The sequence below is a fragment of the Lissotriton helveticus genome, chromosome 10 (assembly GCF_964261635.1).
Source record: "Lissotriton helveticus chromosome 10, aLisHel1.1, whole genome shotgun sequence".
Classification (NCBI taxonomy): Eukaryota; Metazoa; Chordata; class Amphibia; order Caudata; family Salamandridae; genus Lissotriton; species Lissotriton helveticus.
The window spans coordinates 1,055,395,201-1,055,467,289 of record NC_136071.1 but is presented as its reverse complement, the minus strand read 5'-3'; positions in this window follow the sequence as shown (position 1 = coordinate 1,055,467,289).

Genomic DNA, 72,089 nt, shown 5'->3' with positions numbered 1-72,089 from the left:
GCAGAAACAGATTTATTTACATGTCTCCTTGCTTTCTCAATTTGTGCACAATGTTGATTGGACCAATTCCATTTCTGTCTTTGGCATATATTGGAATATACCAAGGCAGTTCGAGGAAAAAGTGTCATCAATTGTCGAAAGGTGTCTTTTAGAAGCATTTCCAGACCTACCCCAGTCAATGTGCCTAGATCGTTCCCACCACAGTGCACAATTATAAGGTCTGGTTCTGGGAGATGCATAAAAGTTTTCACCAATGGTATTAATTGGTGACATCTTAATCCTCTTTGCCCAATCCACGTTATCTGCACATTTGCTAAATCAAGGTTGGAAATTTGTCTGCTTGCTGCATATTTTCCACTCCAGTGAATATAGCTGTGTCCTAAAAGCCAAACCTTCATTTTCAAGGCAGATGCACTCGTACTCCGATGGGTTCTGGAAGTGGAATGGCAGTTAGAAGCTGAAAGTCAGGATAAAAAAATGGATGAGGCTTGGTGTGGTTGAAAAACAAAAGATGATTGGTTGATTCTAATACGTGAAGATTGAAGACTACGTTGCATGTTAATGTTATGTAAAAGAAAAAGTAGTATTGGGTGTGAAAAAAATGACATGTAACAGAGCTGTGGATAGGCAGGTGTTTCTGGAGGGAAAACAGTGTTGTTAGTTTGCTGTAGAACGTTGAGATATGAACTTTTGACCTGTGCCTTCAGCCAGGTGCAGAATGAGGTGTTACCATGGAAACAGCCAGAGATGGCAGTGGGTGATGGGTGACTTTTATGTGACATTGAAAATATTGTGAGGGACAATGAACTGAAATGTATATTTGAATACAAAATTTTGCGGGAGGAAATATGATTGGCTGAAGAGACATATATGAGTCTGTATTGACTGGATATCTGTGCCATTGAATTTTGGTTGCAGTGATAGCAGCATAATTGAGACTTCCGTCAAACGAATATCTATTTTGTGACTGTCACTGTTGTACATCGTACAAAGCATTGGTAAAGGTAAGTCTGTAATTGTTTGTTTTGTCATGTACAGTAAAAGAAAGGGTTCACGGGCTGTTATAGGCCTGTGGGTTCTAGTATGAGTAAATCAGGTCGACAAAAGAAAATATTAAGTTAGTACAGCTGAAGTTACGTGGAACACATAAATACTGTTTCAATATACAATCATTTTAGTTGAGATTATGGATTAAAGAGAGAACGTGTATATTTGAAATGTTTATTCAGAAATGCACTGTTTTCAAGGCAAGTTTCTTATCTAATACGAGTGCAGACATTGCAAAAAAAAAAAAACTATTCGCGTAATGGTTCTCCATAGTTGTTTTAATATATTTTTGTTCAAGAATAAAAACGTTTTAACCTGTTATTTTATTTTTTATTATATTATATAATATTATGTATAAAATTATATATTATATAATATATTTATTTTGCTGTCGTGTGGTATATTTGTAATATTTGTCGCTCTGATGTCGTTTCCCCTCCCAAATGTAACATGTGATTGTAATCTACAGCCGGACATTCCGACAGGACATGAGAGCAAAAAAGGGGGGGGTTCAGATCTGAAGTTGGGCAAACGATAAGATCACGTTTTGCTATGTGGGGTATCTATGTTCGTGATGGGGCCTAAAAGGGGGCAAGATGGCGGGGCCACTGTGCCGTGACTTTCGCTTTAACTCCAACAGTGGTGAGGGTGAACACAAATGAACGCCACTTACGTACATATACATTTTCATTTTCACACCACATGAAACCTGCGTCAGGTTTCATATAGGCGTTTTGTTGCAGGGTGGGCATTCATTTGCATGAAAGCCCTGTAAAACTAACACAGTGAAATTTAGAAGATTTCACTGAGTCAGCTTTATAGCATTGCGGAATCAAATCGTTACGCCTGTTTGAAACAGGCATAAGGAGTGATGCACCATGCAATGTGTGGCTTGCTCCTGTGCATTACAGTAGACATGTCGCGCTTATGATGTGATTCCTGCAATGTGCTGCTTTTGCGGCACAGATGCGTGACGCATCTGTGTTGTTTTTGGTCAATGGTGTTCCACATTGTAAATGCGGCACACCATGGGTGGCAGAGCAGCGGTGCACATTAACTGGTGCATCTCTGGGGATGCGCCAGTTAACATAAATCTGCCCCTTTACATTTAAGTATGAGCAGGGGACACAGAGTTGGTGAAGCTTATCCAAGGTTAAAAAGAGATGAGTCCTGTTCACTGAAAACTTGGACATAGGACTCACCTCCTCAGCATCGCTGGACATGGCTAAATAATAGCTGCAAAATGTTACTCTTGTTAAACAATTTTACTATTATAGTCTCTGAGATTTGTCTCTTACTCTGCAACATCTCATTGTTGTTCTCTTTCTTTAAAGATAACGACAACATTAACCATGAGTGATAATGAGCAATCCTTTGATCTCGATCTTATCGTTGAACTTGTCATTGAAACATCAGTGGAAGTGGATCCCTTAGATGATTTAAATCCTGAGGATGATGAAGAACATGATGAGGATGCCGATTTGTCAGAATTGTATGACATAGGGTGGGAAGCTAACGTGCTTCAGCATATGGAACTATAAACATTTATTTTTAAAATTTACTGGAAATAAAAAGTGAAAATGTAAACCGTTTCATTTAAAATTAAACATAACTTGAAAAACAGGTTATGTGTAGTGTCTTTAATGAAATAGTCAAATATGCTCATAAAAATATTTCTAAACCAATGAAAAGCTTTATTAACAAGTCACATGACCTGTTATGCTTACGTTACGCGCTCCGCGCCCCGGATTGCTTCCGGGAAGCTGCGCTTCGCGCCTCGAGCACCGGAGGACTTACGGGTGCTCTAACGCGGCGTGTCATATGACGCATTATGCAACAACGCGATACGTCGTTGGGGCTCCACCGGAACTGATTGAATTGGTAGTCTACAGTGTTTCTGGAAGTTTCAGACTGAAGCTGGCGTTAGCATGAGAGCACCCCCTGGCTACGTCGTGGCCATTCTGCGAGCAATCATGGCAGAAGCTCCCCACCGGAACTCTGCGGGAGTCGGGCGCCCCGGTGACTCTTGTAGAATCTTCAAGGCTGATGGGACGCTTTTGGGAATGGGGCCCATGCCGTAGCAGTGAAGCGTCCGAGTTCCAGGGTTGTCCAGAGCCATCCTTGCAGGCCAGGCCCAAGTCTGTGGAGCCGACCGCCATTTCCTGAGCTCTGTGGCAGCCGCCTGTCGCTGTACCGCAAGAGTGGGTGCAATTCAGCCGGATGGCGGGTGAGACGCTGTAATAGCAAGAGCAGGCGTAATTGAGCTGGCCGAGCGAGGCAATGTGCTGCAGGAGCGGGCGCAACTCAGCTTGCCAAGTGAAGCGCTGGGGTGCAGCTGAGAAACCTCCACCTGGGGAGGTGGGGGAGGCTCGTTCGCGCCGCCTCTCCCTTCCAGTGCACCCCACGCCGTCTCCTGGCAGAGGTATATGTGATGGTTGGACCAGGGCACTGCAGGACGTGTCTTCAGGTTAAACGGATTGTGGGACAAGGTCCAGAATGGAAGAGTCACCAAAAGGTTAAAAGTTCCGCCGGACCCTGGGAGCCGGCCGTCTATGTCGAGTGAAGTGCTGGGGTGTAGCTGAGAAACCTCCACCTGGGGAGGTGGGGGAGGCTCGTTCGCGCCGCCTCTCCCTTCCAGTGCACCCCACGCCGTCTCCTGGCGGAGGTATATGTGATGGTTGGACTAGGGCACCGCAGGACGTGTCTTTAGGTCAAACCTTCAAGTATGGCACCGAACATCCAGGACTTATGCCATTTGTGGAAGGCAGTTACATCGAAGAATCTCTGGGATCAAGCATATCCAGAGTCCTCCCCGGGGTATTTGCACAACGGTCCTTCACCCCTAGGCCGCCAGCTATGCTACCTTGACAGGAACAGTGTTATGCATTTGGATCGATGTTGCAGCAGGCTGACATGTAAATAGTTATTTAATGAAACGTTTTACCCTGTTACTTTGTTGGTGTGTTGTATATATTTTTAATATTTGCATAGGGTTTGTGGTTATTTTGGGCGGGGTGGCTGGCGGAGCAAATTCACTGAAAAAACCATAAGTTATAGACCATATATAGTTAAATATCTCAAGTCCTTCTGTGCACTCGATGGAGATACAGGTCGTCGATCAGAAAATGTGCTGGCCACCTCTAATGGTAATAGCGTGGCCAGGGCTTTTGTCGATGCCTCTGCAAATTGCACAGGGTGCATTTGTTTGACATGGCACACCATGGTATGTATGGAAAAGGAATATTTTTTTGTTGGATTTCTTCTTGAGAGAAACGAGTCACATATCGTGCAGGTTACTTTTGGTGCATTTACTTTCTTTTGATCTTCAGGATAAGTGAAAAATTGCCAGATGAAAGATTCTTTTTTTCTTCTTAAAGGTAGTCGATCATTTTGGAAGTGTTGTTTTCATATTGCAGCAGGCTGGCATGTAAATAGTTATTTAATAAAACGTTTTACTCTGTTACTTTGCTGGTGTGTTCTATTTATTTATAATATTTGCATATGGTTTGTCGTTATTTTGGGCGGGGTGGGCGGCGGCGCCGAGCTATGTTGCAGCCATCATGGCGTCGAGCTCGGTTTCTCTCACTAGTTTCATATTTCTCATGAGGGGTTGTTCCTAATGTTTCTATTTTAGCGAGGTCAAAAAGAGATCCTATCAGGGGCCTACTGATTTTGTTCGATTCTTTTTGTTTTCTCTAACGATTTTAAGTTAAAGTTTGCTAGTACGATACAGCGGCTAGTCCGCATTTTATATATATGTCTTTTTTATTAGGGGTGCCCCCCGGTGGAGTCGGACGATCTACCTCTAATAAACGGTAAGTGTTCCTCTGAACATACAACCTGGGCCTGAAAGTCACTGAGTGAAATATCATACATTACAGTCAGCCACTTTCAAGACGCATTCCTTCAGTATCTGGTCACGTACGCCATTTGGAAGTAGCGGTCTAATTCAGCGAAGTTTCAAAACGTGAAAAGGAGTAAAATATTAACATATGTGCTTTAGGCTGTACAAAAAATGAAAAACACATACAACAAAAACCTGGACCGTTCATATTTGCAATATTTCTGCGTACTATACATTTTAACCCTTAACTAATCGAGCTGAGCCATTTCACCTGTATTTTAGTTATATCGGAAATAGTGGTCTTTTATTCGAAACTTACCAATCTACACGTGACAACTACGTTTGCTTTCAAAAATCTTTAATAAGAATGTCGGTGCACAAATACGGGCCTACAACCCCGTGGGCCGGCCACGGAGCAGGCTGGAACTGTACATGTGGGGATACTTATTAGTGGAAAACCTAATGGAGTCGGTGGTCGTTGATTTCATAATAAAAAATGCGACAAGTGCAATAAAATCATATCGAAACTTCAGTGTGAGCGAGTATCATAAGTGTTGAAATTCGAACTTTCAATAATCATGATGCGCCAAAACTTAAAAACAATTCATTGTCCGAATGTTCAATCAGTACCCATCTCATGTCAATTCATTGTCCGAACACATAATCAGTACCCATCCCATATCAATTCATTGTGTTTAAAAAAAAAACTGCATACATATCTCATGCCACCAAGGCTGAGCAATCGGGGTACAACAAGGAGTTGAAAGTTTCATTTGTACCAGCGCCATTTTGGGTGTAGCCAGGCAGATCCAGGCATAGTCAAAATCTCCACCAACTCGTGGTTGGCCCAGAGCCTCTTTCGGCAGTCCAAAAGTTCTGTTAAAGGGCAACAGAAGGGATCGGCGGTATGAACCATCAGTCAAAGGGGGAGGGAGGCAACAATTTTTTTCTACCGGGTCATACTGGGTTTTCACCGGAACTGATCCGAACTGTAGTCTGCAGGATTTTAGTCATTCAAACTGAGGCTGGCGCCAGCATGGGAGCGCCAACGTCTCGCGGCTACATTTTCATCGTTCCGCGGGCAATCATGGCAGTCATTCCCCATCGGGGGTACCTGCGGGGGTCGGGGGCCCCCGTGGCTCTTATAGAATCTTCAAAGTCGAGGAGAACACTTCTGATTGTGGGACTCATTTCTTAACTAACAAGCAACCGGGCCATCCCTTCACGCCGGGCCCGCTCCTGCAGGGTCGACCGCCATTTTACGAGTTTCAGCAGTCACTGCATCACAAGAGTGGACGAACCCTTGTCGGGTGAGTGGAGCGTCGGGGGTGCCACTGGGGGCCTCCACCTGGGGAGGTGGGAGAGGCTCGTTCGCGCCGCCTCTCCCTCCCAGCGCACCCCATGCCGTTCTTCTCGGCGTTAATATTCATGATGGCCGGTCCAGGCGATGAGAGAGGGGGGGGGGGTCGGAGGCATAGGCAAGACATCCCCCCCCGGCGCCGCTTCAGGGCCGAACGGGGAGCTCATACCAAGCCGGGGCTGGACCAGGAGATACGGGGGGGGGTCGATGGCATGAGCAAGACATCCCTCCCGTGTTGTCGCAGCCATTATTGAAGAAAGAAGAGGAGGGGACGCCCGGATCCCGTCGGCCTCGGCTCCTCTTCTGGCCCACCTTATGCGACGACCTCCCCGGCCGACGGCTGGCAGCAGGACCCGCCCTACACGTGCCGAAGATCTCGTCTTCCGGATGGGCGTAGCCGCGGACCTGTTGCACTTCGGGAGTTTCCAGAATGGGGGTAGGTATCTGCTGTGTGTATCTTTCTCATGTTACCGTTATTGGGGCGTGGCAGGCGGTGGGACAGACATGTTTGGAGCAGTGAGGGGTGGCGAAGCCTAGTTGCCTCGTGGCCGTCGCGATGTCAAGCTTGGCTTCTCTCACCCTTTTAAAGTTTCTTATTACGGGCTTATTTCTAACGTTTCTTATTTCTAGCGAAATCATGTGTTTTATCGTGAGCTATTTCTAGCGTTTTCCTATTTGTAGCGAAATGAAAAACTCATCAGTGGCCTACTGATTTTGCTTTCTTATTTCTTTCTCTCTTTTTTTTTTTCCTTTCTAGCGTATTTCATGCTAAAGACACCAAGGCTGAGCAATCGGGGTACAACAAGGAGTTGAAAGTTTCATTTGTACCAGCGCCATTTTGGGTGTAGCCAGGCAGATCCAGGCATAGTCAAAATCTCCACCAACTTGTGGTTGGCCCAGAGCCTCTTTCGGCAGTCCAAAAGTTCTGTTAAAGGGCAACAGAAGGGATCGGCGGTATGAACCATCAGTCAAAGGGGGAGGGAGGCAACAATTTTTTTCTACCGGGTCATACTGGGTTTTCACCGGAACTGATCCGAACTGTAGTCTGCAGGATTTTAATCATTCAAACTGAGGCTGGCGCCAGCATGGGAGCGCCAACGTCTCGCGGCTACATTTTCATCGTTCCGCGGGCAATCATGGCAGTCATTCCCCATCGGGGGTGCCTGCGGGGGTCGGGTGCCCCCGTGGCTCTTATAGAATCTTCAAAGTCGAGGAGAACACTTCTGATTGTGGGACTCATTTCTTAACTAACAAGCAACCGGGCCATCCCTTCACGCCGGGCCCGCTCCTGCAGGGTCGACCGCCATTTTACAAGTTTCAGCAGTCACTGCATCACAAGAGTGGACGAACCCTTGTCGGGTGAGTGGAGCGTCGGGGGTGCCACTGGGGGCCTCCACCTGGGGAGGTGGGAGAGGCTCGTTCGCGCCGCCTCTCCCTCCCACCGCACCCCATGCCGTTTTTCTCGGCGTTAATATTCATGATGGCCGGTCCAGGCGATGAGAGAGGGGGGGGGGTCGGAGGCATAGGCAAGACATCCCCCCCCCCGGCGCCGCTTCAGGGCCGAACGGGGAGCTCATACCAAGCCGGGGCTGGACCAGGAGATACGGGGGGGGGTCGATGGCATGAGCAAGACATCCCTCCCGTGTTGTCGCAGCCATTATTGAAGAAAGAAGAGGAGGGGACGCCCGGATCCCGTCGGCCTCGGCTCCTCTTCTGGCTCACCTTATGCGACGACCTCCCCGGCCGACGCCTGGCAGCAGGACCCGCCCTACACGTGCCGAAGATCTCGTCTTCCGGATGGGCGTAGCCGCGGACCTGTTGCACTTCGGGAGTTTCCAGAATGGGGGTAGGTATCTGCTGTGTGTATCTTTCTCATGTTACCGTTATTGGGGCGTGGCAGGCGGTGGGACAGACATGTTTGGAGCAGTGAGGGGTGGCGAAGCCTAGTTGCCTGGTGGCCGTCGCGATGTCAAGCTTGGCTTCTCTCACCCTTTTAAAGTTTCTTATTACGGGCTTATTTCTAACGTTTCTTATTTCTAGCGAAATCATGTGTTTTATCGTGAGCTATTTCTAGCGTTTTCCTATTTGTAGCGAAATGAAAAACTCATCAGTGGCCTACTGATTTTGCTTTCTTATTTCTTTCTCTTTTTTTTTTCCTTTCTAGCGTATTTCATGCTAAAGTTTCTGTTAACAGGATACGGTGATTACTTCGTTATTGTTGCATATGTCCTTTTTATTAGGGGTGCCCTCAGGTCGAGCCAGATGACTTACCTCTAATAAATGGTCCGGGTGGAACTAGTTTACCAATCAGTGGGGAGTAGATAGGCACGAGAGATTACAACGGGGGACAAAGGTCCACATTACCTACCCTTCACTACTTGCAAAGATTAGACAGAATATTTCTTTTCTGCGTTATTTGCAAACAGGGAATGCCTCGAACGAACTATTCCTTGAACAATAAAATTCCAAGTAATTAATCAATCAGTGGGGAGAAAAAATGGGCATGACGGATTACAATAGGGGACAAAAATCTGCATTACCTATCCTTCACTATCTGCAAAGGGGGGCAGAATATTTCTATTCTTCCCTGTTTGTAGACAGGGAATATCTCAAAGAGCAATAATCGATAAAAATCGATAACAAACAATCAGTGGGGAGAAAGATAGGCATGACGGATTACAATGGGGGACAAACGTCTGCATTACCTATCCTTCACTATTTGCAAAGAGAGAGGAACGTTCCTATTCATCGCTGTTTGCAAATAGAAAATGTCTCAAAGAGAAACAATACTTTAAGTAAAATCAATCAATCAATCAGATGGATAAAACCATCCTACCAATCGGACGTAAAGACGTCCTACTTAACCTTACCCGGACTGTGTGAGCAATTCGTCGCCTTCCCTTTTCCAGTGCCCAATCGTTCTCTTTCTCCATGTTTTTACCGCAGCATTTTTGTGGGATTCCAGTCAGGACAGTAGGTCACTTGAGAGAGATCCGTTCGGAATCGGTGAAGCTCATTCAATCGGCAACCGGACGAGGGCCCTCTCAAGGCAGGTATACTCCAATCATTTAGATGTTCACCCCATCGTCTGGACCTCTCTTACCGGACCTTATGTCGCTGATGGACCCCGCGTTGGGACGCCAATTGTGGAAAAGTCAGCCCATAACGCACCTGATGCCCAGGCTGCTGGCGCAGGACGCCTCTTAGTTCCCATCTTGAACAATTACCAAATAAAGAGACGGGCGCTGGAAGCAGGAAAACAAGAACAGAGTTTTATTTCTCATGAGGAGAGCCTGTCATTTTGGACACTCGCATAGTGTCTTCAGGAGGTGCTCTAACAAGTTTCTCTGAGGCTTCGTCTTTTATACACATGTTTATGATGCACAAACATTCCTTATTGCAATAAAGACGCTTTGAAGTAGGAAAAAGCATGCTTGGAATCCCAGCTTCAGGCCTATTCCCATACCAGTCGCTCAGATGTCATCCTCCCCTCCTGAATGTAACAAGAGATTGTGATCTCTCAGCCGGACATTCCTACAGGACACGAGGGCAGGAGGGGATGATCAGATCAAAGGTTGGGCAGGCGATAAGATCGGGCACTTCGGTTGGTGTATCACGGTTTCGTTATGCTGGGCAGAAAAAAAGGGGGGGGTGTACATCCACGAGGCTTGGTCTTAGGACTTGGGACCGGGTCGAAAGGCCAAGTGCAGCTGGGGGGGGCTCGTCAGCTGAGGGGAAGGGTGTTCTTGGGAGGAAATGGGGGGGTGTGGGTCGAGCAGGAGGGTTACTTCTAGAGCAGGGTCACGCAGAGGGAGAGGGTTTTATGGCCGATGCATGAGCAGTGCGCGCGGGAGGGGTGCCGGGGGTTTAACAAACAGGCAGAGAGGCCATGGTGCCTAAAATGGCTGTCGTGTACGTGTGTGCATGGGTCTATGCTGGCGGGATAACACAGTCAGTGTTTCGCGATATCCGGTCTGCTTACATCAAGGGGTACAGTGAACACAAATGAACGCCGCTTATGTGCATATACATTGCCATTTTCAACAAGCGAAGTTTCAAAACGTGAAAAGAAGTAAATTCAAACATATTCGGATTTAATATATCTTTTGAGCTCGATTCAAGCATACAATTGTTAAAGTATAAAACCTTTTATATTTTTTTTTAAATACCAAGGTGTGTACATTCGGTCACGCACAAAAGTTTAAAAAGACATTCGGCTCCATTTAATGAAAATTTTCATAATATTAAAAAAGAAGCCTAGGTTTAGTCTCTTTGACGTATTATAAGTTCTTTGATGGGTCTATGAAGAAATTCAATAAGTTCAGATTGCAAAGTTTTCACGAAATATATAGGCGGGTGCGCGCAGTCGGTCGCGCACGAAAGCTTGGAAATGTGTTATCCATTTTATTGAGAACTGTTGCCGAGAGTGCGCACACCGGGTCGCGCACGAAAGTTTAGAAAGGCTATTTTTATTTACAGACAAATTTTAATGCGTTGAAAAAAAGGCAAGGTACAGACTTTCTAATTCTGTATCGCTTTACAAGGAGTCTCTATGCAACTTGAACAGTGAAGAAAACGGCTTGTTTTCGAAAAAAATATTGCCAGAACTTTATTGACAAAAGTATAGGTTGTATACACGAGATAGTTAGGAATTAGCATTTTAAAAACCAATGAAATTCACTGAAAAAACCATAGGTTTTACACACGTTATAGTTAGGAACTAGCATTTACAAAACCTATGAAATTCACTGAAAAAACCATAGGTTTGACACCAGTTATAGTTAGCTGGAAATTTTATTGATATAAAACCAATGAAATTCCGTGTTATAGTTAGTTGGACTCACTATAACTTGCGCGTGTAATGCACTGCTGATGACGTCACATATTACATCACTCATGACATCACTGATGACACCATCCTTGTGACACAGTGACAGACCTCCTTTCACTGTAATCTAACCCTTGAAACGCATATTCAAAAATAAAAAATAAAATGTTAAAAAAAATGGAGATACCCATACCAGTTACAACAACCAATTCAATAATTCCACCATCTATATACACATGCACTAATTCACCAACAGTTCTATATATTCACTTATACATATATTCAGTAATCATATGTAGTGATACACCTACACATCCTGTTACACACCGAAAGTCATCAAAAAATTATTCACACACATACTCACACATGCAAATAAACTATTGAAAATAAACAGCTATACACACACACTATTACTTTACTTCTAAGGAAACTTACACATACTTACTCTCTTAAAAAATCACTTATAGAAACATATACTAATTTAAAGAGGAACTCTTATAATCCTTTACTCTCACATATAGTCACTTATATACATCAATATTCACATATACTACATTAAATCAAATGTAGTTACTGATAAAAACACTAAAAAGACAGTCATTCACTCACTAACACAGACATATGCACACTAATCCACCCATACAGTCCTGCACATATGCTGTCTTCAAAACACATACAAACAGAGACTCAGTCATTCTTGCATCTATGTAGTAAGTAATACCCCCACCAAAATGCAAACACTTATACTGATATTAAGAAAAACATCTAATAACCTATATACATACACATGTACATACTCATCAACCCATGCAGCCACTTATACACAAAGTGAAACACTAATACATATATTTAAATATTTAAGCTTTACTCACTAATATATGTATTCACTAAGATATTCAATAATATATACATATATAATACATATTTATTTTTCAGAAAGACACACATTCACTGGATGGTGTCATCAGTGATGTCATGAGTGATGTAATATGTGACGTCATCAGCAGTGCATTACACGCGCAAGTTATAGTGAGTCCAACTAACTATAACGTGGAATTTCATTGGTTTTATATCAATAAAATTTCCAGCTAACTATAACTGGTGTCAAACCTATGGTTTTTTCAGTGAATTTCATAGGTTTTGTAAATGCTAGTTCCTAACTATAAGGTGTGTAAAACCTATGGTTTTTTCAGTGAATATATATATAGTTAGGATAGTTAGGATTGGCTACCATAGGATATCCGCAACATTCTATTGGGAATAACTTTGGCGCCGGTTGAGGAATTTGCGTGTAATTTTCCAAACTTTTGTCCAGCTTCGCTGCGCTCCTTCCCTGAAAGTTTCGGGGGGATTCGTGAAGTGGGGGCTGAGGAATAAGGGGGGTGGTCCCAAAACGTGTTTTCCCCATGTTAATTTCCATAGGACGTTCTGACAAGTCTACAGCCCGAACCGCTGAACGGAATTACACCAAACTTGGCAAAATTGTAGGGACTGGTACGCAGAAGTGCCTTTGCTATATTTGGTGAAAATTGCTCCAGTGGTTTTTAGGAAAATTAACTTCAAAAACACATATATCTGGGCGGAGCCTACCTACACATCTCATCGTGAGATCTGATTGGCTGTCAGCACTTCATCCAAGAAGTGCTGGCAGCCATCTTGTGACCAATGTACATGATAGCACCTCATTAAAAAGCATTGTAGTTAATAGAGGGTTTTAGGACTTTAGTTACATTATAAATCATTTGTTGATGGTACCATACTCATTTTAGGAATTGTGGTGTGTTCTAAGGTGATTTTACCATGTGAAAAAGCCTTCTGCTGGGATATCATGAATCATGTTTGAAAGAAAACTATTATCTCATGCTTTTCCCACAGTGGTTTGGAAGGGGATCTATAAGCTAAACTGAAAGCACATTTTCTGTAAATTCACATTATCTTTCTCAGTCATGTGAGAATGAAGTCTGACATTCTCAGTAAAACATGTACATCCAACAAGGACAGAGACTGTCAGTTCATTCCTTTGTGTTCTACTGCAGCCTCCTAGAGTGTTCTAAAGAACAACTAGAGCGCTAACAGTCCTACTTATTACAAAGGTATGGCACACCTGAAGCCATCTTGATTGGAATAAAGTGGTAACTCTTAAAACATTTAATTTAAAAAGGAGCAAAATGAGGGGGTATATTTTGCCATAGAAAGTATGATTAGTGCTGCAGAAAGAAGAATTAGGGCACATTTTGAGTGCCTTATCAAATCTTCTTCTATTTCATTTAAAATTTCTGACATGCAGTCTCCCAAGTGGGCCACCAGAGACAAAAGAGCCCAAATGTAGCCCAAATATCACCCAGATGTAGCACAAGTATAGCCCATTGACAGAACTTCCAGAGTGTTCTGAAGAACAACTAGAGCGCTAACAGTCCTACTTATTACAAAGGTATGGCACACCTGAAGCCATCTTGATTGGAATAAAGTTGTAACTCTTAAAACATTTAGTTAAAAAAGGAGCAAAATAAGAGGGTATATTTTGCCATAGAAAGTACGATTAGTGCTGCAGAAAGAAAAACTTAGGGCACATTTTGAGTGACTTCTCAAATCCTCTTAATTTCATTAAAAAATTCTGACATGCAGTCTCCCAAGATGGCCACCAGAGACAAAAGAGCCCAAATGTAGCCCAAATATCACCAGATGTAGCCCAAGTATAGCCCAATGACAGAATGTCCCAGAGTGTTCTAAAGAACAACTAGAGCGCTAACAGTCTTACTTATGACAAAAGTATGGCACACCAGAAGCCATCTTGATTGGAATGAAGTGGTAAGTCTGAAAACATTTAATTTAAAAAGGAACAACATGAGGGTGTTCATTTTGCCATAGAAAGTATGATTAGTGCATCAGAAAGAAATATTAGGGCACATTTTGAGTGACTTCTCAAATCCTCTTCAATTTCATTAACAAAATTCTGACATGCAGACTGAAACATGCACTTTGAATACCAGCAGCAGACTTCCCTGGTGAGCAGTAGCTTTAATACAGTGATCTAATGAGCAACTAGAGTGCTAACATTCAGAATTTATGGCAAATGTGTGACACATCTGAATACCTTCTTGATGGAACCAAAGTAAACAAGCATTGAAAATGCAATAGATCTCGCCCTCGTTTAAGTTAAAGCCATTCTGTTTGTAATGAGGTGGCTTTTTAGCTTTGCTTTTATTAGTGTTTTTTAAACTTTCATGTAAATAACATGCATATGTATGCATATATGTATATGTATGCATGCATTTTTATTTGTATATATATAGAAATACAGATTATATATGTATGTATATATATACACACATACATATATATAAATGCATATTCATATATATGCATATATATATATGTGTATATGTGTGCGTGTAGAGAGAGGTAGAGAGGTAGAGGTAGAGAGGTAGAGAGGTAGAGGTAGAGAGGTAGAGGTAGAGAGGTAGAGAGTAGAGAGTGAGTAATAGAGAGTCGAGAGTGAGTAGTAGAGAGTAGTAGAGAGCAGTAGAGAGAGTAGCAGAGAGTGAGTAGTAGAGAGTAGTAGAGTGAATAGTCGAGTGAGTAGTTGAGAGTAGTAGAGAGTGAGTAGTAGAGAGTAGTAGAGAGTAAGTAGTAGAGTGAGTAGTAGAGAGCAGTAGAGAGTGAGTAGTAGAGAGTAGTAAAGAGTGAGTACTAGAGAGTAGTAGAGTGAGTAGTAGAGAGTGAGTAGTAGAGAGTAGTAGAGAGTGAGTAGCAGAGAGAGAGAATAGTAGAGAGTAGTAGAGAGTGAGTAGTAGAGTGAGTAGTAGATAGTAGTAGAGAGAGAGTTGTAGAGAGTGAGTAGTAGAGAGTGAGTAGTAGAGAGTAGTAGAGAGAGAGTAGTAAAGAGTGAGTAGTAGAGAGTAGTAGAGAGTGAGAAGTAGAGAGTGAGTAGTAGAGAGTAGTAGAGAGAGAGTAGTAAAGAGTGAGTAGTAGAGAAAGAGTAGTAGAGAGTGAGTAGTAGAGAGTAGTAGATAGTGAGTAGTAGGGAGTGAGTAGTAGAGAGAGAGAGTAGTAGAGAGTAGTAGAGTAGTAGAGAATGAGTAGTAGAGAGTGAGTATTAGAGAGTAGTGGAGTAGTAGAGAGTAAGTAGTAGAGAGTAGTGGAGAATATTCCAAAGTTTGGCACAGCACCACTTGCACAATATGTCCAATCAAATCATATCACTTAGAGTCCTTATTGAAGCGCTGAATCTTGGTGTATATTCAAATGCTTTTATTTTCCTTAAGTTTATGTACCGCAGCCAACTGACACGTTTCGTTCTGTACAACAGAACTTCTTCAGGGCGTTCTTATTTCCTTCAAGTTATGTCGGTATCCTGTTGTCATATAACTAGATATTTCTTCCAAATGTTAGATGAGACGTAAGTACATTCTTATTCAAAGTGACTAGGTATCAATTTTACCCACACAATTCGGGCAGACTTGAAGAATTTATAGCATCCTCAAAGTCAGTCTTTCAAAAATTCCAAAGTATAGGACATGATAATCCAAATCCAAATGTTTCTCAAGAAAAGTAATTTTCAATCGTTCGGAATTTCAGCGCTTGGGCAGATATGACCCAGGGACCCCCAGTATGCAAGGGGAATTAGTCCCCCCCTCTGCAAACGTGCCAGCGGCCTGCGTTGCAGAGAGCTGTAAAAAGAGGCATAGCCTCATTACACATCTGTGCAATGCAGCCCCCTGGCGCATACTGGAGGTTCCAGGTGGGCTAGTTGGCCCCCAGGGACTCCCAGTATGCAAGGGGAATTAGTTCCCCCTCTTCAAACATGCACAGGGGCTGCGTTGCAGAGAGGTGTAAAAAAGGGTGTGGCCTCATTACACATGTCTGCAATGCAGCCCCCTGGCGCATGCTGGAGCCTCCTGGTGGGCTAGTTGGCCCCCAGGGACCCCCAGTATGCAAGGGGAATTAGTTCCCCCTCTGCATACGTGCCAAGGGGCTGTGTTGCAGAGAGGTGTAACAAGGGGCAGAGCCTCATTACACCTCTGCAATGCAGCCCCCTGGCGCATACTGGAGGTTCAAGGTGGGCTAGTTGGCCCCCAGGGGCCCCCAGTATGCAAGGTGAATTAGTTCCCCCTCTTCAAACATGCACGGGGGCTGCGTTGCAGAGAGGTGTAAAAAGGGGCGTGGCTTCATTACACCTCTCTGCAATGCAGTCCCCTGGCGCATACTAGAGATTCCTGGTGGGCTTTCAGGTTTTATATAGTTAGGAATTAGCATTAAAAAAACTTTGAAATTCACTGAAAAAAACATAGGTTTCAGGCCTTATATAGTTAGGAATTAGCATTTAAAAAACCTTTGAAATTCACTGAAAAAAACATAGGTTTCAGGCCTTATACAGTTAGGAATTAGCATTTAAAAAAACCTTTAAAATTCACTCAAAAAACTATAGGTTTTAGGGGTGTTATAGTTAACTGGACATTTCACTCATACAAAACCATTGAAATTGATCCTATATAGTTTGTTGTACTAACTATATTTTGCGCACCCGCAATCCACTGCTGATGATGTCACATATTACATAATTCATGACATGGTCAGTGACATCACTGATGACATCTCAAATGACATCACTGATGACATCACTGATGACATCATCCACGTGACAATCACATACACCTTTTCATACACTAGTAAAATCTTTCATCACTGTTTGTAAAATACAGAGTATCATATTTGAATCCATTGTTACAGCAATACAAGTATCTAAAAACCCACTCAGTGATTCATAGATGTATACACACATCTAATCACTTACCTGTAGATTCCTCATACATGCTGTCAATGAACAATAGAACACTATCAAAAATAAGTTTACACCTAAATCGACATTACACACCAGCACACATCCTAATCACATATGAAGTCATCCTACTCACTTATGCAAACAATGGATCATACTTACATATTTACTTAGCTACACACTTATACAAACACAACTTTGTCTATTCATTTAGATAGTAAGTCATACTTAGTGAATTATAAAATCATTATTACAAGTATAAAGTTATCCATACAGTCACTCACACAATAATTTAGTCTTATGTATACTTATTAATATACAACAACTGACACATACACTACATGTACAATTGAGAAATATATTTGCTCATCACCACACCCATAAAGATATTCACTCACCCAAACAACTGTTAGATCATGTAGTTTTAACTTCATATATCTAGTGAATCAACTATTCACACATCTTTGGGCAGTCACACCCCCCTACCGAACCACACACACATTCACTCTCCTATACAAATACTCAGTTAAATAATCAATAACTAATACAGACTCTCACATAGCTAGTACCCAACTGGAGAACCAGTTTACACAACAACTGACAAAGTGATACAGATATTCAACCAGTTTAGTCAATATCCACTATATTTAGTGAGACACTATAAATTGGTCAAGTAAACAGTCAATTACACTGATACTAAATCCTCCATCCAAATATTTATTTTTATATATCCACTCATTCTTCAATGCAAATAGCTATATATATAATGCATATTTAAATAATGAAGCAAACCACATTCACTGGATGATGTCATCAGTGATGTCATCAGTGATGTCATTTGAGATGTCATCAGTGATGTCACTGACCATGTCATGAATGATGTAATATGTGACATCATCAGCAGTGGATTGCGGGTGCGCAAAATATAGTTAGTACAACTAACTATATAGGAGCAATTTTAATGGTTTTGTATGAGTGAAATGTCCAGCTAACTGTAACACCCCTAAAACTTATAGTTTTTGAGTGAATTTTAAAGGTTTTTTAAATGCTAATTCCTAACTATATAAGGCCTGAAACCTATGGTTATTTCAGTGAATATATATATATATATATATATATATATATATATATATATATATATATATATTACCTACTGGCGGTCGCCAGTAGGTATATATAGTTAGGATTTTTTCTCTATGGGATTTTTGAAAATTCTATGTCTAATAACTTTGGCGTTTGTGGACGGAATTGGCTGAAATTTTCAGGAAAATGGCACATTTTGTTTCTGAGCAGCCCCTGAAAATTTTGGGGGGGTTCGTCAAGGGGGGGCCGAGAAAAAAGGGGGGTCCCAAAACGCGTTTTTCCCATGTTAATTTCCATAGGGCGGTTGGCCTCACTTTTAGCCCGAACGGCTGAATGGATTTGCACGAAACTTGGCAAAATTGTAGGGACTGGTAGCCCGATGTGCCTTTTGTAGGTCTCAATATATGTGCTCCAGTGGATTTTGAGAAATTAACGTTCAAAAAAAGATATATATCTGTAACAGCGCTCCGCTTGGCGTACTTTTCGCGTTACGGAGGTTTGCGAAGCTGATTGGTTTTTCGGCGTCTGTAAACATTCCAAACAGTCCGTAGCGGCCGCCATCTTGTCTCTCGGTAGGATCGAGAGACAAGAGGAGGCCAAAGCGAAGGGGCAAATGACCATAAGGGGGCATAGTAGATCGTCCCTGACCCCCTAGGTTTGATGTGGAGGCTTTGAAAGGGTCTCGCAGGGCAAAAAAAAAATATACAGTTTTTTTAGTTTTTTTGCGTGGAGTGCGCCCGGTTCGCGAACCGGGAAGCGTTCTGGGGAGCGTACTTTCTTGAAAATTAGTGAAAAAAGTTAGAGTAAAATAATAATTGTGAGTGATCAGATGTAGGGTAGCTCTGAGAAGAGCTTTTGGGTTTATGGTACATTTAGGTACTTATAAGTAGGTACCAATGCACAGTCTTAAATTCAGAGTGAAAACTCTGTTGCCCTCATCTGAGAAGTGAACTCCATCTCCTCTGTAGATATCTTGCATGTAGTAACGCAAGTTATTGTTGTACAGGGAGCCCATTCCATGGTCTCTCATGTAAGCTGAAACAGATTTGTTTACATGCTTCCTCGATTTCTCAATTTGTGGACAAAATTGGTTCGACCACCTCCATTTCTGTCTTTGGCATATATTTGAATATACCAAGGCAGTCTGAGGAAAAAGTGCCATCAATTGCTCAAAGGTGTCCTTTAAAAGCATTTCCAGACCTACCCCAGTCAAAGTGCCCAAATCATTACCTCCACAGTGCACAATCAACAGGTCAGGTTTTGGCAAATGCATAAAGGTTTTCACCAATGGTATCAATTGGTGACATTTTAATCCTCTGTGGCCAAACCACTTAATTTCCACATCTTGTAAATTGAGGTTAGGTAAATTCCTGTTTTCAGCGTACCTTTGAGCCCAATAGATGTAACTATGTCCAACAATCCAGACAGAAAACATGGTGAGAGAAGGTTCTGCTGCAGTCAGATGAAGTGTGGCAATGAAATGGCAGTTGAAAAAATGAGAGTGTAAAATGAAAAAAACTGAGGAGTTTCTGTGTTAATGAAGCAGTAAGAGTGATTGGTGGATTTTGATTGCTGAAAACAGAAAGTTAGTGTGCATGGATGAGTTCGTTGAAAGATGTATTTTGAGTGGCGAAGAAAAAATCATTAAATTAAAGAATGCTCTGGATATGCAGGTGCACTGAGAGTTCAGAGTTCAATTGCAACATTGTTGTGTGAGAGGTCTTGCAAGAGGTGGTTGCTATGCAGAAAAAGCAGAGAGGGGGCAGAGGGGGGAAGGGTTTTGCTTTGAAAAAAAATGAGGGAAGAGTTTTGATTGGGTGACATGAGAGATATGTGTGAGGAATTACAGCATTTCTGTGCTTTTGATAGCTGCAGACTCTGGAGTGCATACCTTTTGCTCTGCTGAAGACAAATTGGTGTGTTTCTGAGACTGTTTTGAAACTCAAAGTATTTGCTAAGGTGAGAAAAGATTTCTTTCATTTAGATAGAAAATAGTGTGCTTTAAGGAGAAAATTATGAAGAAAGTTGTGTTTTTCAAATGTTGCTTTGTCTCAAGTGTTTCACAAATAGATTTTGTTTCTTTGAGAAATTGTAATTGGAGAAAATGTGAAGTATTAGTACTGACAGGGCTTTTATGTGCATAGGAGCTGTGAAGTGTTTTCAAATTATGACTGGTAAATCGTTTTTGAGAAAAAGCAATGGTTTTAATATTGATGAGAAGGACATAATGGTGTCTGCTTCTTTATAAGGTAATTGAGAGTCTCTGATGTTATTTTTCCCATTTCAATGTAAGAAGTTTGTCTGTGGAGCAAATTGCTTGTAAATATGCTCCCACCTGTGCATGGCAAATTTAGATTTTGAATGTTTCCGTTACATAGGCATGTTAAAGGTGACTGAAACATGCTGCAAAGGCAATCAAAAAATGCTTTTATGTGTCTTAAGGACATTTTAAGTCATTTCCCCATGTGCAGTGTTTTCAAATTATGAGTTGAAAATCGTTTTTGAGGTAAAGGAATGTTTTCAAAATTTATGTGCGCCATATGACCCCAAATTTCTTTTTCAGGGGTGCAGCAGGGTGTTCTTGAGACACCCCTGCACCGTCGGAAAAATTCGTAATTTGCGATGAGGTAATTGCTAATCGCAAATTGCACCTTCATTCCTATGGGCCTCCTGCTGCATGGAAATGAATGGGTAATTTGTAATTAGCAAATAGGTCATCGCAAACTAGGAATGGTAAAGAATCGCTATTTATTCCTTAAAGTTCGCTATTTAGGAAATGCAAAAAACTTTGATGATACATATGGCGGTTCATCTCTAACAAGATAAGAAGCATAGGGATAGATTTATGATGACTGGCGCATCACCAGGGATGTGTTAGTCATTCTGTGCCGCTGTTCCGTCACCTATGGTGTGCTGCATTTACAATGCGGCGCATCATGGGGCAAAAACAGCACAGATGCGTGACGTATTTGTGCCGTAAAGTTGGCGCATTGCTGGAGTTGTATCGCAAGTGTGATGAAGCTCCAGTAAGGCTGAGGGGTGGCCCTGTCGCAGGGTTTCTGTTCTGACACAGAACTGTGGACAGAGGATTGGAACCTCGGCGAATTAGGGTGTCCCAAAACTCACCTTAGTAATCAAAACCCCTTAGCAAGCTAGGTACAGTGTCACATTGGATATAACAAACTCTCAATGTTTAAACAATCCAGAATATGAACTTATAGTACCTCAGGATACGTGGAACTCATGAACAGTCGGTCGTTATATATTTCTTAGAAACCAGAACATGGAGTTAAGAAGAACACATGTGTATTTGAAATGTTTATTTACTAATGCCGTCTTCTCAGGCGTAGTATCTTAGATTATACAAGTACACATATTATCAGTAGCAAAATTACCAGCATAGTCAATAGTACATAAAAAGCGAATGGTGACAGTGTGTTAACATGCTGTAAATGAATAAGAGTTAGCAACACTTATAAGCAGCCGCGGGCCGTGGAGGGAGTTACGGTGGGGCAGGGAGGCGGGGAGGGGGAGGGGCAGGGTGGAGAGGGTCCACCCTGCCCCTCCCCCTCCCCGCCTCCCTGCCCCACCGTAACTCCCTCCACGGCCCGCGGCTGCTTATATCTCACCCTCCCTAATACACATAATATATTATTTGCTAAGAAGGTCTCTTTGTGTTGGTTTAGGGCGTGCCGATACTTTAGTGTCTTAGATTTGAAGGAATCACATCAGCATACACCAGCTCTCTCTTCATGTGAACCGCATCAAGTGTTGTGTATGTGTGTTCGGCAAAGCAATATAAAACCCGCCTCATGCTCAGAATTGGGAGAAGCTGCACTTATGTTATGAGTATGAAGTCGTGGAGATCAGACCTCATAACAATTCTGTATCGTGTTGTTCTTGAAACTTCAGCACTCGCTGTACAGATATAGTTTAAGAAGTAAAGCAGATAGTAGAGCAATAACATATTATTCTCATGTAAATCACGATGAACTATTAGGTTGAAAGCTAAAGCAAAAACTAAGTGTCGTGTGCAGAAGTTGCAAAAAAGGAAAAAATGGCGTTTAAACCGGTAATGAGTCCATGCTAACTTAACACGGTGTAAAGATATCCAGGACCTAGATGACACCTCCCCATGATCCGGAAACGAACTGAATAAGATAATAGAAGTGCCATCTCATGAGAGCAGATTGCAACTTTATATGTGGACGGTCCGCAAGGTAAAACATTAAAAACTAGGAAAATTTAATGCTAAAAAAAAATAAATCAGCCAAGTACTTTATCGAGTCTTAAGCCAATAGGCAAGCTAAATAATAAAAACTTGACAAATAAGTTAATGAATTGTCAATGAAATGCTAGTACTCGGCATATCAAACATGAAAAAGGTCTATGACATAACTGTGTATGCAAAATAAGCTGCAACAGCCTCCAATAGGAAGTCACCGTCTTCATCCGAAAAGAGTTCAGCCATCCAATTTAAAAGCGGAAAAGAACATAAGTGCTCTCCCAGCACCGGATCCTCTATCAACATCAGAGGACAGCTCGGTGGGTTTTCAAGAAAGCTCTGTTCCAAGAAAGACTGTGTTGCCGCCAGTAAATTCCAGGGACCAATTAGTCCATGCATCAATGCCACAGCCATAATCCTTTCGCCAGGACAAACCAACTCGTGAGTAATGATAGGAGTCATCAGCTGATTAAAGTCGACGTCAGGAGAAACCGGTCCGCAGAGACACAAATCAATGGCCCAATCGAAATCACAGGTCAGGCAGTGAAATACAGGCTGGACACAGGTGAAGTAGGAGAATCGAAAAGATAATCCATATGCCGTGCTTAATATCGCCAAGGGCATTGTGCCATAATATTCTAGCATGCGATTGCGGAACAGTGTCAGCAGCTGCAGGGCGGGAGCTTGCACAGGAGGGACATCCATATTTAAAAATGTAAAAAAGCACAAGAGCGTCCGCTGGTAATGCAAGTAAAAATGGGAATCCACGAAGCAGAGTGGAAAAAATAGAATGAAAGAAAGCAGGGATGACTCCAAAGATTTTCTCAAATGAAGTCACAAGACCACTGGTAACAACTTTAAAAAAGTGCGCCAGGCCCTTTGTGGAGGACGCGTTAGAGATAGTCCGAACCATCTTGCTGAAATGGAAAGGCGAATCTGTATTTAAAAGGGTCTGCACCTCTGTACGGGTGTTCGCTGTGTGAAGCACGAAAGTTTCACGGGCCGAGCTCAAGGCCACCTCTCTCTGAGACAAAAGAGCTCTTATTCTTGCCATGCCGTTGAAATGTGCTCCCAAGGTTGGTATTTGTGGCCAGATTGAAAACTCCCTATGTTCATGTGTGGGAGGAAATAGAACATTTCTGCAGCAAATAACCTGTTCATTTACTGTTACGATAAAATGAATACTTTTAATTAACCCAGAACAATCTTCATTATTGAGCATCAAATAACTACCATTTTCCAAGAACTTGAACGTGGGGATGATAGCAGGAACTGGTGTGCCTTGCAACACGCAAGCCATATTTGGTCGGTGTTTGTTGCATGAACCGTGTAACTGTATGTGCCTACACATTAGTGAATGATCTGGCGTCTCAGTGCATTCCTCTCCATTCAGATAAAGTTCTTGATCATCTTTGAAAATCTGTATGTGTATGGAAGCGACCAGACCTCATGAAGAAAACCACTACCTAAAGGTTAATAACGACCTATTGGTATATATTTCATACAATTTGAAAACTTATATAAAGCAAAAGGCAGCGTTATTAAACCGTGGATAAGGCACGTTGCCAAAGCAGTCAACCTTTTGGATTTATACTGGAAATGTTAAAGGAAGAATTACGGAGTAGGGCCTGTAAATCTTTAATGGACAACGAGTAAAATTACTCCAACCATCATATTCCTCTAACTCCGGGATAGTAGGGGTGTTTAATTTTTTAGAAGTAGCCAATCCAAAGCATTTGGTCTGGGAAATTGTTTCATTCACAAACAACATATGATTTGGGATGAGACATGCACGGTGGAAAGCCTCAGTGCCTTGTACCTGCCAGGTTTGTGAACCCCAAACTGATGTAGATCCTGGATATTTTTACTCTGTGTTACGTTAGCATGGTCTCATTACTGGTTTAAACGCCATTTTTCCTTTTTTGTAACTTCTGCACACGACACTTAGTTGTTGCTTTAGCTTTCAGCCTACCTGCGTCAAGATCTATGCCTGCTTCAAGCAGGCGCAGGGTTTTGATGTAGCTTTGACCTATCTGATTGTAAATGCGGCACACCGTGGGTGGCAGAGCAGCGGTGCACGTTAACTGGTGCATCCCTGGGGATGTGCTAGTTAATATAAATCTGCCCCTTTACATTTAATTATGTGCAGGGGACACAGAGTAGGTGAGGTTTATCCAAGGTTAAGAAGAGATGAGTCCTGTTCAGTGAAAAATTGGAGATAGGCTTCAGTATATTATATACTTAAGTCGTGTGTTAAGTTTTTGATGACTGTTATTAATTTACTGTTGGGTAATAGTGGTTAATAACATTTTTTATTATATTTTACCACAGATTCAACTGCAGATTATTTCAAGATTTTAGGATGCCTAGCAAAGAAAGAGTAAGAAAGGCTGCAAAACGTCAAAGACAGCAGGACCATGGAATAATGCAGCAGTCCTCTAACAAAAAGATTTTTCAAGTCACCAAGAAAGCACCGGGTAAGAGTCCAAAAACAGTCATAAGAAATATGCGTAGTAAAAAAAATATTACTACAGAAAATGTTTCAGTCCAGAAAAGGAGAAAGAATTCAAATGGTAAGGAAAGGCCAATGAGAAATGTTACTGCTAGAGTAAGAGATAACTCTATGCATGAAAGTAGAAGGAAACAACAGTTTAGGGATATTCGTAAACGAATGTTCCACAACAGGATAATTGGGAATTTGTTAAAAAATATTAAGAAAGGTCAGCAGAAAGTGGTTTTTTATAAGAGAAAAAAATAGTTGAGAAAGTTATTGATCAGGCATTTGAAATTAAACGTAAGTTATTTATTTTGACAATCAATAGAATTAGGAAGCTAAACAAGGTAATTTATGATTTCAAAAGAAATAGTAGATGGAAGAGAATAGTTAATCGTAGTAATTTTTGTGAAGTTTTTTCTGGAGAATGGATGCATAGTTCAAGCTCTGAGGCATTTTTTAATGAGGAGAGTTATTTCCAGGATAATGATTTGGTGCATGCAGTTGACACCAGTGGTCGAGCTTATGAAGTGAAAGATGGTTGTCCAGTTGAAAAAGAAAAAGTTGTGAGAACAGAGATAGAAGAGGTGTTAGGTAATGAGGTTTTAGGGAGACGTCCTAAGGGTCCTGTGTACACCTGGAAGTGTAGTAGTATTTGCAGTGTACGACAGGATTCCATCAATTTGCTTTGTGATTTTATACGGTCATTTAATAAGAAAAGTTTGAAGCAGAAAATGAAGTTGTTGCAAGAATTAGATCCTTGCAGAGTGAGAGAAGTGATAGGTTTGCATGGTCATTCACTGGCTTGTCTTTCCAGGAGAGTATGCCAGAGTGTTTTTCATCATTTCAGGATGCTAGCAGTGCATCATAATAAAGTGAGGAAATTAGTTAGAATGTTGTATTATGCTAAGAGTCCAGCAATTATGCTTAAACAATTATGTGCTGCTCTTTTGCATGGTTCTGAAATAGATGTGAAGAATATATGTGAAGAAATTGAGTTTTGTTACTTTGGAAGTAAAGAGGAGAATGTTGAAATTGACCAAGAAGAAGAGAGTAATGCGGAAGATAGTGTACAGGTTTCCAGTACAGATAATTTCCAGAGGGAAATTGCGACGTTTGAGGTGAAATCAAGTGAGAGGCCAAATTTCACTTGTGTGTGTTGTCGACGCACTTATTATAAGAATCAGACTAAGTTAGTGGATTTATATGGAAAAAGTGAAAGGGAAAATAATAGTGAATGGAAGGATTTTACAACATACTTGATGGTAGAAAATTGTTTTGATTTGGGATTGGATCAACGTGTGTGTACTTATTGTTGTAACAAATTAAATCAAAACCAGATGCCTGCTAGAGTAGTTCATGATAATCTGGAATTGGTTGAGATTCCTTCTGAATTGAAGGATTTAAATACTTATGAATCTATTTTGATTCAAAGTATCCATCCCTTTCAGGCTATTGTAAGAATGGAGCCAAAGACAGGGAAATTGCCTCCATCAGATTTACAGAGAGGATTAAAGGGAAGAGTTGTTTATTTGCCTCTAGATTTGAAGAAAAACATTAACACAATTGGAGTAGAAAAAGTGGAAGAGGAACCTCTTGTTATCTTAGTTAATGGGGTTCCGACAAAGAATAAGAAAATATGGCAAGATTTAGTAGATGTTAGGAAAGTGAAAAGGGCAACATTGTATTTGAAAAAAAATAATAAATACTATAAAAATGTATATGTTGCAGAAGAGGAAGTAAGTGAGGAAGAGGATAGCGATTTGTGTGCTGGTCAAATTGAGAAAGTAGAACCCTGTACTAGTGAAGAAATATATGAACATTATAGTGTTCATCCTTTGCATTCCAAGGAAGTCATGGGGAATGCTATTGAGTTGTTTCAAATGAAACAAGCGAAAGGGAGTCCCATTAGTGTTTGGGAGGAAAGTTTGGAAGCTCGGTGTTTCCCACAGCTTTTTCCAACAGGTCAGGGAGGAAGATATGATGAGCGACCTCATCAAATTCCTGCTTCTGAATACCGGACTTTGCGATTGTATGCAGGAGATCCTAGGTTTCGACAATGCATTCCTTATTTGTTTAATCTCCTGTTTGAAAGCGATCTGTCTGGACTGTCATATGCAGTGAACCACATCTTGAAAAGTGGTATACACATGCAAAACATCTCGGCAAGTGACTTTATGGATAAAGTCAATGTCCAAGACAGTATTTTGGATTCTCACCTGATTAATCTCATGGCGTGTCAGCGTGGTACTAATGAGTACTGGTACCGTCGTCATGGTGATTTAAAATGTATGCTGAGGAACTTAGGAACTCCCACATGGTTCCTCACTTTGAGCTGTGCTGAGTATGGCTGGGAAGACTTACTTGAATTTCTACGAGAGGCAAATGCTAACGTAGAAAACATCGAATTCAAGACACCCGGAGAACTGTGCTCTTTGGATCCAGTCAATGTATGTAGGTACTTCAATCATAGATTTGAAGGTATGATGTCTTTCATCATGAATAAGAAGAATCCACCTCTTGGAGAGGTGTTGGATTTCTTCTGGAGGAAGGAGTACCAAGCAAGAGGTGCTCCTCATATACATATGTTGCTGTGGATCAAGGATGCACCTAAATTTGGAACGGATGCAGAAGACTCAGTGATGAGTTTCATAGAACAGTATTCTACGTGTGCTGTTCCAAACGCAAAGGAGAAAAAAAGCCTAAGAGAAAAAGTTCTACGTTTCCAAAGCCATCGATGTGGAAAGTACTGTTGTCGTAAATTCCGGAACAAAGACAAGTTCTACACCAAATGTCGTTTCGGCTTTCCACGACCGGTGATTTCTAAAGGAAGAGTGAACAGTTTGATGTCTTCGCTGCGACATAATGTGATGAAGAAATCACCTAAAAACACATACAATTTGAAGAGGAACGAAGAGTCCAAGTACATCAACGACTACAACCCGGTGATTTTGTCCATGTGGAATGCTAACATGGATATACAGTTTGTGGCTGATAACTGTATGGCTGTGGCTCGGTATGTGACGTCTTACATCACCAAAAAAGAGAAGACAGAATTGATGGATATGTGGGAGGACATTTCCCATGAAAAGAGCCTCAGCAAGAAGTTGTACAGTTTCAGTCTGAAGATGTTGTCGCATCGAGAAATCGGAGCTTACGAATGTTCTGATCGGTTGTGTTCAGCAAGTCTCTATGCCAAGTCCAGGAGTATCGTTTGGGCGAGTGTTGGTCTTGCTGCAACGCGTAATCGAGTTCTGAAACCTGTGCGGGAAATTGAGTATTTGGCGGAAAAGGAGCCAAACAGTACCGACATTTTGAAGAGCAACATGTTGGATACATATTATCCAAATCGAAGCAGTCATCTCGAGAATGTTTGTCTGTATGAGGTTCTGCAAAATTACATATTCAAGAGGAACATCAAAGAAGATACTGAGAAAGGAGTGTATGCTGTAATAGGAAGTGAGGGATGTCTGGTCAAGCAAAGAAAATGCCACTTGATAAACCATCGAAAATTGAGTGGCGAATCTCCTGAAAAAAAGGAGTTTTTCTATTTAGCACTTTTGCAACTTTTTAAGCCTTGGTGTGCAGAAGTGGAACTGCTTGGAGATTTCCTTTGTTACGAAGACTCATTCAATGCTGCCAAGGAGACCATAGAATGTCCTGCTTTTCCTAAATATGTAGAAATGTTGAATGTGGAAATTGAGCAGGAAGCAACGATTGCAGCCGAGATTGCCAGAGACAGTTCTCAGGACAGTCAGAGTTCTGCTTCATTGAGTCAGGATCCACTAGGAGGACCTCTTATCGAAAATGAAGCTGCCACTGCTATGAATGAAGTGGAAAGAGCCATGGCACATGCTCAGGAGGATGCGGTTAACTTAGAAGAGTTGGAAAGACAACTCAACGTTGAGCAGAGGAAAATATATGACGAACTTACCATGCAAATTGATCATGGATTACGTCATGACAAGAAAGAGTGCTCATGTACGTCGTTGAAGCCTGTCCGACTGTATGTGAGTGGAGAAGCGGGAACTGGAAAAAGTTTCCTTATTAAAGCAATTTCGTGTTATTTGCAGGAAAGGACAGAGTCATCGCTGTCTTGTGTTGTCACCGCTCCAACTGGACTGGCAGCACATAACATTAAAGGGATTACTTTACATCGTTTACTGATGCTGCCAGTGGAGCATGACAACAAATTAGAATATCACAAGCTATCTGGAGATGCTTGTTTTGAAGTTTCAAGAGTCTTGAGGAAAATGAAACTTCTTATCATTGATGAAGTAAGCATGGTTTCCAATGTCATGCTTGCCTTTGTGCATTTGAGAATGCAAGAAGTTCTCAAAACAGAGTATGATGTGTTATTTGGTGGCAAACACATCATTGTTTTCGGAGATCTTCTGCAGCTGACACCAGTGAAAGTGCAACCTGTGTTCAAAATGCTCACGCATGAAGATACCAGGAAGTGCTTAGGGAGCATTGGCAACGTCAATATATGGTTAAACTTCAATTATGCTGAACTGCATGAAAATATGCGTCAGGCAAAGGATGAAGTTTACAAGACTATTCTACAAGATGTTAGAATTGGGAAAGTGACCGAGCATGGGAAAGAAGCTTTACATGCACGATTACTGACAAATTTATATCCAGACGAAGATGTTGTGCCTGAGAATATTTTTCAGAAAGTTACTGAGAAAAAATCTGGAATATGTTTGATGCCAACTCTTGCAGAATGTGCCAAATTCAACAACAAAATGTTGCATTTAGAAAAGCAAGAGATTGTGAAACTGGAAGCTATTGACAGAGTAGAGCATATGGGATCAACAATTATTTTGTCTGAGAATCTGAAAACAAAATTGGATTCATTAGAGAAGAGTATATCTAAAACTGCGGGTTTTGAAAAGACTCTGAATGTGTGCTTGAACTGCCGTATAATTTTAAGAAGGAATTTACATGTTGAAAGAGGTCTGGTAAATGGATCAATGGGTAATGTTGTTGATTTTGTGAAATACAGAAATAGAGATGGAATTGAATTTTTAAAAGTTAAATTTGATGGCATTGAGGAAGTACAGCTAATTGCTCGTTGTTCTGCTAGATTTTTGCTTGTAAAAGACTTATATGTTCGTCGTAAGCAGTTTCCTGTTTGCTTGGCATATGCGGTGACAATCCATAAATCGCAAGGTTTAAGTGTAGACTGTGCATTGGTGAATATTGGCAGTTCTGTGTTCAAGGAGGGTATGGCATATGTGGCATTGTCACGAGTTAGGACTTTATCGGGATTGTACTTGATTGAGTGTGATGTCACAAACATTTGTGCGGATCTAGATTGTGTTAAGGAATACAATAGGATGAGAAGAGAGTATGCGCCACATTCGCCTCAGTATCCTTTGTTTGAGAAACGTGTGGTAGGCCGGAAACGAAGAAATGTGACCAATACTGGGGAGGTTGTAGCAAAAAGACGAAAAGTCGATGAACCTGAAGTTATAAGCAGAAACAAAAAGGATTCTGTTGAAGATGTTGTTGGTTTTCAATTTGAAAACAGTTCTGGTGTCAACTGCTATGCTAATGTAGTGGTTAATGTTTTGTTTTCTCTAGAAAATGTAAAAGAAGAGATTGTGGTCAATTCTGATCAAAGATTTTGCAGTTTGTTAAATTCTGTGTTAGAGAAATGTAGCACTGATAGAACAAACATAGAAAGTGTGTCTGAAATTCGAAATCTTTTAGACAGATGTTCAGGCCAAACACAATTCTCTCAAAATAGTCAGCAAGATTGTCAGGAGTTTTTAATGTATATGCTTGATGTATTGCATGATGAAGGTGTAGATGTAGATCACCTGTTTGGGCTTTCTTATCAATGGCAGCATGACTGCGAGAACTGTAGGGTATCAAGTACTACTAGTGTAGACTCAGAAAGATTTATATATTTAACTTTGCCAGACAGTAAATCAGTCTCTTTTAATAAGCTAGTAAAAGCAGCTGATCACAATATGGAGTGTAGGCAATGTAAATCTGAAATGATGTCCACATTATTTATACGAACATATGGCCAGTATGTCATTTTAATGTTCCAACGATGTAGGCCTGATGGAACAAAATTGACAACTTTAATTAAAAATTTTGTGGCTTCACAGTTGTCAATATCAGGAAGGACTTTTGTAACTGTAGCAATTATATATCATGATGGTCCTTCAATAACATCAGGACATTATACAGCTTATTTAAAGTGTAGAAATGGCTGGTCATTCTGCAATGATTCTGTTTTAATTTTCACAAAAAAATTGCCATATGACCTTAAAAACTCTTACCTGGTGTTTTTAAAACCAAAATTTTAGGGAAAGAATCTCGGGATGTGCTCTGAGGAATTTCAAGAAGTTCTCATGGCTCCTACACTATTTGGCCTTGAGGATAAGTGTAGTACAGAGACATAACTTTTTACCATAACACTGGGCGTCATTGAGAAATACGTGCACTTTGAATGAGTTCAGAAAAACTATTTCTTTTTATAAGCTAATTGAAGCAGCCAATCAAAACATGGAGTAGAGGGAATGTAAGTCTGCAATGCTGTCTACTGTTTTACATTGCTTTGTGATTAAAAGTGATGTAGAGAATTAAATAATTGTACTAGTCATAAAGGTAGTGTAAGTCTGCTTCATAGTAAGCAGTATCAGTGTGATAGGAAATGTAGAACATGATTGAGCAAGAAGGGGAAGATATTACTAGTCCAGGATTGTGTAAATGATCTTCAACATTTTAATTCTGAAAGTTGCGGAAATGCGAAAAGACGGGATTGGCTTACAAGAAATCCAAGAGTTATAAATGGCTTTGACAAGATTTGGCCTTGTGGAAACTTGTGGTAGAGAGCAAGAAGTCATTTATTGTATGTAACATGTTTTTGAAAACGATGGAGGTTTTCTCTCAGAAAGTGGCGGGTTGAAAGTAATAACAGCACAACAGAGTGTAAGCTGTTCATAGGACATCCTTGGCCGTCATGGAAAGTAAGTTAACTTTAAGGAGTTCTGAATTCTGATTTGTTATGTTGTATGGGTTTTTTAAACACAATCATTTTGATTGTGTTTTTTTTTCCCCGCTGTTATATGATGAATACCTTCAAGTCACTGTTTTTAGTGAAATTTGATACATTCTGAGAACAGCAAAAATAAACCATTTAACATGTATAATTAATTCTGTTCTGTTTGCATTTATGATGTACATGTAGAAATGTGTAGGAGGCATGGAGAAGGTGAGGCTTCTGTAAGTGTCAAAGTTGTTGCATACAGTGAACACATTCACACATCGGTCCACTCTTCCTTGGATGTGGTGGAGGTGGTGGGGAAGCACCAGCTGAAGCTACTAAAGAAGCCATTGCTCACTGGTAACAAAGGGTCTTTCTCTCACAATGATGAAAGTCAGAGTGAGGAAAGAAAGAGGGATTTTCATCATTTGGGAAAAACAATAGTTCTCAACCAATGAAAAGTGTTCATTTTAGATTATATGACCTAGTCTTACATCATTAGGAAACCAAAAGTGAAATGAACCAATGAAAAGTGTTATTACCAAGTCACATGACCTGCTGTGTTTATGTTACACGCTTTGCAGGGCCTTCCGGTTTGCTTCCAGAAACCTTTGCTTTGCGACTCGGTAAGCGTACCAGTTCGCTAACGTAGTACGTCATATGACGTATCACGCGACAACGCGAAACGTCATGCGGACGGGAGGCGTCACGATGTTGTTTTCTAACGCGGCAGTTGCGGTAAAGAAACGTTTACTGGCTCGCGGTCTATTTCGCGGCATCAAGGTCAGCTAACGGGAAGCTTCCCGATTCGCGAAGTGGGAACGAAGAAAAAAACATTTAAAAAAAAAAAGTTATTAATAAACATATAAAATATATTTTGGAATTTAAAGAAGGATACATTTTACAGCTACAGATATTTGCTATTAAAAAACCATTGAAATTCACTGAAAAAACCATAGGTTATAGATTATATATAGTTAGGAATTAGCATTTACAAAACCTTGAAAATTCACTGAAAAAACCATAGGTTATAGACCATATATAGTTAGGAATTAGCATTTAAAAAACCTTATTTTACTCACACAAAACCATTGAAATTCCATATATAGTTAGTTGCACTAACTATATATCGCGCACCCGCAATCCACTGCTGATGATGTCACATATTACATCATTCATGACATGGTCAGTGACATCACTGATGACATCACTGATGACATCTCAAATGACATCACTGATGACATCACTGATGACATCTCAAATGACATCACTGATGATATCTCATTTGACATCAATGGTCACATCAATGATGATATCATTAATGTGACAATACAATGCATCTCCTCACACTTTAATATAACCTCTGTTACACCGAGTGTTAAATACAGAGTATAATTTTTGAAACCATTGACACACCAATACTAGTTACTACATACGCACTCACTGATTCCTACGTCTACACACACATTCACTCATTCACCCATACAATCATTCATACATACAATCACTCATCTTTACAACACTATCATATGCACTCATACACCTATACAGACACTCACACTCTGCCACTCATCCATGGAGTTACTCACACACCTAGTCAGTCCTGTAAAGAATCAATCACACTTCCATTTTCTAATCTACACAGTTAAACATAGAGTACATTACATTTTCAAACATATACTAACACATACTTACTCTCTTATAGAATCACTGATACAAGTACACATTGATCTGCACAGTCACACACCTCCCAGCCAGCCATACACACACTCAGTCTCCCATACAAATACTTGTGCAACCAATCAATAACCCATATAGCTACTGATCAACACATGCAGCAGCTTGCACAACAACAGACATACTGATGCACACTTTCAGACAGTTTAGTCACTAACCCGTGCATTTAGTAAGACGCATTTAATCACTCACTCATACAGTCAATCACGCACCTACTAAAACCTTCATTCAGACACTTATACATCCACTCATTCTTCAATATGTAAAACATATTTAAACTTTACAGAAACACATAATCACTGGATGTTGTCATCAGTGATGTCATTTGAGATGTCATCAGTGATGTCATCAGTGATGTCACTGACCATGTCATGAATGATGTAATATGTGACATCATCAGCAGTGGATTGCGGGTGCGCGATATATAGTTAGTGCAACTAACTATATATGGAATTTCAATGGTTTTGTGTGAGTAAAATAAGGTTTTTTAAATGCTAATTCCTAACTATATATGGTCTATAACCTATGGTTTTTTCAGTGAATTTTCAAGGTTTTGTAAATGCTAATTCCTAACTATATATAATCTATAACCTATGGTTTTTTCAGTGAATATATATATAGTCAAAGTACATAGATTTGGAGTTAAGAATCGTAAATATATACTTGTTTATTTGTGCTTTCCCTCTGTACATTTTGGTCCTCGATATGTTTGACACGATATTCTGTCCCCAATATATTTTTGTCTCTGATATTCTGTCACTGATCCACAAAAATCTTCTGGTGCTTGCAACAGTTGAGTTTTGTCTTTTGAAAATTATTTCTGAATGTAAGGAAAAAGTTGCTCTTGTGTCCTAGAATTATTTATTTGTTACTGTGATGCGAAATGCACCCAAAACATTGACCACATACTAAACATTAGTGAAAAAAGACACCATCTGCTTTCACTTTGATCGATGCTCGGGTGCATAACTGTGACCAGGAGCACTGATATGTGAGACTATGCTTGAAAAGAGAATAATAACCTCTTTCAAGCAGTGCTTTTTGGAAGTGGAATATTTTGAATAAAAATAGAAGGAATGGAACTGTCCTGCCAACAGATCAGACTGTGCACCATTCAAGAACAGGACCAACAGCCTTTCTGCCCTCCCTCATTTTGGATAGTCTGTTCCTGTTATGATGATAGGTCCAAACACACAAGTAGGAAACTTTATTTATTGAGTGAAGAATGGGAATGCTGTCTGGTAGGAATATGGTAGAGCACCCCAGATTCTAGAATCGTTCACCTTAAGAAACATGAGGGATTTTAGCCAAAGGTTTGGGTTTGCAGGGCATTCTGATTGAGAAAGATAGTGGAATCCACACAAGTTGCATCTTCCTGGACTCCCTTTGGTGACTAGTTTTCAGGAATGTCTGGGTTTGATAGGTTTTATTGGGTGGCAGTTCATCCTGGGCCTACGTTTGTCAGTTACCAAGATCACCAAAATAAATAATATTCCATGCATAATTCTGATGTTTAGGTATTGTTTTTATTGGTAGAAATGTTGAAACCTTCCTACGTAGCAATTTTATGGATTGCCACAGGTTCTGGAAATTTCTCTCATAGAAATACGAGGAAAATTTGCAACTTTAATCACTTTAAGGTTTGCAGGGGACACTGCGTAAGGAAAGGAAATTTGAGCTATACTAATCACACCACCCTAACTTCCCTTGGTTTGCAAGGTTTCAGAAAGTCTGCGTTTGGCAGTTTTTCTTTGGTGGCGGTTGAGTCTAGACCCAAATACCGCAGCTACGTACAGCTCCAAAATTAGCAATTTTTCATGGCAAAAAGTTGATGTCTTCATGTTGCGCTTTTGGCCTTTCCTGTGTTGCATGATAGGTCCTTGCAAAAAGAACAGTTGATGGACAGAAGGCTGAACAATGCCAAACATTCATACCCAGTTCAGGGATCCGGGTCTAAATCTATTGCTTTTCCGCTCACCATGCCATTCCAGTTTGTACCCAGCCATATGCTGATCAGTCTTGACCGTGCCCCCCATGGGAACAGTCCAGCCTGAACTGCCATGCCAGGTCTTCCCTGGATAGGAATCAAGCATCCTGGGACCGGTTTTGGGGTATCACCCCCCGTTAGCCAGGCTAGCTTGACTCCGGTGGCATGAAAGCACAGGACCCATGTCTGGGCATACCCGTCCCACTTGGGGTGACACATGCATAAAAAACAATTGATGGACGGAATGCTGAACAATGTCAAACGTTCACCCTCAGTATAGAGATCTGGGCCTAAAGCCATCGTAGGATACCGTTTTTCTCAGGAGAAGTGTGGTAACAGAATAGTAGAAAGTTTGTTTTTAGCCATTGGAATTTCTCTCTATTTTTTTTATTCCAAATGTAAGCCAGTGTACAGGAAAGAACACATTTTTCAAAATACCCTCTGAATCCCAAGATAGTATTGGTAACCTCAAATTCAGAGTTTCATAAATAACCCCATATTACTAAATACAGTATTTTGGGCACAGAACAAAAAAAACTGTTAATTCATACCAATTTTCTGTCATTAAATTGTACCCTATGAATTACTTTATGGTCTGTTCAAAATCAAAAATCATTATAAACTGCAGCTCCATACTGGCATATTAATATTCCTATGAGGTTTTATTATGTGCTGCCCTAAATACAAACATCGCGTAAAGGAGACAAGGGAGACCCTACTCACAAGGAACAAGGGTAAGTATTATATGCACAAAAACAGTGGTTCCTGTGGATAATAAAGATAAGCACAATCACTTGAGCTTATCTCATTTATTATTATTTATGTTATCCACAGGAACCACTGTTTGTACACTAAATACACTCATAGCAAGGAAATTTAAATGTCACCTAAGGACTACAGCACTACTGTGCCATCCACTAGTGTGTCCAGAAAAAAAGAAGTTTGGATGCTGCAATTTTAAACCTGCAGCCCGACCTATCAAAATACCCTTCCTTTTAAATATTAATAAGGCGCCTTATTTAAGCTTTGCAGCCCACAAGCCAGAGTTCACAGTATATAAAACTAAGACATGTAGAAATTTGAAGATAACATGTCCATACAGTGAGTGGCACAAAAAAGCTATTTCACTGTAGCAAGGCTGGCTGGCCCGTAGAAAAACATTGGGAAGCAAAAATACATATTAAAAATCCCATTTCTATATTGGGACCAGCTAGAAATATAACTAAAATACTATTATTTATAGTAATTAGAAGCAATTTTAGAAAGACTTTTAGAAAGTTACCTTTTCCCTGACTGAAGCTAATAAAGGCTAATCTGCATTTGATATCCCACATTAGAACATTTGGGGCCATATTATCAAGAACGACGATAACATTATCGCCACTTTAGCAGCAGTATCTAACTTTACCTCAAAGTGACCTTCATGCCACAAGCAAATGCTAAGTGATGCCTGAAAAACCCCACGTTTCTGTTCCCCCAGTTAAGCAGAGCAAAACCAAGTAGGGAGAAAGCAGCCCCAAGAATTGGTTTGTAGAGACCAATGAGAGAAGCAATCCTCATTTCCGTGGCCACAGCTCTGAAGTAGCACACAGGTGAGAAGAATTTCTCCTTCTAAGATGCTAATAGTCAGGGAATGGTGGGATTGTTTACAGTGGAGCAAACTGGGATTGCTGCAAATGTGGGTAAGATTACCCCAGGGAATTTTTACCCCATTGGATAGGCTGGGGCCATGAGCCACTCACACCCACTTTTTAGTGGCAAATATATATGTTGCACCTCAGGCAGCATCATCAAAACATTTTCTGGAACTGTGGAAGAACAGAATGGGCCTGGATCTGCTATCTGAGACCTGAGAGGAACCCTGATGGACCTGACCTCCTCCCCTTGAACCCAGGACAAAGAAAGCAAATCCAAGGGTCAGTTGGCCCACCTCCTGTGTGGCTGCAGGGCTAACAAAAGTTGCAACAGGCCTTTCCCTGAAGTTCCCATCTGACCAATACCAACTAGACTTAACCCTGCTGACAACCTCTGAAGTTGAGAGTCATTACCCCAAAGTGCTGTTCCTGAGGTCCTGGGACTGTTGCTGGGTCTAACCAAACTACTCCTACCACTCCTGAAAACCTGGGAATTCTTTTAGACTTCAAGATCTGGAGAGAACTGGGACCACACTCCCCAGCTTATTCCATCAAGGTGCAACCTCACTGGGCTAAGATATCAGGTTTCTCCTGCTCAGAGTTTCTCTGCAGCAGCCAATCTGATTCAACTGACCCTTGGAAAGAAAGTATCCGGTATCATAGAATTCAGCATTGGCTACTACTGCATCCTTGCCCCATTGAAGCATTCTGAGCACCACAAAAGAGACTAAGTCTGAAGGTAAACATCTTCACAGGGCAAGGGTGGTACAAGTATCCAACCAGTGAGAAGACTTCCTTGGGTGTGACATTTGAATTTCTCCTTCTCTGAGCTATTCTTTGCTAAAAACCAATGGCTGCAGCTCTGTTCCACAAAGACTATCCGCCTTCATGAAGACTTCTTGCACACAGTCTGTGACCCTGCCCCACTGAAAGATTTTTACATCCGGAAGAAAGACTGAAGGGCTGATTTAGAGTTTAGCTCAGAGGGTACTTCATTTGTGACAGAGTACCTTCTCCCTCAGACTGAAAATCTGCTGACCAACTTATAGATGGGCAGACCTTAAGTATGTCAGAGAATAAGATTACTCCATCTCTGTTGCTAACATACTCCTATGACAGCCCAAAGGAGTAGAGGCCATTGGAGGGCTGAAGATTCGACCACCGACCCGATTCAAAGTGTTTGAATAGCCAGTTTTCACTGCACCTTACTGCGAGGTAAAACCTGAAGGTAATGGGCAGTAAAACTGTAAAATGGCCCCAACACTAGGAGAGACATCTTCCATGGTGTGCAAGTCATTAGGGTTTGTGTTTTTTCAAAGGAAAATTCAACTTTGAAACTTTCTTTTTAAAATTACAAAAACATGTTTAATGTTAAACAAGCAATACCATTATTTTGACAAAGTCATCTCTGAAATTTTTGAAACATTGACAGGAACCACTGTGACTGGGGTACCTGCCAATGTTAAATGATGAGCAAGTGGACATCTCTAAACGTTAAGAGCAGAGCATCCTTGGTATGCAGGAATCAAGTATATCACCATACCAATGTTTTTACCTTTATCTGCCAAAATTAAAATCAAGCCCTTGGACCCAAGGTAAACCTCCGAATGGTTGGTGTATCTGAACCGCTCTCCATCGCTGTCATCCTGAAATCACACATAGGTCCCAGTCTACAGGGACTATTGACTTCCATTGACACATTATTTTTGTTGGCTCTATTTTTCCATGAATCTTTAAAGGTTCATACCTCCAATTCATGGTATTGGACTTTTTTTGCTTTGGTGGCATTTTGCTCATTAACGCTTCGTCTGTTTTCTTCAAATTGAGTGGGGTTTTCATTGTATTGTATTTGTTGAATTTTTAACAGTTTTGATATTAATAAATGCTTTGCAAATTTCATCTAAGTTAAGCCTGTCTGCTCTGTGTCATAGCTACCAGGGATTAAGCTCAGGTTTAAGTCAGTGAAACCTTTAATGGTACATAATAAGATACTGCCCTAATTGCTTTTGTGGACTTTTATCCACCCAACTGATAAACAACAATCTCACAACATCCCATAACACTATATTTTCCTACAATCATAATGGTCCGACTGGCATAATGGTATATATTTTGTAAATCAGCCATCAGAGCAAAAAACTTGCTGATGTAAAAGTTGTCCCCTGTTAATAGTTTATGCAACATAATTTCATTTTTTTGGGCTCAACGATTAGCTTCTTTGGGAAAACCATGAGCAAGTATATTTTCGTAAATGTATAGCTTTCCAGGACCAACCATGGGTTTTACACCTGTTTTGGCCACAAACACCCAGTAGGTAGAAGACACAAAAATAAGAAAATAGACTGCCCCTTAGAATTTTTTTTAAAAAAGAGCCGTTCTCATTTTTCGAAAGAAACCCAAAATATTACTATATTTCCCCCCAGTGGATTACACAAACCTTGGGTACCTTTAGCATCTCCAACATGTGCAAAAATACTTTGCCAAACATAAACAGTTTTTTTAATCTTACATTTACAAACATGGGTGAAGGTTCTTACACTTTGTAGTGGTGCAGCCAGTTATTTCCAGATATAGCTCATATTTGAATACATTGGTATTCCTCTGGGTGAGACCCTGCAAATAAGTTGGTATTTGGGCATACAATTTCTCATTTTTCTTCTCCAACTTCCTTTTGTCAGTACTTGCATCTCCAAGCATGAACATAAGCTTGCTTTAAAACCATTTTAATTGAGAGTCAAATATTTGGGAAACGATAAACATGTTCAACAACATGTATTAATTGTCTATGTAACATCTCTCTGTACACTTTACAATCAAGTATAAAAAAAAGATAATGAGGTATTTTAAAATAAATATCCAGGGAGAACAATGGGGCTACTCTTTAAAAATAAAAGAAAACTGCCATGATCTACTTCATTACCACAGACCATATATAATAAGAACACATGGAAAGCCATGTTTCTCTGGACTCATTTATTTCAAGAACTTGTAGTAGCAAAGATGAGAACCATAATTGTGTATGTATTCAGCCTTCTGCACAGGAGAGTGACTGATTATAAAGCCGCCTACACTAAAAGCATGTCTCCCAGTGGAGACATTCTGTTAGTTAATTCAACACTTTAGTTCTTTATTAAACCTCTGTATTCTTTCCAGACAACTGTTAAAGGAAGAAGGTTTAGTGATATGTGAGTTGATACTGTAATGATGCTTGTCTAAGGTGCAAGCTATGAATCTCTTAGACAGTTATTAGCCAGCTGGGAGCCAATCAAAATACAGCTATATTAATGATTAGATTTAGTTGAAATGTCACAAGTGTAGCAGTGGCGGATGAGTTTTATTGTTCTGGTAGCATTTCAAGTAAGTGAAATGATTTGCATTCAAAATATCAACAAGGCATCATATCCTGAAAATGGCATCGGTTTGAACCTGCAAACCATGAATTTGAATTTCAAGTCAGTAAATTATAAGTCATTTTAATAACGGTGACTAATGTGGTTTAACTCTATAGAAACTGATGCCCTTCTACTCGTTTAGCTTAGATGTGTCTCATTGTTTCCGCTCTGTGTTGTTGTGGCTGAACAGAGCCCTGCTGGTCCTGTAATTGCACTCACAGTATCCCCACCCAGCAATAGACGGATTACTGTGACCTCACCATGCTACCATTATTCAATTGCCAAAGTATAGGGTGCAGATGTGTTCAACTTTACCTCTGAAAAAGGGTCTACAAATTACTTAAAGGAAAATCTAGCCATTCCCCCATAAGTGAGTTCCGCTATTTTTCCCTGTCTGAATGTGGTGGGTTACAGGCTTGTGTACTGCATGTTTGGTAGTCTGGTAATTTGTATGCTGAGTGAACTGTGTCCTCTTAAAGGACATGATGATTAAAGCTGCTATATAACAAAAACAATTTCAACCAACTGAAGGGTTTTCCAACAGAATGTGTTGGACTTCATATATAAAGTGTATTTATCACAAGGGATGCATGATAAATTCCCCAAAAATGCTAGACAAGCTGTCACACACTAGCCTAGGTGTCATGCTTCATCATAGGGCTGCCTCCTTCATCAAAAATGGTTATGATGGTGAATGGGCTCCTTATGATTAAAAGGAGTATTTTGGGGGGATGATAATGGTGTGGGTATAATGTTACAACTTTACAGCGATTTACCAAAAAAGCCCCTTTAATTAGGAGGAAATCAATGTTACAATGCCACACTGAACTATTCCTCCTGCAGTCAACATGTTTCTGCCCTTTAATGGCCGATGGCCTTCGGACCAGGATCACTGCATAATGTAACATTAGTTCCCATTCATACTCCAGTCATACATCAATCTTTCATTGGTTCTATGCCATACATCTAAAGCTATACTCATGTTTTGCAATTTCCCAAAGAATATAATCCTTATATGCAGCGTTACAGTGCAACATGGAGGGACAGCAGGCAAATTGCTGTGTAACAATCCATCTATCATTGGATAGTCTCGGCCATTTTCCTATTGAGCTGCATACTTTCTAAATGATGACTTAAACACATGTTAGAGGTTCCCTATGGTTGGTCTAACCTGCTGAGGGATCCCTCGCTGGTCCTGCAAACAGGAAAAGGACAACAGTATGAGAAGATAAAAGAAAGAATAGAAAAACTGGAAGAAACATGTAGAGGAGGATTACAAAATGAAGGACTAGCCTGGAGGAACATGGAAGACAAGGAGGCAGACTTTCTTATGGAGCCTTTCATGGAGAACACAGAGCAGTGGACAGAACAGTGGTAAACCCCTTCCGGCCATGAGTTAATCCCGGGTTCTGCCTCAGTCCAGGAAGGCTAAACGTTGCTGGGTGTGGGGAACAGAAGTGTATTTTAAAACACAATAACACAATAACCAAAGTCCAAATAATTAAAGGCTAAGCAATAGTACAGGGAGGGAAAGAAGAAAAAAGCTATTAATGTTGTTTTCTGTGAAGTTCTAAATATTAAAGCCTGTGATTTTTTAACATGCCAGAGTGTTTAATGAAAGTATAAAAGGAGGGATCAGAGAAACTGTGTGCAGCTAATCAGGAGAGAAGGTTTGCCCAGGGATAAAAAAGGATTAAATCCTATGATTTTGCGAACTTTTCAGAGTATCCTCTGAAGGAGCAAAAAGGAGTGGGTGGGGGAATATGAGAATTGATGAAGAGGATTACTAGTAGATCGCAGAGCGTCCTATTGGAGAGTGACTATAATAGGTAGACTTTTCCCACATTTTTCCCCAGTCGAGTAATTTTTTAAGCTGAAGTCAGAGAAATAAGAGAACATGCAAGAAAAATATACTTCTTATTCTTTGCCTCTTTTCAAACATACTCACCTGGATAGTTTTTTAATTTTGTTGTGTAGGAACCCCGGCCCAATACTTGCAAGAAGAAAAGAGAACACATGATTAATAGAATGACTTGTTATGACTGTGATTGAACAATATAAAGGACTGATATGTAATGTTTACAATTTTCACAGAATAAACTCATTTTCATATAGCTTACCAGAGCTTGGTGGATTATTTGTTGACACACACTCCACATTTCCCTTCAGGTTATTTTTTGTTTATCTGACAACATGTATACAACTTTCTATCTGAACACATTGCAGCCAAACTCAGAGGAATCAGGTAATATGCACTTCTTCCAGTCAGGCTGCAGCTAAAATACATAACAAATGATTGATCAAAACTGATTTGACTAAGAAGCTCTATCAGCATATGAACCAAGGAAGATATATTTGGTAACATTACATTTAAACGTCTCTGATGTGAGATTGTCCTTCCAAAACCAATAGCTCTAATTGGGTTTTCAAATGATTTTGCCAGATAAAGTCTTCAACATTACCCTGCTAGAAAATGCGGACTTATATTTTAGAGACTTTTGCTCAGATTTACAAAGTTGTCACACACTGCATTGCACCATCTAATGTTTCTGCACTGCATTGAGAGACAGAGAGAGAGCAGGAAAGTGTCACATGTGCTATGTTCTCTTACTAGCGCCTATGCACAATGACACACAACCAGGCTGTGTAGCACCACGCAAACATGCACACACCTTTGCCCCATAGTGCAAAATTGGCTGCATCATGTCTAGCATAGGTTTGTATTTGAGAGGCACCCTTTCACAAAAAAATATTATGCCTAGACAAACTTTGAAACTTTTTCCACTTTTAATGGGTGCTGTACCATGCGGCACTCATGCAAAGTTGGAAATGTTAGGAGCAATAAAAACATTTCCCCTATTTATGCCCTTCTCAAAGAGGTGCTTTTTTGGTGCAAAACAGTTTCTACTAATCTCAGAAGAAACTGTTTTACATCGAAATACATGGGTGGTTTTGGTTACATGGGAACACCCATATACCACCCATGGAAAGCCTTTTTGATACAAAGAAATGCAAAGTAATGCATTGCATTACTTTCAGACAATCTTTCAGCACACAACATGTTTTACACTGGAAAGATAATTCAAAATCAGCATTTGTCCCATGTTTGTGTCTTATTTGCAACGAAAACCAGAGGCAAAATGTTAGTAAATCTGCCATGAAAACTATAGAGGGAGAGGTGTGGTGCCGCGGCCAGGGCGACTGACGCTGGAATCTGGGGATCACAGTTCGATCCCCAGCTCCGGCGGCAGGTTAGCCCAGCACCATGTAACTCTGGGCAATTAATCAATCAATCAATCAATCAAGCATTTATATAGCGCACTACTCACCCGGAGGGTCTCAAGGCGCTTGGGGGGGTGGGGTCCGCTACTGCTCAAACAGCCAGGTCTTGAGCTGCTTCCTGAAGGCGAGGTGGTCTTGGGTCAGGTGGAGGTGGGTCGGGAGGGAGTTCCAAGTCTTGGCGGCCAGGTAGGAGAAGGACCTTCCTCCTGTGGTGGCTCTTCGGATGCGGGGGACGGCGGCGAGAGCGTGGCTGGTCGATCGAAGCTGGCGTGTGGGCGTGTAGAAGTTGAGGCGGCTGTTGAGGTATCCTGGGCCTTGGTTGTGCAGGGCTTTGTGTGCGTGGGTGAGGAGACGGAAGGTGATTCTTTTGTTGACCGGGAGCCAGTGCAGGTCTCTCAGGTGTCCGGAGGTGTGGCTGTGTCGGGGGATGTAGAGGATGAGTCTTGCTGAGGCGTTCTGGATCCGCTGGAGTCTCTTCTGGAGTTTGGCAGTGGTTCCGGCGTAGAGGGAGTTGCCGTAGTCCAGTCGACTGGTGACGAGGGCCTGGGTAACCGTCTTCCTGGTCTCGGTGGGGATCCACCGGAAGATCTTACGTAGCATGCGCAGGATGTTGAAGCACGACGCGGCGACGGCGTTGACTTGTCTGGTCATGGAGAGGGAGGAGTCCAGGATGAAGCCCAGGTTGCGTGCGTGGTCTGTTGGTTTAGGTGCGCTGCCCAGGGCAGGGGGCCACCAGGAGTCGTCCCAGGCGGATGGCGAGGAGCCCAGGATGAGGACCTCCGTCTTGTCCGAGTTCAGCTTCAGGCGGCTGTTCATCATCCACTTGGCTACGTCTGTCATCCCTTCGTGTAGGTTGGCTCTGGCGGTGGCGGGGTCGTTGGTGAGGGGGAGGATCAGCTGGGTGTCGTCGGCGTAGGAGATGATGTTGAGGTTGTGTTGGCGTGCGATGGCCGCAAGGGGGCTCATGTAGACATTGAAGAGGGTGGGGCTGAGCGAGGAGCCTTGAGGAACGCCGCAAATGACTTCGGTGGCTTCTGATCTGAACGGGGGGAGGCGGACTCTCTGTGTCCTTCCTGCGAGGAAGGAGATGATCCATTCAAGTGCCTTCCCTCGGATACCGACGTTGCAGAGGCGCTGCACTAGGGTGCGGTGGCAGACCGTGTCGAAAGCCGCGGAGAGGTCCAAGAGGATGAGGGCCGCTGTTTCCCCGTTGTCAAGCAGGGCTCGGATGTCATCAGTGGCTGCGATGAGGGCGGTCTCGGTGCTATGGTTGGTCCGGAAGCCAGACTGCGAGCGGTCGAGGGATCCATTCGTCTCGAGGAAGGCGGCCAGCTGCTTGTTGACGGTCTTTCGATGACTTTGGCCGGAAACGGGAGGAGCGAGATGGGGCGGTAGTTTTTGAGTTCGGTGGGGCCCGCTGATGGTTTTTTCAGTAGAGCGCTGAGTTTGGCGTGCTTCCAGCTCTCTGGGAAGGTAGCGGTGTCGAAGGAGGTGTTGATGATGTCCCGCAGGTGGGGTGCGATGACAGCGTCGGCCTTGTTGAAGACGTGGTGCGGGCAGGGGTCGGTTGGAGATCCGGAGTGGATGGAGTTCATCGTGCGTCGTGTTTCTTCGGTGTTGATTGGGGTCCAGGTGCGGGGGTGGTGGTGGGGGGTGCAGGAGCGGTCGTGGGGTGCGTTGGCTGTGTGGTGAAGCTGTTGTGTATGTCTGCGATCTTGTTGTGGAAGTAGGAGGCGAGGGAGTTGCAGAGGTCCTGTGATGGGGTGATGTGGTTGTTTCCGGCGTTGGGGTTGGAGAGCTCCTTGACGATGTTGAAGAGTTCCTTGCTGTTGTGTGCGTTGTTTTCCAGTCGCTCCTTGAATGCGGTTTTCTTGGTGGTATGGATCAGTTGGTGGTGTTCTCGGGTGGCGATCTTGAGGGTGGTCATGTTGTCTGGTGTTGGGTCTCTGCGCCAGGATCTCTCGAGGGCTCGGCAGTTCTTCTTGGAGCTCTTAAGTTCGTCGGTGAACCATGGTGCTTTCTTACTGCTGGTTCTGCAAGGTGGGGTCCTCGGTGGGGCGAGGTCGTCTGCGCAGTTGCTGATCCACTTCGTGAGGTTGTTGGCGGCCTGGCTGGGGTTCGTTGAGCTGGCGGGGGGGTCCTGGCCCAGGGATGCGGCGAGCTGGTCGGCTGTGATCTTGTTCCAGCTTCTGCGTGCCACCTGTTGCTGGTGGTGGTGGACCGTGTTCTTTCTGAAGCTGAAGTGGACGCAGTTGTGGTCCGTCCAGTGGAGTCCAGTAGCGTGTGAATGAAGACAATGTCCTTGCTGGATGAGATGACGGGGTCGAGTGTGTGTCTGGCGTAGTGGGTGGGGGGGTCCCCAGCTGCTTGAGACCGAGGTTGGCGAGGTTGTCCAGCAGGGTGGTGGTGTTGCGGTCGTTGTTGTTTTCCAGGTGGAAGTTGAGGTCCCCGAGGAGGATGTAGTCAGCGGAGGGGAGGGCGTGCGGGCTGATGAAGTCGGCGATGTCTTAGCTGAATTGTGTGCGTGGTCCCGAGGGTCTGTAGATGAGGATGCCTCTGAGGGTGGTCTTGGGGTCGGTGTGGATCTGGAAGTGCAGGTGTTCGGCGGCTGCGAGGGTGTCGTCGGAGCTGGTCGTGATGCGGATGGTGTTCCTGTGGATGATGGCGATGCCTCCTCCGGTCAGGTTGACGCGGTCCCTCCGGGAGATCTTGTATGCGTCCGGGATGGCAATGGCGATGTCTGGCGCTGAGGAGGCGTTCATCCAGGTTTCCGTGAGGAATGCGACGTCTGGAGCTGTGGTGTCGAGGAGGTTCCAGAGTTCTACAGCGTGTCTGTGGACGGAGTGGGTGTTGAGCAGGATGCACTTCAGGTGGTTGCTGCTAGTGCTCTTCTCGGTGGGTGCGGTGCAGGTCCGGTTGCAGGAGAACTTGCAGGAGTGGCAGCCGAAGGGTCCGTGGGTGCGTCTTGGGGTGGCTCGGTAGCATCCAGGGATCCGGCTGGTGTTGAGTGCGTTGAGGGCGGCGGCGTCGTAGTTCTGTCGGGTCGTCTTGCATCGGCGGGGGCCAGGGGTCCTGGCCCTGGGCGCGGTCCAGGCGCGGACGGGTGCAGACGTTCTTGCACAATCGGCGCGCCCGCTGCGCGTCAACGCTGCGCGTGGGTGGGGGTGACATAAGAAGTTGCCGGGAGGGAGGAGCAGCTGGGTGGCGGGGAGCGGGGCGGCGAATGGGCAGGAGGGGGGCGGGGCCGCAGGGAGGCAGCGGTGGGAAAGGAGGCGGCTCAGCGGCGGCTGGGTCGCCCTTGAGAGCACTGGGGGAAGAGAGAAAAGAAATTAAAACGGACAACAACGAGGCAGCTAAGTTCAAGGCAGCCCTTGAGAACGCTGGGGAGAGGGAGAAAAGAAAATAAACGAACAAAAAACGAGGCAGCTAAGTCCAAGGCAGCCCTTGAGAACGCTGGGGAGAGGGAGAAAAGAAAATAACAATGAGCAGAATACGAGGCAGCAAAATCCAGGCAGCAGCAGGGCACAGCAGATGGAGGCAGTAGCAGGGGTGTGTGGGGGCGACCTCGCCTGGTAACAGGCTCAGCGGTCGCTTGCTTAATCTTCCCGACGGCCCCCAGCGCCTAGAGACCCTTACGGGTGATTGTCGCGCTTTACAAATGTGGATTATTATATTATTATTCTAGATAAAATCTTTGACTTGGCCAACCCTCTGGGTGTATCTGACCTCTGCTTCCTCATGGTTAACCTGAAATTATGCCTAAGTCCTGGTCAAAGACTAATAGTGTTTTCTGATTGTTGCTTTACTTTTTCATGGAACTTTTTGTCTTATTGATCCATAGGAAGACTCCACCGTTAAAGCTGGTATCTTTGCATGGTAAAGTTATGTTATGTTATATCTATTTATAGAGCACACAAATCACCTGTGAGGGAATGCAGGTGCTTAGCAGGTGGCAGGGAGCTGTATCCCTGAGGCAGGACTTCAGCTTTTTTGCAGAACTCAAGAAGTGATGAGGAAGTTCTGATGTGATGTGGGATTTCATTCCATGCTCTGGGGGAGATGTACAAAACGGCGCAGCCTCCGGCTCTGTTTTGGTCTGTGCAGGGTCCATGAGCAATTGCCAGTCAGAGCGGAGGTTCTGGGAGGTTATTGGAAGTGTACATGACTGTTGAGGTAGGCAGGGCCGCTGTCGTTTAGAGCTTTGTGTGTGTGTCTGAACAGCTGGAACTGAGTATGTTTATATATGGGGAACCAGGGAAGTTTTTGTGGGGTGGTGGCGCAGCAGTTAGGTTGAAGATAAGCCTTAATGCGGCATTTTGGTCTGCTAGCTATCAGGGCCTGTGTGACTGTTTTAGTATTCTTGGGTAGCCACTTTAAGATTTCTCGCAGAATCTTCAGAATGTGGAAATGTACATTAACTTTGGCTGGTTGTTGAGTTTGTGATTCCTAAGTTTCCGGTGTGTCTGGTGGGGGGCTTAGGTGTGGAGTCTAGGTTTGCCAACCACCACATTGAAGCCCAAGCTGAGTCGAGTTTGAGGCAGTTGGATCTCATCCAAGCGCTACGGTGGTGATGCAGGCGACACAATGCAGTTTTGTTGCTGGTGTCTTGCCTGATATAGTGATAAACACAAGGATTTCATATGCATAGGAGAGTATGTTGATGCTGTGTGCTTTGATGAGGTCGGCAGTGGGGTCATGTAAAAGTTAAATAATGTCGGACAGAGAGTTGATCCTTGGGGGACTCCACAGATGAGGGTTTTGGCTTCCGATGTGTAGGGGGCCATGCTGAATTTTTGGGTTATACCTGTAAGGATTGAGCAGATCCAATTGAGGGCGCGTCCTTGAATACCTCTTTGATGTACACGATCAGGGTGGAGTGGGAGACCCTATCAAAGACCACAGAGAGGTCAAGCAGGATGAGGGCCATTGTTTCTCTTTGGTCAAGGATCATCCATATGTCAGTCCTGGTGCTGTGATTAGATCAGAAGCCTGATTTTATGGTGTCTAGGAGTTGGTGTATGTGTATGTACGTCTCACTCTCTACTACTCTCTACTACTCACTATCTACTACTCTCTACTACTCACTCTCTACTACTCTCTCTCTACTCTTTACTACTCACTATCTACTACTCTCCACTACTCACGTTCTACTTCTCAATCTCTACTACTCACTCTCTACTACTCTCTACTACTCACTCTCTACTACTCTCTCTCTACTACTCTCTACTACTCACTCTACTACTCACTCTCTACTACTCTCTACTATTCTCTCTATCTGCTACTCACTCTCTACTACTCTCTACTACTCACTCTTTACTACTCTCTACTGCTCTCTACTACTCACTCTACTACTTACTCTCTACTACTCTCTACTACTCACTCTCTACTACTCACTCTCTACTACTCTCTACTACTCACTCTACTATTCACTCTACTACTCTCTACTATTCACTCTCTGCTACTCTCTCTACTGCTCTCTACTACTCTCTACTACTCACTCTCTACTCTATTACTCAATCTCTTCTCTCAACCTCTCTAGCTCCCTCTACTTCTTTCTCTACTCGTCTCTACCTCTCTACCTCTACCTCTCTACCTCTACCTCTCTACCTCTACACCTCTACCTCTCTACCTCTCTCTACACGCACACATATATACATATATACATGCATATATATGCATATGCATTTATGTATGTGTATTACCTACTGGCGGTCGCCAGTAGGTATATATAGTTAGGATTTTTTCTCTATGGGATTTTTGAAAATTCTATGTCTAATAACTTTGGCGTTTGTGGACGGAATTGGCTGAAATGTTCAGGAAAATGGAACATTTTGTTTCTGAGCAGCCCCTGAAAATTTGGGGGGGGTTTCGTCAAGGGGGGGCCGAGAAAAAAGGGGGGTCCCAAAACGTGTTTTTAACATTGAGTTTCCCATAGGGCGGTTGGCCTCACTTTTAGCCCGAACGGCTGAATGGATTTGCACGAAACTTGGCAAAATTGTAGGGACTGGTAGCCCGATGTGCCTTTGCTAGGTCTCAATATATGTGCTTCAGTGGATTTTGAGAAATTAACGTTCAAAAAAAGATATATATCTGTAACAGCGGACCGGGCAGCGCTCCGGTTCGCGGACCTTTCGCGGTACGGAGCTTTGGGAAGCGAAGCTGATTGGTTCTCCGGCGTCTGTGAACATTCCAAACAGTCCGTAGCGGCCGCCATCTTGTCTCTCGGTAGGATCGAGAGACAAGAGGAGGCCAAAGCGAAGGGGCAAATGACCATAAGGGGGCATAGTAGATCCTCGCTGACCCCCTAGGTTTGATGTGGAGGTTTTAAAAGGGCCCCGCGGGGCAAAAAAATAAATAAATAATAATAATCGAACGGCTGAATGGATTTGCACGAAACTTGGCAAAATATTAGGGACTGGTAGCCCGATGTGCCTTTGCTAGGTCTCAATATATGTGCTCCAGTGGATTTTGAGAAATTAACGTTCAAAAAAAGAAATATATCTGTAACAGCGCTCCGCTTCGCGTACTTTTCGCGTTACGGAGCTTTGCGAAGCCGATTGGTTCTCCGGCGTCTGTAAACATTCCAAACAGTCCGTAGCGGCCGCCATCTTGTCTCTCGGTAGGATCGAGAGACAAGAGGAGGCCAAAGCGAAGGGGCAAATGACCATAAGGGGGCATAGTAGATCCTTCCTGACCTCTTAGGTTTGATGTACCATTTTGCCAAGTTTGGTGTAATTCCGTTCAGCCATTCAGGCTGTAGACGTATGTAAATGTCCTATGGAAAATTGCATGGGGAAAACACATTTGAAAGTGTTGAAATTTAGAACCAATTAAAATGTTACTTTGGTTTTGTATTTGTGTGTGATGAAAGTTAATTGGTTATGTATATATCTCAAATGAGAGGAAACCACAGCCATTTTGTGATACTACTGTCTGAGGTACATTTGTGAGGAATTTTTGGTGGTGAATTTCTGGTGTTTGATTTACACAGTACTAACACTTCTCCTACTTTTAAAAAGGTGAGTTGTTAATTTGTAAGGGGAACTATGTTGTACACTTGAAGATAATTTGAAAAATGTTTTCTGTTATTTATTTGCAGTCCTTCTGTTATACTAAATACTTGATAAAGTTAGTTTTATATTATGTATTACTAAAAACGATAAATGAAAGTGATTATTTTTTTCTGCAATTTACAGCAAGCAATTTCAAAATAAAATGGCTCACAATGAAGAGACCGTGGCAATTTCTTTTGAATTGTCCACTACATTGATTGAAATTGACAGCAGCAATAATGAAATATTGTCACAAGGAGGAGATGACTTGAATGATTCCACTACATTGATTGAAATTGACAGCACCAATAATGAAATATTGTCACAAGGAGGAGATGACTTGAATGATTTTTTTGATCAATCTGTTGATGGCGAATTTATCGAATGTTTGGAGACCATAGAGTTACAAGAATCATCATTGCAGACTTTTAATGAGGAGATTCCAGATGAGATGATTGAAGAGGAAATTCCTGATGAGGACATGTTACTAGTTCTTTCAAATTTAGAAAATTCAGAAGAATACATTTATATTTAGAAATCAAAAATTGTTTGAGACATTATTCATTTTTATTTTTAATTTATGAGGTTGTAGCGAAGTGATTGTAGTATAAAATGAGACTTATAGTATAGAGTGCAACATTTTTATGTTACATGGTAAGTTTACTCATATTTACTTCCCTTCTCCCACTATATTATCTCCAATGTGTATTTGACATCTCTTCTTCATCTCCGGCCTCCTTTCTCTCACTGTGTGTCTCTGATGCATCTTATCGCTGCTATTTTGTGTAATTACAGAAGAGAGTAAAATAAAATAGTTCGGAACGTGAAAAGGGGGCAAAGTAGAGTACCCCTCACCCCCTAGGCCTTCTCAGGCGGTCCCAAAAGGATCAGTTTCTGCTTTCCTGAGAGATTATGGTATGAGTTCCATATACCACAATAATTTGCATTACAACATGCAAGATATATATCTCCTATTACCAACTTTTGGAGATATTCGCGCTAAGCGCGAATATCTCCAAAAACTAACACCTGCCCTGAGCAGTTCTTAGCCATGTTATCCAATGGGAGGTGGATAACATGGCTAAGAGCATTAGCTCGGTAATGCATGAATATCGCTGAGTTTTCAGCGATATTAATGCATTGCGGTCGTTTTTTATCGCATTTGCGATAAACCTTGATAATAGCAAGGTTTATCTTCGATAATTTCTGACGATGCTTAGTGGTAAAAAATTCGTTGGTAAGCATCGTTAGCGATAAATATCGCTTAACTTTGGTAATATGCACCAACGTCTGTTAACGTTCGATTCGAAGGAAATGAGGAAGTGTTGAAAAACATTGTTTGCGCCATCTTGCCTTTTTTGAAATGCCACACTTTTGTCGTGCACGGCAGCCATTTTAGATGCCTTGACCAGACCCACTCTCTGCACGCTGTCGATTCGTAGCATGGCTCCCCCTCGCAAGCATCTTCCCCAGGCACTGCTCACCCCCGCTCTCTGTGTTATGCATGGGCAATAAACCTCTCCCCATCTGCGCTGCTCTTCCCTGAGAATCACACTCTGTGCCCGCCCGACACCTCCCTTTCGCCCTATTCACTACCGCACCCCCTCTGACACTCCTCTTCCTCTGTGTCCGATTGTCCAGGCTATCAGCTAGCCCTGCAGATGTAGTTTATGGCCCCAGCTGTAAAGAATCACCCCTCTTCAAAGGAGTTATAGTAGATCAAGGCCCACACCCGATGAGATCCGTCACACCACACGTGTTCCTACTATCTGAAAACCATCCTGTATTGTGATTGGGGAGGGGACCGAGCCTGAAGCGGAAGATTCCAGGGATGACTCTTTGTACATCAAAGTTTTTACATTTATGTGTCACATTAAAAATATATAGCACTCCAACAAAGTAGTAGAATTATAAAACTTTAATAACTTATAAATATATACAACAAAACAAAAACAGTAAAAACATTTAAACAACGAAGAGACCGTGGCAATTTCTTTTGAATTATCCAATACATTTATTGAAATAGACAGCACCAATAATGAAATATTCTCACAAGGAGGAGATGACTTGAATGATTTTTTTGATCAATCTCTTGATGGCGAATTTATCGAATGTTTGGAGACCATAGAGTTACAAGAATCATCATTGCAGACTTTTCATGAGGAAATTCCTGATGAGGACATGTTACCAGTTCTTTCAAATTATGAAAATTCAGAAGATGTTGCCTGGGGGTGGGTCGTCAGTAGCAGTCTGTTGTGCGAATAGTTAGAAGGCAGCAGAACGCGCTGAAATCTAGATGGCACGAAGGTGATGTCTAGTAAGTTGCCGCCCAGCAAATAACGGCATGGGGCGCCGCGGGGGTGAGTGAGTCCAGTAGGCACCACAGCTATTCTTACCGGCATTGCAGAATTACTGCTGGGGACAATGCCTGTGCTGTAGCAGGGTCACAGCAGAAACAAAAAGGATTCTGTTGAAGATGTTGTTGGTTTTCAATTTGAAAACAGTTCTGGTGTCAACTGCTATGCTAATGTAGTGGTTAATGTTTTGTTTTCTCTAGAAAATGTAAAAGAGGGGGAGGCAGTCCAAAGTTCTGGTAAAAGGGCAAAGGAAAGGATCGGTGGTTTGAACTATCAGTCAAAAAGGGGAGGGGGTGCAACAATTTTTCCTACCGGGTCACAGTGTGCTTTCACCGGAACTGAGGTTTGCAAGATTCTAGTAATTCAAAGTGAGGCTGGCGCCAGCATGGGAGCGCCGACGTCCCGCAGATACAGTTTCGTCACTCCACGGGCGATCATGGCAGTCATTCCCCATCGGGGGTGTCTGCGGGGGTCGGAGACTCCCGCGGCTCCTCTAGAATCTTCAAGGTCGTGGAGGACTACGGTGGTGGAGTCAACCAGTGACCGGGCCATTTCTTTATGCTGGGCCCGCTCTTGCCAGGTCGATCGCCATTTTGAGAGTTCGGTAGCTACTGGCGATCGCGGGGTCAAATGAGCGGACGGGCTCCACCCTGCCGGGCGAGACGTTGCAGCATCACCACAGTGGAAGAACCCTTTTCCGGGCGCCTGGAGCGCTGAGGGTGCAGGTGGGAAGCCTCCACTGGGGAGGCGGGAGAGGCCTGTTCGCACCGTCTCTCCCTCCCAGTGCACCCCACGGCGTCTCGCTTGAGATTTGTTATGGCCGGACCAGGCGATGTGGACGAGGGGGGGGGGTCGGAGGCATGTGCAAGACATCCCCCCCAGTGTTGTCAAAGCCATTATTGAAGAAAGAAGAAATGTCCCGTCCGTCTTCGGGCTGGGCTTCCGGTGGATGTCGGCCGGACGCCCCTTGCTCTGGCCCCATGAACGGGTTCCTTGGTTTATCGGCTGCAGCCGGATCCCATCGGCCCCGGCCGTTGGTGGCCGGACCGGTAGAGAATGTGGCGGGACTACCTGCAACTGTCAAGGGCCACCGCGGCCGGACTGGGAGAGAGAGGGGAGGGTCGAGGACACGGACATTCCCCCCCCCTGCAACTCTCCAGCGTTGTCAATCCCCCTGGCCGGGTCCCGCTGGCCTCGGCCTCTCCTCCGGCTACACCCTACGTGATGATCTCCTGGCCGAGGCGTGGCAGCAGGACCCGCCTTATATGTGTTGCTTCCGGCTGGGCGTAGCCGAAAACCTGTTGCCCTTTGGAAGTTTCTAGAATGGGGCGGATGTCTGCTGACTTCTATCTTTCCCAGTTTGCCGTTATTTGGCCGTGGCAGGCGGTGGGACAGACACGTTTTGGGGCAGTGAGGGGCGATGTTTTCAGGTTTCTTATTACGGGCTTACTTCTAACGTTTCTTGTTTCTAGGACAATAATAGGTTTTATCATTACGTATTGTTATCGTTTCTTTGTTTGTTATTTAATAAAAAGTTCATCAGTGGCCTACTGATTTTCGTTTTCCTATTCTTTTCTTTCCAGGTTGTTTCATGCTAAAGTTTCTGTTAACAGGATACAGTGATCACTTCGTTATTATTGCATATGTCCTTTTCACTAGGGGTGCTCTCTTGTTGGGCCAGATGACCTATCTCTAGTAAATGGTCCGGGTGAAACAGGTGCATCAATCAGTGGGGAGTAGATAGGCATGACAGATTACAACGGGGGAGAAAGGTCCGCATTACCTACACTTTCACTACTTGCAAAGATTTTCCTACGTTTATTTGCAAACAGGGAATACCTCCAAAAAGAACTAATTCCCAAACAGTCAATGTTCGGACAATCAATCAATCAATGAGGAATGAAATAGGTACGACGTGTTAAAGGCTTGCGTTACCTACCCTTCACTATCTGCAAAGGGAGAGAGAATATTCCTATTCTTCCTCGTTTGCAGGCAGAGAAGATCCTTAAGAGAACCAACTTCGAACAATTCAATGCTCGATTCAAACAATCAACAAGGGGTACTGTGAACACAAATGAACGCCGCTTATGTACATACACATTGCTATTTTCAACAGGTTGTTCCTAATGTTTCTATTTTAGCGAGGTCAAAAAGAGATCCCATTAGTGGCCTACTGATTTTGCTCGATTCCTTTTGTTTTTTTACACAATTTTTTGCTATCTGCAAAGACTAAACAGAGTATTGCGACTCTGTGCTTGTTTGTAAATAGAGAATGAACCAAAGAGAACCAATTCTAAAACAGTAAATGCTTGGATAACAATCAATCAAATGGAGAGAGAAGCAGGCACGACGGATTACAACGGGGGCAAAGGCCTGCGTTAACTACCCTTCACTATCTGCAAAGAGAGAGTACTCCTAATAGAAATGAGGGGTGGGGGGCAGCATTCAAAGCAGATCAGTGTGCATAAACACGAAAATGTTTTTACTTACCACGTACTTGACATTCAACAGCTTATGATATTTGCTATTAAAAAACCATTGAAATTCACTGAAAAAACCATAGGTTATAGACCATATATAGTTAGGAATTAGCATTTACAAAACCTTGAAAATTCACTGAAAAAACCATAGGTTATAGACCATATATAGTTAGGAATTAGCATTTACAAAACCTTGAAAATTCACTGAAAAAACCATAGGTTAGAGACCATATATAGTTAGCTGGACATTTTATTGACATAAAACCAATGAAATTCCATATATAGTTAGTTGCACAAACTATATATCGCGCACCCGCAATCCACTGCGGATGATGTCACATATTACATCATTCATGACATGGTCAGTGACATCACTGATGACATCACTGATGACATCTCAAATGACATCACTGATGACATCACTGATGACATCTCATTTGACATCAATGACCACATCACTGATGATATCATTCATGTGACAATACAATGCATCTCCTCACATTTTAATATAACCTCTGTTTCACCCAGTGTTAAATACAGAGTATAATTTTTGAAACCATTGACACACCAATACTAGTTACTACATACGCACTCACTGATTGCTACGTCTACACACACCTTCACTCATTCACCCATACAATCATTCATACATACAATCACTCATCTTTACAACACTATCATATGCACTCATACACCTATACAGACACTCACAGTCTGCCACTCATCCATGGAGTTACTCACACACCTAGTCAGTCCTGTAAAGAATCAATGACACTTCCATTTTCTTGTCTATACAGTTAAACATAGAGCACCTTACATTTTCAAACATATACTAACACATACTTACCTTCTTATACAATCATTGATACAAGTACACATTGATCTGCACAGAGTCACACACCTCCCTGCTAGCCACACACACACTCAGTCTCCCATACAAATACTTGGGCAATCAATCAATAACCCATATAGTTAGTCATATAGCTACTGATCAACACATGCAGCAGTTTACAGAACAACAGACATAATGATGCACAAATTAAGACAGTTTAGTCACTAACCCATGCACTCAGTGAGACACATTTAATCACTCACTCATACAGTCAGTCATGCACCTACTAAATCCTTCGTCCAGACACTTACACATCCACTCATTCTTCAATATGTAAGACATATTTAAACTTTACAGAAACAAAAAATCACTGGATGTTGTTATCAGTGATGTCATCAGTGATGTCATTTGAGATGTCATCAGTGATGTCATCAGTGATGTCACTGACCATGTCATGAATGATGTAATATGTGACATCATCAGCAGTGGATTGCGGGTGCGCGATATATAGTTAGTGCAACTAACTATATATGGAATTTCATTGGTTTTATGTCAATAAAATGTCCAGCTAACTATATATGGTCTCTAACCTATGGTTTTTTCAGTGAATTTTCAAGGTTTTGTAAATGCTAATTCCTAACTATATATGGTCTATAACCTATGGTTTTTTCAGTGAATTTTCAAGGTTTTGTAAATGCTAATTCCTAACTATATATGGTCTATAACCTATGGTTTTTTCAGTGAATATATATATATATACATATATAAACATATATAATCTGCATATCTATATAAATATAAATATAAATGCATGCACACATATACATATATGCATACATATGCATGTTATTTACATGAAAGTTTAAAAAACACTAATAAAAGCAAAGCTAAAAAGCCACCTCATTACAAACAGAATGGCTTTAACTTAAACGAGGGCAAGATCTATTGCATTTTCAATGCTTGTTTACTTTGGTTCCATCAAGAAGGCATTCAGATGTGTCACACATTTGCCATATATTCTGAATGTTAGCACTCTAGATCACTGTAGTAAAGCTACTGCTCACCAGGGAAGTCTGCTGCTAATCATACTTTTTATGGCAAAATGAACCCCCTCATTTTGTTCCTTTTTAAATTAAATGTTTTCAGACTTACCACTTCATTCCAATCAAGATGGCTTCTGGTGTGCCATACTTTTGTCATAAGTAAGACTGTTAGCGCTCTAGTTGTTCTTTAGAAGACTCTGGGACGTTCTGTCATTGGGCTATACTTGGGCTACATCTGGGTGATATGTGGGCTACATTCGCGCTCTTTTGTCTCTGGTGGCCATCTTGGGAGACTGCATGTCAGAATTTTTTAATGAAATAGGACAGGATTTGGGAAGTCACTCAAAATGTGCCCTAATTGTTCTTTCTGCAGCACTAATCATACTTTCTATGGCAAAATATACCCCCTCATTTTGTTCCTTTTTAAATTAAATGTTTTAAGAGTTACCACTTTATTCCAATCAAGATGGCTTCAGGTGTGCCATACCTTTGTTATAAGTAGGACTGTTAGCGCTCTAGTTGTTCTTTAGAACACTCTAGGAGACTGCGGTAGAACACAAGGGAATCAACTAACACTCTCTGTCCCTGTTGGATGTACATGTTTTACTGAGAATGTCAGACTTCATTCTCACATGACTGAGAAAGATAATGTGAATTTACAGAAAATATGCTTTCAGTTTAGCTTATAGATCCCCTTCCAAACCACTGTGGGAAAAGCATAAGATAATAGTTTTCTTTCAAACATGATTCATGATATCCCAGCAGAAGGCTTTTTCACATGGTAAAATCACCTTAGAACACACCACAATTCCTAAAATGAGTATGGTACCATCAACAAATGATTTATAATGTAACTAAAGTCCTAAAACCCTCTATTAACTACAATGCTTTTTAATGAGGTGCAATCATGTATATTGGTCCCAAGATGGCTGCCAACACTTCTTGGGTGAAGTGCTGACAGCCAATCAGATCTCACGATGAGATGTGTGGTTAGGCTCCACCCAGATATATATGTGTTTTTGAAGTAAATTTTCATAAAAACCACTGGAGCAATTTTCACCAAATACAGCAAAGGCACTTCTGCGTACCAGTCCCTACAATGTTGCCAAGTTTGGTGTAGCCTTGTCAGAACGTCCTATGGAAATTAACATGGGGAAAACACGTTTTGGGACCCCCCTTTTTTCTCAGCCCGCACTTCACGAATCTCCCCGAAACTTTCAGGGAAGGAGCGCAGCGGAGCTGGCCAAAATTTTTGAAAAGTACACGCAAATTCCTCAACCGGCGCCAAAGTTATTCCCAATAGAATGTTGCGGATTTCCTATGGTAGCTAGGTCCTAACTATATATACCTACTGGCTATCGCCAGTAGGTTATATATATATATATATATATATATATATATATATATATATTCACTGAAAAAACCATAGGTTATAGACCATATATAGTTAGGAATTAGCATTTAAAAAACCTTATTTTACTCACACAAAACCATTGAAATTCCATATATAGTTAGTTGCACTAACTATATATCGCGCACCCGCAATCCACTGCTGATGATGTCACATATTACATCATTCATGACATGGTCAGTGACATCACTGATGACATCACTGATGACATCTCAAATGACATCACTGATGACAACATCCAGTGACTGTATGTTTCTGTAAAGTTAAAATGTGTCTTACATATTGAAGAATGAGTGGAAGTATAAGTGTCTGGACAAAGGATTTAGTAGGTGCATGACTGAATGTATGAGTGAGTGATTAAATGTGTCTCACTGAGTGCATGGGTTAGTGACTAAAGTGTCTTAATTTGTGCATCATTATGTATGTTGTTCTGTAAACTGCTGCATGTGTTGATCAGTAGCTATATGATTAACTATATGGGTTACTGATTGATTGTCCAAGTATTTGTATGGGAGACTGAGTGTGTGTGTGGCTGGCTGGGAGGTGTGTGACTCTGTGCAGATCAATGTGTACTTATATCAATGATTGTATAACAAGGTAAGTATGTGTTAGTATATGTTTGAAAATGTAAGGTGCTCTATGTTTAACTGTATAGACAAGAAAATGGAAGTGTGATTGATTCTTTACAGGACTGACTAGGTGTGTGAGTAACTCCATGGATGAGTGGCAGAGTGTGAGTGTCTGTATAGGGGTATGAGTGCATATGATAGTGTTGTAAAGATGAGTGATTGTATGTATGAATGATTGTATGGGTGAATGAGTGAATGTGTGTGTAGACGTAGGAATCAGTGAGTACATATGTAGTAACTAGTATTGGTGTGTCAATGGTTTCAAAAATTATACTCTGTATTTAACACTGGGTGAAACAGAGGTTATATTAAAATGTGAGGAGATGCATTGTATTGTCACATGAATGATATCATCAGTGATGTGGTCATTGATGTCAAATGAGATGTCATCAGTGATGTCATTTGAGATGTCATCAGTGATGTCATCAGTGATGTCACTGACCATGTCATGAATGATGTAATATGTGACATCATCAGCAGTGGATTGCGGGTGCGCGATATATAGTTAGTGCAACTAACTATATATGGAATTTCAATGGTTTTGTGTGAGTAAAATAAGGTTTTTTAAATGCTAATTCCTAACTATATATGGTCTATAACCTATGGTTTTTTCAGTGAATTTTCAAGGTTTTGTAAATGCTAATTCCTAACTATATATGGTCTATAACCTATGGTTTTTTCAGTGAATTTCAATGGTTTTTTAATAGCAAATATCATAAGCTGTCGAATGTCAAGTACGTGGTAAGTGAAAACATTTTCGTGTTTATGCACACTGATCTGCTTTGAATGGTGCCCCCCCCCCTCATTTCTATTAGGAGTACTCTCTCTTTGCACATAGTGAAGGGTAGTTAACGCAGGCCTTTGCCCCCGTTGTAATACGTCGTCCCTGCTTCTCTCTCCATTTGATTGATTGTTATCCAAGTATTTACTGTTTTAGAATTGGTTCTCTTTGGTTCATTCTCTATTTACAAACAAACACAGAGTCGCAATACTCTGTTTAGTCTTTGCAGATAACGAAAAATCGTGTAAAAAAAAAAAGAAAAGGAATCGAGCAAAATCAGTAGGCCACTAATGGGATCTCTTTTTGACCTCGCTAAAATAGAAACATTAGGAACAACCCCTCATGACAAATACAAAACTAGTGAAATGAACTGAACTCCACACAATGATGGCTGCAAAACAGCTCGGCTCCGCCACCCACCCCGCCCAAAATAACGATAAAGAGCGGCTGCCATGATTGGTTGCGGAATGGCCACGACGGAGCTACGAAATGGTGCTGCTCTCATGCTAACCCCAGCTTCAGTCTGAAACATCCAGAAACACTGTAGACTACCAATTCGATCAGTTCCGGTAGCGCCCCAATGTAACCCGGTAGAGAAGAACTAGCCCTCCCCTCTTTGACTAATGGTTCTTGTTGCCTGTCCCTTCTGTTGTCATTTAACAGAACTATTTAGCCTGCTGAAAGGGGTTGTGTTCCGACCGCTGGTTGGTGGAGTCATTTTGACTATATTCTGGACCTGCGTTGTCGCGTAATGCGTCATATGACGCGCCGCGTTAGCGCATCCGGAAGTCATCCGGGGCGCGCAGCGCGTAACGTAAGCATAACAAGTCATGTGACTTGTTAATAAAACTTTTCATTGGTTCATTTTACTTTTCTTATTCTAATGATGAAAGGCTTGGTCATATGACCTAAAAATTACGCTTTTTATTACTTCCGAACATTATTTTTTCTTAAATATATGTTATAATGTTCCAGGCTAATGTACTTTCCCGGAAAATGTACAACTGTCCTGCAAGTAAAATATATTCTTTTTTCGAGAAAAAGAGCGTTTCTTCGTCCCATGACGGAGCCGTTGAGCAAAAGAGGGTCGACCTGCTGTCTTAGTCGCCGATACGCCTGAATATGAGATTCTTATCGATCACTTTATGTTGCAGGAATAGAAAACACAACAGCCCTTGACCATTTATCTTTACTGCGTTCCTTCGTATTATACCTTTTACCCTTCATGTAATTGGTCTGCTTTATTTCACTTGCCTTTTAATGATTCTAAAACAGTGACTATTATTAAAAACTTTACCAATGTATATACTACTACCATGTTTTCTTTTAAAAACCTTTATTGTGAAAATTTCATTATACAAATACGAGCCTATAACCACGTGGGCCGGCCACGGAGCAAACTGTAATCGTATATGATGAGTAGACATTTACACTGTAGAGGAACGTAACGGGCGGGCCATTAGGTTGCAAGAACTAAGGTGTCTAACAGTTACGGAATCGGTGGACGTACATTTTATAATTAAAATACGACAGGGCCAGTTACAATAAAATTATCTAGATATACATTTGCGGGCAAGTACCATGGGTGACGTTAATTCGAACTTTCAATAGTACAGTAATCAATAACACATCAGAACTTAATATCAATAGGGATGTCGAAATATTCAATCAATTCTCGTCCCCGCCCGCCATGTGCTTCAAAACTGCATACGTATCTCGTGATTTCAAGGTTCTGCAACCAGTACACAACAAGGAGTTACGAGTCCCATTTATTCCGGCGCCATTTTGGGCGAGGACGGGCAGGTCCAGGATATAGTCAAAATGTCTCTACCAACCATCGACTATGATGATGTTCATATGCTGTATTTATTAGAGTAACACTCATCTGTCCACATGAAATTAATTTGCCACAATCTAAACATGTCATTTTAATCTTTCCAAAGTTCTTCTAAATATTTGGGACCGTTTCCCTTGCCTCTGATGCTGTCAGTGCCACTTCTTTGATGAATGTACTAGCAGGTCAGGGGTTCTCCTCCAAATCTCTCTTTTATGCAGCACTATAATTAATTGGTGCCACCTCTCCATATGACGATGCATGGTATAGTTACCATAACTATATTTTTTTTCGGTTCCTCTGGAGAGTTCACCGTGGCAGATGAAGCGTGTAACGTACCGGGCATTTACCTTTTTTTGCATGTACAGGAAAGGAAAAAAAAAAATCGAGCGTCCGAGTTCTAAGGTGTCCCAGGGCCATTTTAGTGGACCAGGCCCAAATCCAAAGAACAGGCCGCCATTTTGAGAGTCCTGTTGCAGCCGCCTGTCGCTGTAGCATCAAGAGCAGCTGAAACTCAGCTGAATGGCAACTGAAACGGTAAAGGGGCGCCCCACTACAGCAGACGAGCCTCCACCTAGGAAGGCCCGTTCACGCCGCCCCCCCCCCTTCGGGCACCCCACGCCGTTATTCGGAGCAGTATTGTAGGATGGCCACACCAGTGCGGCAACTTGCTACACATCACCTCGGTGGTAACCGAATCTCAGCGCCTTGTGGTGTCTTCTATTCAGAAAACATTATTGCGCTGCCTTTGGCCCCATTCGCACATCGGTCCGCTACTGACGCCATCTCACAGGCTAATGGGGCGCCCCACGCCGAGTTTCAGCATTGTAGGATGACCACACCAGTACAGCAACTTGCTAGACATCACCTCGGTGCCATCCGGATCTCGGCGCCCCACTGCAGATGAAGTGCCTCTCAACTATGAAACCACCACGGTGACATCCAGATCTTGGCGCGTTGTGCTGCCTTCGGCCTATTCGCACATCGGTCCGCTACTGACGCCATCTCACAGGCTAATGGGGCGCCCCACGCCGAGTTTCAGCATTGTAGGATGACCACACCAGTACAGCAACTTGCTAGACATCACCTCGGTGCCATCCGGATCTCGGCGCCCCACTGCAGATGAAGTGCCTCTCAACTATGAAACCACCACGGTGACATCCGGATCTTGGCGCGTTGTGCTGCCTTCGGCCTATTCGCACATCGGTCCGCTACTGACGCCATCTCACAGACTAATGGGACGCCCCACGCCGAGTTTCAGCATTGTAGGATGACCACACCAGTACAGCAACTTGCTAGACATCACCTCGGTGCCATCCGGATCTCGGCGCCCCACTGCAGATGAAGTGCCTCTGAACTATGAAACCACCACGGTGACATCCGGATCTTGGCGCCTTGTGCTGGTTCCGGCCTATTCACACATCGGTCCACTACTGACGCCATCTCACAGGCTAATGGGGCACCCCACGCCGAGTTTCAGCATTGTAGGATGACCACACCAGTACAGCAACTTGCTAGACATCACCTCGGTGCCATCCGGATCTTGGCATCTCAACGCCTAGTGGTATCTTCCATACAGAAAATATTGTTGCGCTGCCTTTGGCCCCATTCGCACATCGGTCCGCAACTGACACCATCTCACAGGCCAACAGGGCGCCCCACGCCGACTTTTACCATTGTAGGATGGCCACACCAGTACAGCAACTTCCTAGACATCACCTCGGTGCCATCCGGATCTTGGCATCTCAGCGCCTTGTGGTGTCAGTCAGAAAATATTGTTGCGCTGCCTTTGGCCCCATTCGCACATCAGTCCGCTACTGACACCATCTCACAGGCCAACAGGGCGCCCCACGCCGACTTTTACCATTGTAGGATGGCCACACCAGTGCCACAACTTGCTAGACACCACCTCGGTGCCATCCGGATCTTGGCATCTCAGCGCCTTGTGGTGTCTTCTATTCCGAAAATATTGTTGCGCTGCCTTTGGCCCCATTTGCACATTGGTCCGCTACTGACGCCATCTCACAACCCAACGGGGCGCCCCACGCCGACTTTCAATATTGTAGGATGGCCACACCAGTGCGGCAACTTACTAGACACCACCTCGGTGCCATCCGGATCTTGGCGCGTTGTGCTGCCTTCGGCCTATTCGCACATCGGTCCGCTACTGACGCAAACTCACAGGCCAACGGGGCGCCCCACGCTGACTTTCAGCATTGTAGGATGGCCACACCAGTGCTGCAACTTGCTGGACACCACCTCGGTGCCATCCGGATCTTGGCGCGTTGTGTTGCCTTCGGCCTATTCGCACATCGGTCCGCTACTGACGCCGCCTCACGTGCCAACGTATTTTCTCCGCATTTTATACCCTATGCCGCATAACAGGTCATGTGACTTGTTTATAAAACTTTTCATTGGTTCATTTTACTTTTGGTTTCCTAATGATGGAAGGCTTGATCATATGACCTAAAAACAACACTTTTCATTGGATGAAAACTTTTTTTTTTCCCAAACGATGAAAGCCCCACCTTGTTTCTGGATGTTTCAGACTGAAGCTGGCGTCATCATGAGAGCACCACCATCTCGTAGCTCCGTCGTGGTCATTCCGCGAGCAATCATGGCAGCCGCTCCCCACCAGAAGCCTACAGGAGTCGGGGCCCCCATAACTTTTGATGAATCCTCAAGGCGGAGGGGACGCTTTCGAGAATGGCGTCCAAGACCTAGCAGACAAGCGTCCGATTTCCAAGGTGTCCCAGGGCCATTTCAGTGGACCAGGCCCAAAAAGGAAACAGCCTGCCGCCATTTTGAGAGTCCTGTGACAGCCGCCTATCGCTGCACCGCAAGAGTGGGCGCAACTCAGCTGAATTGCGGCTTTTGACACCGTGGACCAAAAACGGACGGAATGGCAACTGAAACGGTAAAGGGGCGCCCCACTACAACAGATGAGACTCCACCTGGAGAGGCCCGTTCACGCCGCCTCCCCCGGGGCGCCCCACGCCGTTATTCGGAGCAGCATTGTAGGATACCAAAACCAGTGCGGCAACTTACTGGACATCACCTTGGTGCCATCGTTCTGCTGCCTTGGAACTATTCGCACAACAGTTTGCTACTGATGACCCACCCCCCGCGACGCCCCACGCCAGAAATCTGGACGTTGTGCTGCGTTGGGACTATTCGCACAGCCGACCGCTACTTCGTTGTTTTTCCCTAAAAATGTTTATATGTTATTACTGTTTTTGTTTTCTTGTATATATTTATAAGTTACTAAAGTTTTATAATCTTACTACTTTGTCGGAGTGCTATATATTTTTAATGTGACACATAATTGTAAAAACTTTGATGTACAAAGAGTCATCCCTGGAATCTTCCGCTTCAGGCTCGGTCCCCTCCCCAATCACAATACAGGATGGTTTTCAGATAATAGGAACGCGTCTGCTGTGACGGATCTCATCGAGTGTGGGCCTTGATCTACTATAACTCCTTTGAAGAGGGGTGATTCTTTACAGCTGGGGCCATAAACTACATCTGCAGGGCTAGCTGATACCCTAGGACCGGCCTGGACAATCGGACACAGAGGAAAAGGAGTGTCAGAGGGTGCGGTAGTGAATAGGGCGAAAGGGAGGTGTCGGGCGGGCACAGGGTGTGATTCTCAGGGAAGAGCAGCGCAGATGGGGGGAGGTTTATTACCCATGCATAAGACAGAGAGCGGTGGTGACCACTGCCTGGGGGAGATGCTTGCGAGGGTGGGGAGCCATGCTAAGGATCGACAGCGTGCACAGAGTGGGTCTGGTCAAGGCATCTAAAATGACTGCCGTGCACGACAAAAGTGTGGCATTTAAAAAAAGACAAGATGGCGCAGACAATGTTTTTCAACACTTCCTGATTTCCTTCGAATCGAACGTTAACAGACGTTGGGGCATATTACCAAAGTTAAGGGATATTTATCCCTTACGATGCTTAGCAACGATTTTTTTACCGCTAAGCATCGTCAGAAATTATCGCAGATAAACCTTGCTATTATCAAGGTTTATCGCAAATACGATAAAAAACGACCGCAATGCATTAATATCGCTGAAAACTCAGCGATATTCATGCATTACCGAGCTAATGCTCTTAGCCATGTTATCCACCTCCCATTGGATAACATGGCTAAGAACTGCTCAGGGCAGGTGCTAGCTTTTGGAGATATTCGCGCTTATCGCGAATATTTCCAAAAGTTGATAATAGGAGATAGCGATGTTAGCGACTGTTTCCAGTCGCTAACATCTTGGCATGCCCACTTTGCATGTCATTAGTGATAAATATCACTCACATGCAAAGTGGGGCCCAAGATGGTCGCTATCTCCTACTAGCCGTCGCTAACTGGTGTTAGCAACAGCTAGGTAATACAGATATAATTTTATCTCCGCGAAGCGGAGCGCTGTTACAGATATATATCTTGTTTTTGAACGTTAATTTCTCAAAATCCACTGAAGCACATATATTGAGACCTAGCAAAGGCACATCGAGCTACCAGTCCCTACAATTTTGCCAAGTTTCGTGCAAATCCATTCAGCCGTTCGATTATTATTATTATTTTTTTTTTTGCCCCGCGGGGCCCTTTTAAAACCTCCACATCAAACCTAAGAGGTCAAGGAGGATCTACTATGCCCCCTTATGGTCATTTGCCCCTTCGCTTTGGCCTCCTCTTGTCTCTCGATCCTACCGAGAGACAAGATGGCGGCCGCTACGGACTGTTTGCAATGTTTACAGACGCCGGAGAACCAATCAGCTTCGCAAACCTCCGTTATATATCTTTTTTTGAACGTTAATTTCTCAAAATCCACTGGAGCACATATATTGAGACCTAGCAAAGGCACATCGGGCTACCAGTCCCTAATATTTTACCAAGTTTCGTGCAAATCCATTCAGCCGTTCGATTATTATTATTATTATTTTTTTTTGCCCCGCGGGACCCTTTTAAAACCTCCACATCAAACCTAGGGGGTCAGCGAGGATCTACTATGCCCCCTTATGGTCATTTGCCCCTTCGCTTTGGCCTCCTCTTGTCTCTCGATCCTACCGAGAGACAAGATGGCGGCCGCTACGGACTGTTTGGAATGTTCACAGACGCCGGAGAACCAATCAGCTTCGCTTCACAAAGCTCCGTACCGCGAAAAGTCCGCGAACCGGAGCGCTGCCCGGTCCGCTGTTACAGATATATATCTTTTTTTGAACGTTAATTTCTCAAAATCCACTGGAGCACATATATTGAGACCTAGCAAAGGCACATCGGGCTACCAGTCCCTACAATTTTGCCAAGTTTCGTGCAAATCCATTCAGCCGTTCGGGCTAAAAGTGAGGCCAACCGCCCTATGGAAAACTCAATGTTAAAAACACGTTTTGGGACCCCCCTTTTTTCTCGGCCCCCCCTTGACGAACCCCCCAAAATTTTCAAGGGCTGCTCAGAAACAAAATGTGCCATTTTCCTGAAAATTTCAGCCAATTCCGTCCACAAACGCCAAAGTTATTAGACATAGAATTTTCAAAAATCCCATAGAGAAAAAATCCTAACTATATATACCTACTGGCGACCGCCAGTAGGTAATATATATATATATATATATACACATATATATACATATATATATATATATATATATATGTATATATATATATACATATATATATATATATATCGGCAAAGTACATAGAAATGGAGTTAAGAATCGTAAATATATACTTGCTTATTTGTGCTTTCCCTCTCTACATTTTGGTCCTCGATATGTTTGACACGATATTCTGTCCCCAAGATATTTTTTTCTCTGATATTCTGTCACTGATCCCCACAAATCTTCTGTTGCTTGCAACAGTTGGATTTTGTCTTTTAAAAGTTATTTCTGAATGTAAGGAAAAAGCTGCTCTTGTGTCCTAGAATTATTTATTTGTTACTGTGATGCGAAATGCACCCAAAACATTGACCGCATACTAAACAATAGTGAAAATAGACACCCTCTGCTTTCACTTTGATCGATGCTCGGGGGCATAATTGTGACCTGGAGTACTGATATGTCAGACTATGCTTAAAAAGAGAATAATAACCTCTTTCAAGCAGTGCTTTTTGGAAGTGGAATATTTTGAATACAAATAGAAGGAATGGAACTGTCCTGCCAACAGATCAGACTGTGCACCATTCAAGAACAGGACCAACAGCCTTTCTGCCCTCCCTCATTTTGGATAGTCTGTTCCTGTTATGATGATAGGCCCAAACACACAAGTAGGAAACTTTATTTATTGAGTAAAGAATGGGAATGCTGTCTGGTAGGAATATGGTGGAGCACCCCAGATTCTAGAATCTTTCACTCTAAGAAACATGAGGGATTTAAGCCAAAGGTTTGGGTTTGCAGGGCATTCTGATTGAGAAAGATAGCGGAATCCACACAAGTTGCATCTTCCTGGACTCCCTTTGGTGTCTAGTTTTCAGGAATGTCTGGGTTTGGTAGGTTTTATTGGGTGGCAGCTCATCCTGGGCCTACGTTTGTCAGTTACCAAGATCACCAAAATAAATAATTTTCCATGCAAAATTCTGATGTTAATAAATCGTGTATTGTTTTTATTGGTAGAAATGTTGGAACCCTCCTACGTAGGAATTTTATGGATTGCCTTAGGTTCAGGAAATTCTCTCATAGAAACATGAGGAATATGTGCAACTTTAATCACTTTAAGGTTTGCAGGGGACACTGGGTAAGGAAAGGAAATTTGAGCCATACCAATCACACCACCCTAAATTCCCTTGGTTTCCAAGGTTTCAGAAAGTCTGGGTTTGGCAGTTTTTCTTTGGTGGCCGCTGAGTCTAGGCCCAAATCCCGCAGCTACCTACAGCTCCAAAATTGGCAATTTTTCATGGCAAAAAGTTGCGCTTTTGGCCTTTCCCGTGTTGCATGATAGGACCTTGCAAAAAGAACAGTTGATGGACAGAAGGCTGAACAATGCCAAACATTCATACCCAGTTCAGGGATCCGGGTCTAAATCTATTGCTTTTCTGCTCACCATGCCATTCCAGTTTGTACCCAGCCATATGCAAATCAGTCTTGACCGTGCCCCCCATGGGAACAGTCCAGCCTGAACTGCCATGCAAGGTCTTCCCTGGATGGGAATCAAGCATCCTGGGACCGGTTTTGGGGTATCACCCCCCGTTAGCCAGGCTAGCTTGACTCCGGTGGCATGAAAGCACAAGACCCATGTCTGGGCATACCCGTCCCACTTGGGGTGACACATGCATAAAAAACAATTGATGGATGGAATGCTGAACAATGTCAAATGTTCACCCTCAGTATAGAAATCTGGGCCTAAAGCCATCGTAGGATACCGTTTTCTCAGGAGAAGTGGGGTAACAGAATGATAGAAAGTTTGTTTTTAGCCATTGAATTTCTCTCTAATTTTTTTATTCCAAATGTAAGCCAGTGTACAGGAAAGAAGACATTTTTCAAAATACCCTCTGAATCCCAAGATAGTATATGTAACCCCAAATTCAGTGTTTCATAAATAACCCCATATTCCTAAATACAGTATCTTGGGCACAGAACACTGTACTAAACCCTAAAATATGGGATAATTTGCTAACTCCTTATTGGCATATTAATATTCCTATGAGGTTTTATTATGTGCTGCCCTAAATACACACATCGTGTAAAGGAGACAAGGAAGACACTACTCACAAGGAACAAGGGTAAGTATTATATACACAAAAACAGTGGTTCCTGTGGATAATAAAATTAATAATAATAAAGATAAGCACAATCAATTGTGCTTATCTAATTTATTATTATTTATATTATCCACAGGAACCACTGTTTCTGTTTGTAGAGTAGAGTGGAGAAGTGTGGCTCAATGGTTAGAGCAGGCATACCTCGATGCAGAGCTCTGGCCAGGGACCAGGGTTCGATTCCCGCCTCGGCGGGTCTCCGGCTCATTAATTCCCCAGACTGGATATTCTCGCCTCAGTGCCTGTTCTGATCACGGGTCCCACGCTGCAACTCTGGGCAATAGCTTGCTTAGTCTCCACAACGGCCCCAAAGGCGCTGGGATGCCTGGCTGTGGACATTTCCCAGGAAAGCCAGGAAGGGTTCCTAAGCGGTATACGGACAGCACCGGGACACCTCTGGTGGAGGTAGCTGTGCGCTTTACAAATTCCGACATTTACATTTACATTTGTACACTAAATACACTCATAGCAAGGACATTTAAATGTCACCTAAGGACTATAGCACTACTGTGCCATCCACTAGTGTGTCCAGAAAAAAAGAAGTTTGGATGCTGCAATTTCAAACCTGCAGCCCGACCTATCAAAATACCCTTCCTTTTAAATATTAATAAGGCACCTTATTTAAGCTTTGCAGCCCACAAGCCAGGATTCACAGTATATAAAACTAAGACATGTAGAAATTTGAAGATAACATGTCCATACAGTGAGTGGCACAAAAAAGCTATTTCACTGTAGCAAGGCTGGCTGGCCGATAGAAAAACACTGGGAAGCAGAAATGCATATTAAAAATGCCATTTCTATATTGGGGCCAGCTAGAAATATAACTAAAATACTATTATTTATGGTAATTAGAAGCAATTTTAGAAAGACTTTTAGAAAGTTAACTTTTCCCTGACTGAAGCTAATAAAGGCTAATCTGCATTTGATATCCGACATTAGAACATTTGGGGCCATATTATCAAGAACGACTATAACATTATCGCCACTTTAGCAGCAGGATAAGGGGCTTGATAATATGCCCTTGTGAATTCCCATAGAAGCCCAGGTGCTGGTGTGTAGGACATCAAACCTGGGCTTCTATGGGAATTCAAAAGGGCATATTATCAAGCCCCTTATCGCCGATTTAGCGGCAGTTTCTTGCCGCTAAAGCGGCGATAATGTTATTGCCGTTCTTGATAATATCGCCCTTTGTGTTAAGCATTTATGAGGGGGGAAACCTCCCCCAGAGGATAGAAAATGGATTGGGTATGAGGATGCATTTTCTCTTCACCAGCAGACAGACCAAGTGGGGTGTACCCAGTATCTAACTTTACCTCAATGTGACCTTCATGCCACAAGCAAATGTTAAGTGATGCCTGAAAAGCCCCAGGTTTCTGTTCCCCCAGTTAAGCAGAGCAAAACCAAGTAGGGAGAAAGCAGCCCCCAGGATTGGTTTGTAGAGACCAATGAGAGAAGCAATCCTCATTTCCGTGGCCGCAGCTCTGAAGTAGCACACAGGTGAGAAGAATTTCTCCTTCCAAGATGCTAATAGTCAGGGAATGGTGGGATTGTTTACAGTGGAGCAAACCGGGATTGCTGCAAATGTGGGTAAGATTACCCCAGGGAATTTTTACCCCAATGGATAGGCTGGGGCCATGAGCCACTCACACCCACTATTTAGTGGCAAATATAAATGTTGCACCTCAGGCAGCATCGTCCAAACATTTTCTGGAACTGTGGAAGAACAGAATGGGCCTGGATCTGCTATCTGAGACCTGAGGGGAACCCTGATGGACTGGACCTCCTCCCCTTGAACCCAGGACAAAGAAAGCAAGTCCAAGGGTCAGTTGGCTCACCTCCTGTGTGGCTGCAGGGCTAACAAAAGTTGCAACAGGCCTTTCCCTGAAGTTCCCATCTGACCAATACCAACTAGACATAACCTGAACCCTGCTGACAACCTCTGAAGTTGGGAGTCATTACCCCAAAGTGCTGTTCCTGAGGTCCTGGGACTGTTGGCTGGGTCTAACCAAACTACTCATATCATTCCTGAAAACCTGGGAATTCTTTTAGACTTCAAGATCTGGAGAGAACTGGGACCACATACCCCAGCTTATTCCATCAAGGTGCAACCTCACTGGGCTAAGATATCTGGTTTCTCCTGCTCAGAGTTTCTCTGCAGCAGCCAATCTGATTCAACGGACCCTTGGAAAGAAAGTATCCGGCATTGTAGAACTCAGCATTGGATACTA